The sequence below is a fragment of the Macrotis lagotis genome, chromosome 4 (assembly GCF_037893015.1).
Source record: "Macrotis lagotis isolate mMagLag1 chromosome 4, bilby.v1.9.chrom.fasta, whole genome shotgun sequence".
In the NCBI taxonomy this organism is placed as follows: domain Eukaryota; kingdom Metazoa; phylum Chordata; class Mammalia; order Peramelemorphia; family Peramelidae; genus Macrotis; species Macrotis lagotis.
Genome location: NC_133661.1, coordinates 43,703,921 through 43,776,009, shown reverse-complemented (window position 1 = coordinate 43,776,009; position 72,089 = coordinate 43,703,921). Strand labels below are relative to the sequence as shown.

Below are 72,089 nucleotides of genomic sequence, written 5' to 3'. Positions count from 1 at the left end.
TATATATATATATATATATATATATATATATATATATATATGTATATATAATTGGTAAAGGAATAAGTAGCCACAAAGATAGAGTATAGCTTCATCAGAAAAAAGCCATGCAGGATCAAGTCCATTTCTTAGGTTTTATTTATTTATTTATTTAGTTTTAGTTTTTGCAAGGCAATGGAGTTAAATGACTTGCTCCAAGGCCACACAGCTAGGTAATTATTAAGTGTCTGAGGCCGGATTTGAACTCAGGTACACCTGACTCCAGGGCCGGTGCTCTATCCACTGTGCCACCTAGCATTACTAAAGCATTACTTTAGTGAATGCTACAGATAAAATTTACTGAGATTTTAGAAATATTTAACAAAGCTTCCTGTCATTTTTAACAACAAGATGGAGAGATATATGATGTATAATACCATAGATTAATGGCTTTAGAAGTATTGAATGGCTGGGTCTAAGGAGTAGTCATTTATGGACCAATGACATCTTGGAATATGGCCTGTAATTGTTATTTAGTCATATTTCAATCATGTCTGATTCTTTTTGACCCAATTTGATATTTTCTTTGAAAAAATGCCAGATTGGTTTACCATTTCTTTTTTCCACTTCATTTTACAGATGAAGAAGCTGAGGTAAACAGGGTCAAGCAACTTGTCCAGGGTCATACAGTTAGTAATTGTCTTACAACAAATTTGAACTCATGAAGATGAGGCTTTCTTATTCAAGGGCTGGCATTCTATAGAATACCCCTAACTAATTAATTAATTGAATAGTTAATCAAAAACTAGTTAATTTGCTGTTTCTATTTGAGATCTCTACAGATTTGAGGCCTTGTTGAGAGTTTTATATGTACAAAAATATATGTACTTAGATAACATGTATGTATGTGATATAGATGTATCTTTGTGCATATATATATATATATATATTCTGTGAATTAATTATTGAAGGTTTGATATCAAAGAAGGCTTAATTATCAAATTTGAATATGACACAAAGTCAAAAAGAAGAACCAAGTATCCAAAACAATCCTGACAGACCTAGAAACTGAGCCAATCTTAAAAAAGATATGGCATTTAAGAGGGATATATGTAAAATCTTGTAATTGTATTTTTAAAAGTCAACTTTTCTAGTGCAAGATAAAGAATGTGTGGCAAGTTATTTGGGAAAGTATCTGATGATATAAGCTCAAAAAGAGTCAATAAAGCCATAACTAAAATAAAAAAAACCTGAGTTTTAAAAATATACTTTATTTCATTAAATATTTCACAATGGCATAAAAACTTTTAAATATTCTTTTTTAAAAAATTGAATTCAGGGGGCAGCTAGGTGGCGCAATGGATAGAGCACCGGCCCTGGAGTCAGGAGTACCTGAGTTCAAATCCAGCCTCAGACATTTAATAATTACCTAGCTGTGTGGCCTTGGGCAAGCCACTTAACCCCATTTGCCTTGCCCCCCCCAAATTGAATTCCAAATTATCTTATTTGCCATCTTTCCACTACCACTTAAAAGGCAATCAATTTAAAATAAATGAAAATCAGCTAAATCAGTAGCTAAAATCAATAAATTGATAGTCAGTGGTTTCTCACTAATACCAAAGAAACAAAAAGAGAACACTGAGTGTCTTAATTTATTTTTGAAAGAGAATGACTCTGGCAAGAGAAATGTATCCTGATTGATGGACATTTAAAATCAGGAGCTGGTCTTTAGCTCCTCCTGCTGAGAATTTGACTTGATCATGAGATTCAGTTACCTTCAGTAATCTAGGCAGACAAAGTCATCTATACTCAGACCATTCTGGTTGGTTTTCTTGTTAATAAATAGGGTCACTCTCAATTCCAATGAATGGCGTAACAAATCATCCAGATTAGATGCTGTTAACACTCTAAGCAGAAGTAATCTACTCCTAGGTGTAAATCCAGAGGCTTAGGGCTTTCTTCCCAATAGTTATGTTTTTCAGAGACTGAATATGTATATATATATATATATATATATATATATATATATATATATATATATTTGTGAATATGTGTTTAGAATTACTATTTGATATTTCATTATTTATGGTGCCTTTTAGCAAATTTAGTTTCCCTTATCACTTTTAATTTGTTCTATTTTTTGTTTTTACATGTCTGAGATTACTATTCTTGCCTTTTTTTAAACTTCATCTAAGCATAATAGATTCTGTTCCATTCCCTTATTTTAACTCTGTGTGTGTCTTCTTGTTTCAAATTTATTTCTTGTGAATGAGAAATTGTTGAATTACTGTTTCTAATTCATTCTACTATCTGGTTCTGTTTTACAGAAGCTCATTCTATTTACATTCAGTTAGGACTACCATGACTTTCCCTCCATCCTATTTTCTTTTGTTTATCTTCTTTTTTTATCCTGCCCTCCTCTGAAATCTGTTTTGCTCTAGAAAGTAAGAATTTATTTCTCCCTCTTTGGAGGGGAATGTTGAGAGAGGCTAATTAAATGTTTTTTCTTACCCTGCCATCTTGGCTTTACCCTTAGTCCCAACTAATACATTCGTTTTTTCCCTTTTTCTTTACTTTCTTTAATTTAGGAAATAAAACAAGCCTTTAAGAATATAGTAAAATAATAAGGCAAGTCCATATGAAACTGCAAATTTATTAGGTATAACTTTCTATTCCTTTTAAATATATAATAAATTTGGTATGTAAATTTCTTCTTTTTCTTTTTTTTTAATCCTTCCACCCATTCCTGAAATGGTTACCATTAGATACAAATATATGTACTTATAAAATCATTATATCTTATTTCTATTTATCAGTTCTTTCTCTGTATACAGATAATTTCTTAACCTAAATTAAGGCAAGCATAGTATCCAGGGCTAAGGAAGAGATAGATTTACTGAACTCTGTTCTTGTCAGATCATATCTTGGGTATTATACTTAATTCTGGGAATTACATTTTAGGAAGGAGACCATCCAAAGAAAACTCACCAGATGGTGTGGTACTTAGAGATTTATGTTAGTATTACTTGCTAGAACTAAAAAAAATTTACTTTGACTTAGGGAATACTGTGGGAAGAGGGACAGTCTTGATAACTCCCTTCAAATGTTTAAAGAGCTATCATATGGAACTGGGATTAGTTTGATTTTATTCCTGGGGGGGGGAGGGGGAGAATTAGTAGCAGGAGGCAAATTTAGACTTGAAGTAAGCAAAAATTAATTAATAATCAGAATTTTTCTAAAGGGGAATAAACTGCCTTCCATAGTTTAATAGTTGGTGCCTTCCCCTCAAAGAGGAAGATCAAAGGCTGGAAGAGACTCTGTGAGTTATGTTGTAGAGTGTATTCTTGTTTATTAATGGACTAGAATAGACTTCTAATTCTTTTCAAACTCTGTAGTTCTGTCATCCTATGGCATGTATATATATTTTTGGTACTATCAGATTACTGCCTATAATATAATAGATGTATTATAGGTATGTATTACTACCCAGAGACTCTTCAATGAAAGGCCATGTGATATGGAAGTTAGTAAGTTGATCTCAGGAATAGGAAGCCGTGATTAAAGCTTTGACTTTATTCTATCCTGGTTGAGTCATATTTCATTGTAATATGAGATAGAGTTTCCTTCTGTATACCAAGGAAATCTTAGGTCTGAACCAATTGTGTGGGCATGTTTGTATGGAAGTGGAGACGTGTATATGTGTATAGGTATGCATCATATATGAGTACATACACACATATAGATATACATCATACATAGGTGAATACATGCACATTTGTGTGAGAGTTTATGTATACATATAATGTACTTAGATAATATGTATACATGTGATATAGATGTATCTTTGTGTACATATATTATATATATTCTGTGAATTAATTATTGAAGGTTTCTACCCACTGATGTATGGAATAGCCTCCACAAACTGTGGTTGCAGGGGTGGAAAAGAGATAATGACCAGAAACACTGAAAAAATTTTGCCCAATGTTTTTACATTCACTTTTACGCATGAAAACAAAATTCAGATAAAAAGTAAGAAAAGTTATTATAATATTATGACTTCATTCAACTAATAGTTATTTTAGCAATTTATTACTTAATATGATATGCACAAATGCAAATTTGTGTCAGTGTAGAATTTTGATGTAGGTAAGAATTACCACCATCACTATCAGCTACTTTCAGCCTAAAAATGAATTGTATTGTGTTGATTGATCCAATTGAACAAGACATGTATAAATTTGAAGTTAATCTTTGTGTAGAAGTAAAAAGAGATCACAATAATTGCTTTATTTCTCAATTTCATTTTGGCAAATATTTAACCATCAGCTAATTCCAAAATTATTATAATCACTTAAAATTTCCCAAATTTATGATTATTGACACAATTTTTATTGGCTTTTAAAACACTGATATTACATTTCTTTAAAATGACTAAATACATTATTGATTTGAAGAGAAAATCCACTAGAGTAACTGAAACTATTGCAATAAATGACAATTTAGACACAAGAATACAATGCCAAGGGAAATAAAGAGAAAAAAAAAATTTATAGTAAGAAAGGATAGTAAAAATTATAAAAAGCTATTAAGAGATTAATAAGAAAGAAAACTGAGAAAAGTTCAAGTTTAGCAGTTGAGAACACTTACTGGTAACATACAGTAAAAAAATACCGGTGGTCAGGTCTACTGTACTTTGTTGTTATTTATTCATTTAGTTATGTCCAATGCTTCACGACCCACAATACACCTGACCCTCATATTCTCCACTATCTCATAAAGTCTGTTCATGTTTGCTGTTTCCATGATGCTATCTATACATCAATCCTCTGTTATTTTTTTCCCCTTGCATTACACCTTTTACTTTCTTTTTTTTAAAGTTTTTGCAAGGCAAATGGGGTTAAGTGGCTTGTCCAAGGCCACACAGCTAGGTAATTATTAAGTGTCTGAGACTGTATTTGAACCCAGGTACTCCAGACTCCGGGGCCGGTGCTTTATCCACTGTGCCACCTAGCTGCCCCTATTTTCTCTTGTATGAAGGCTTATTCTTTTTAGTGGTTTTCATCCACTTTTGATCTCATTGAACTTCAATGATTCTGGAAGTTAGAGTCAGGCTGATGACTGCAACTTTGCCTCAATTAAATCCAATTCCTGGGCAAATTATCACCCATCAGATTGTAATGACAGTGGTCCTCTAGAAAAGGAGGAACAAAATTAGGAAACTACAGAAGTTACATTATTTTTTTTAATTAGAGATTTTATCTATTTTGAGTTTTACAAATTTTCTCCCAATCTTACTTTCCTCCCCACCAAGAAAGCAATTTGTCACTCTTTACATTGTTTCCATGTTGTACATTGATCCAAATTGAGTGTGTTGAGAGAGAAATCATATCCTTAAAGAAGAAACATAAAGTATAAGAGATAACAAGATCAGACAATAAGAGATCAGTTTTTTCCCTAAATTAAAGGGAGTAGTCCTTGAACTTTGTTCAAACTGCACAGTTCTTTCTCTGGATCCAGATGGTGTTCTCCATTGCAGACAGCCCCAAACTGTTCCTTATTGTTGCACTGATGAAATAAGCATGTCCATCAAAGTTGATCATCGCCCCCGTGTTGCTGTTTGAGTGTACAGTGTTCTTCTGGTTCTGCTCATCTCACTCAGCATCAGTTCAAGCAAATCCCTCCAGGCTTCCCTGAATTCCTGTCCCTCCTGAACCAATGAACTTTTAATTAATCTCTAAAAAGAATATTTTTACTTCAAAGATGACTAATTATTTTCCATCTCATGATGGAATAATCTCTATTTTATGGGCATTTGTGGCATTTAAAATGGGTCTACTCATATACTGCAGAATTGATTTTTACTCAGTTCAGTCCAATCTAGTTCATTTCAGTTCAGGTTGAACCAGCAGATGATATTGATAGTTATTAAATGAATTTTCATTGAAAACTATACTTGTCCTCTCTCTCTCTCTCTCTCTCATAAGTATAATTTGCTATCTGGAATAGTGGGAATATGCAGGACTCTCTGGTTCTCAAGGAATAGATGACCTCTGATCCAGCATTACTTCTCTCTGGGTGGCCATACCCACTCTATTGTCATGTGGATTGTTTTGTCACACACTGAATCAGCTCTTGAGACCCCAGCTATCCAAGACCCTGGCTTTTTTCTATCTTGTACTTTTTAAAGCTCTAGTTATGTATTAGTACAACAATTATGTCCTAAAGAAAGAGAGAAAACTTGTGCAAATGAATGCAACTATTTTATTCTTCTGATATAATCAATGAATGCAATGAATAGTACATAATAAAATATCAGTACACAATTAAATATCATGAATCTTTGTTCCAATCCCAATCTCTCTGAGGTCAGGCAGTTCCCTGGGATTACTTAAATTCTAAATTCAGTGATTCCTTCAGCATCCCACAACTATTCCTCCTAACACTGACCAAAGGAGAGTTAACAATATGAGATAAATTGCAACTGAAATTCAACTCCCACACCCAGAAGGGCTAGTCTTTGTTATTTTTTAAATTTCATTTTTCAGCTTCAGTTTCAAGTTCTCTTCTTCATTTTCTCACTGTAATAATTCAATGACCAATTTTCGATAAAGACTCAGGTACTCAGAATTCAGCATCTCTGCCAGCTTTGGGAATGGATTTGAGATCTGGTCAAACTTGAAAATCTGAAGGTCAATGTTTTTCCATTCAATACCCTGTCTCTGGTAGGAATATCTAATGACTATGTAATGGCTAGTTCATCATTTGTGGATTCAGGGATCAACTTCAGCAAGGTGCGGGGTGGGAATTCTATCATGGTAATGCCAGCATCTTGTTCTTTCTGAACTGAGGTTAGCAATTTTCTGTTACAATGCTATATCTTCTCCTAGTTTCCTACAGACTAGCTAAAGCCCTATTCTCCCATACTACAATGTAGGGGAAGAAAAAAGTGAAAGGAGTAACATGCACACATACACACACACTCTTAAACACCTGCTAAATGTTTAGCACCATTTTAGATGTTGGGGATACAAGAATAATAAAATGAAAGTTCATATTTGTCATCAAGGAGCTTAAATTTCTCTTGGGGTAGATGCAATAGGTTCAGAAATAAGCATTTTTTTTTTCAAGGGAATGAGTAGTAGGATCAAAAGAAAAAACTGTCTATATCAACAGATAGATATGGATGGATAGATATATTTCTGAGTCATATCCCTGCTTATAAAATATTTGATAGAGGTTTACCATTTGCTTTTGGTATTACCATTATTAGCATAACCAGTTATTCAATCACTCTAATATGTGATAGAAGATTCTGCCTTAAAAATTAACCTGAGGTCTTTCGAAGGACCACATGCACCTATCTCTTTCTTTCAGATCCCAGGTCCCAACTAGGAACAAGATTATTTGAATTAATACAACTAGAAATATATCAAGCAAGCACTTTAGGGTGGGATGGTTAAACACACATGCTTAAGATGTTGAAGTTATTGGATTTTTCTTGGAAGAACAACTGGTAGCAACAACTCAAGGTTTCCTTTTTTCCTTCTATTGATATTGATGTATGTTACTTAAGGGTTTTGCCTCTTCTTTCTCTTTATTTAATGAAATGTTTCTAAAGAGAAACTTCTGGGAATTCCAGTTGAAATCTTATGAGAATTTCATGAACTGCATTACATCCCTCAGAAACCATTATATAATTTTGGTTTTTAACAAGATGGAGTATTAAATTGACACCATCAACAGCAATCTGTTAATTCAAAAGGAAAATCATCAAAGTACTTTCTTCATTTCTCCTCCATATTTCTGACTCAAGACTACAGAGTCCTCCAAATTCCCAGGGGTGCATGTAAAGCTGGGTTAATACCACTTTCTACAAATTAATTCCCCCAAGTCTCTGGAAACTCTATCTTCATGATCTGATCTCTCCTATTAAAAGTTCATAGTCATATTTGGTTGGGAGTTATCCCCAAAGACTTCATCTCAGTTGTCTCTTAAATTTAAATTCTTCATCAGAAATAATAGTGCTGACTACCATAAGATTTCTCTATAGGAAGTTGTCCCTACTTGATAATTAAACCCTCCTGGAAGAAAAGATAATGAGTTCCGATGGGCAGCATCTTCAACATTATAATTCTGGGATTTTAGGCTTCAAAGATTTCATTTTGTCTTTCTTCCAGAAAGAGGAATAATTAGTACCCAAGAGAAAAATCAATACACAGGAGATTCCAAACACATCCCAAGTGCTTTCTGAGGCTGCCTACTTTCTCTGTTTGACTTTCAGTATTAACAATCAGTGAATTCAAAGACCATCCCAGATTTGCTTGGCATCCTCATCATTTCCCTAATCCAAAACAGGAAATGTGGAGTATAGAAAGTACTTGGAAAAAAGAATATCAATGATACTAGTAATAAAGGAAGGTATGAATTGTGCCTTAGGATTTTTTGGTATATGTTTGAATAACAATCAGCACAGAGTTATACTTATATTAATTACTCAATAAATATTATATGTCAATATGCTTTTCAGAAATGGAGGAAGGTAGATCACACCAGAAACCAAGAGAAGGAGTAATATTCCATTGGGAAGACAAGAATTTTCAGAATGGATCTTGAAAAATATGGAATGTTCTATATAAAATTTAATTTATAGCAATTACTTATTCAGTATAGATGACCTAGAGCTGAGGTTAGTGCCAAGTATGTATTGGATTTTCTAGCACTTAACATTGTTAAAAGAATAGAAAAAGCTGAATTCCTGGTGATGATTTAATTCAAAGCAGGAAAAGGAGATATTCAAGGGAATACAAATGTACTAAATTGAAAGATAATATAGAAGAGGGGAAGCAAAAGCAGAATAATGTTAAAAGACAACTTAATCTTTATATGAGTAAAGGCATTGATTTGAAGAAAATACAAAAGCCAAAACAAAACAAAAATGTCTAGACTTCGAATTCCAAGAAATGTAGTGGTTAAATTAAACCTACCAATAACAAACAACACATTATGTAAGCAACCAAGAGGAAGGTATTGAAATATAAAATCAATTTAAATAACATAAGATTATTGTGTATGCATTGGAAACTGAAGGAGTGAATAGGCTCCTTATTTAAACACATGCTTACTCACATATGTAGGTATATATCACATGCACATATGTTTGTGTATATATTTACAGCATATATAGGTGGATATATATGCATATACCAATATCTATCTATATCTACACAAGCATATATGTATTTATTTAATTAAATAGACTAATGGGAGATGGAGATCTTTCAACTGTTCTAATCTAATAATACTTGATGGATGGGAAATCCATTTTCTGAGCATTATGCTTCCATGGACAACCACAAGCAAAGAGAAATTAGGACTCCTAGAGATAAATAAAATCCAGAAGGGGAGAATGATATGCACTCAGAAAGAATGTTGTATGATACATGGGAGAGAAAAATGATCATAGGGAAGACAGGCAATAAAATTGGATTATGTGATTGGGACACAGGGAAATTTCTGCTATGGGTAATGCTTAGATCCTCATTACTTTCCTAATGTATTTACATTAATAATAGTAAAAAGCACAACAGTAAAAAAGGGGGAAACATACAAGACAATAGCAAAGAAGAGTGGATTCACATTTGATACTTTAGAAACTTTAATTTCATGAAGAAGATAAAGAGATTTTTATGATAAATGAATAAATAGGCAAACCATGAATCCAAGAAAAAGTTTATAATAAAAAGGAAAGAGAATTGATGAAGAGAATAAGGTAAATAAATCCTTCCTTGGAAAAGACACAAAAAAGTCACAAACAAAAGAAATTTAATAAGAGGGGACGGGTTAGAATTGGTCACTTTATCTAAACAGAAAAAGAAAAAGAATGAAGGAAGAAATTAGATAATTGAACAAAAGCAAAAGACAAAAATCATAAAGATAAATAAAATTCCATACATGGGAAGGTTGACAAATGCAAAGGGACAGTTAAGGCCAAAGAGAGGAAAGACTATGGTAATAGGAATCTTTAAAGTAGATTAAGCAAAATTAACCATGGGGACAAAATACTATCTTAAAATAGAAAAATAACTAAAAAAGTATAATTCAGAAATATAATAATACTAGAGAAACCAATGAGGAAAATATAAGCTTAGCTCTCATAACTTAGGAATGGATTAAAAAGTAAGAGAGCGATGGTTTGAATAAGGAAACAAAAACTCCATAATATGTTGCTTAGAAGAAACATCTAAAAGTATATAAAAAAACAGAATTTGCATCATATCAGTCCACAAAAGCAATAGTTGCAATCATACTATCAGACAAAGGAAAAACAAATTTTCAATGTAGGGAAAAATGAAATATTTCTCACCACTAAATTTTACTTAACAACTTTTTTTCATAAATGCAGAAAGGTCAGATTGACTATTACCTGCTGCCTTTCATGATCCAAAACTCTGAAATTCTGCTCTCTAGTCATAATATCTTATTCTCTTGTTTCATCTGCTTCATCCCTCTTAACCTTCCTTTATTCTTATTGAGATCTGTAGTTCCTTTGCCTGTCTTTATTCTCTTAGCCATCTTGTTCTGCTCTCACAATTCTTCACGGAAATAATCAGTTTGATCTCAATTATCCTTGAATTCTTTTTTCTTTTGTTCATCACCAGTTTCATCTTGCCAAATCACAACCCTCTGCTATATTCATCATTTATTTCCACTGTTTCTATTTATGAACACTCTGGGAAAAAAAAAGTCAAGTAACTGTGCCAACTGGATTCACAATATATTTTTACCAATTTCACATGGAAAGTTAATAAGCAGTCCTTTTATTTCTTCAGAATTTCTTCATATTCTTTACAATTGAATCCAAACCTTTTTCTATATCTTTAGATTGTTATATTACCCCCCCCACCAAATCCCTTGTCTTCTCATCTCCTATTTTGTTAAGCAGGGAAAGGTCACCCTATGTCTATATATCTGCTCCAATCTTTTTCTTGAATTCTAGCCTAACACTAATAATATCTGCTGAATTGTTTATGATAGCTATTTGGAAACAAAATACATGTTCATCAATTAGGGAATTAAAAAAAATTCAGCTTGACATATAAATCCTTTTAATATCTAACTTCCATCTACTTTATTGACCTTTTTCATATTTTCCCTGTTCTGTACTTTGCATTCTAGTTGAACTTGCCTGTTAGCTATTTTCCGTAAAAAAATCCATCTCATGTCTTTTCTCAAGTTCTTCCCCCATTTTCATCAACCTCTCTCATTTTTGCAATGTACAATTCCTTTAAACCATACCTAACATTCTACTCCTATAAATGGATTTCTCTGATATGAATTAGAATTCATTAATAAATATTTCAGGAGAATATATTTGGAGATCATTCATTTTGCACTAATAGATAATAGGTAGAATTACCTAATCAGAATTTTATTTTATTTATTCTTTCAATATTGAGTGTAAATCCTGGATGTAGAACCCTAACAGATTTCCTTATTTGTCATTTTCATTTCTGTCCCTTCATCTTTTGGGTAAAGAAGTCAGTCATAATTCACTCTCTCTGCTCCCCACTGTCTTTTTGGGTTTTTTTGATGCTCCCTCCAGTCTCCTGACTTCCAATCTTTATGTCACTAAGTCCTTGATTCAATTGATACATACATATCTATCTTCTTTCTTTCTTTCTTTCTTTCTTTCTTTCTTTCTTTCTTTCTCTCTCTCTCTCTCTCTCTCTCTCTCTCTCTCTCTCTCTCTCTCTCTCTCTCTCTCTCCCTCTCTCTTTCTTCCTTTCTTTCTTTCTCTATTTATATCTATCTCACAGGGAGGCAAATACACACAAACACATACACACACATTTGCCTCCCTGTGAGATTTAATAAATATTTCATAATTCTTCTACCTTATCCAGTAAGTAATATCAACATGAAAAGCTTTGTCCTTAATTTTGTCTTCTTTACTAGTAGGTATTTTAAAGATTATCTTTCATGAGAATTCAGTCCAAATAATTCACATCAATGCTTTAAAGAACATCCAGGATACTTATTTTAACTCAAATCATAATCTCAATGAGTGAGATTATGAAATAGATTTCAATATGTAAGCACAAAGTAATGTAGATTAGAAAGTAAATTATGACATTTTAACAAAAACAAATGAATATTGTCATATAATAAAAGAATAACGAAGTACAGCAATTCAGGTTGAAAGGAATTTTCATTGTCATACATAAAAACAGAAAAATGATGTAAAATAAAGTGTTTTTTATTGCAATTATAGTTAAATTCAATGTATTCCAGGGATTTTCTTAGGATTCTCTTAAGCAGAGAGATAATTCCATGCTTAAAAAGTATTCCAAAGTGAAGTTCCTATCTTTAACCACAGGGTGGCTGGAATGTATAAAGGTTGGATGTGAGCATTTGACTGACAGCATTTGGTTTCTGATACCTAATGGTGAGACAGTTGGTCTATATTGCCCTCTGGTGGTTGAACAATCAATAATATCATTTTAACAAGCTCTTAGTCATTTGTTGCAAATATTTTGTTTCATTGGTTGTAATCACCAAAAATGATACCATGAACATTTTTGTACTTTTTTATTGCCACAATTATTCTTGGTTAGTTTCTCAGTAGTGAAATTATTGTTTAAAAAATAAGTACATAAACAATTAATAACATTTTTGCATAATTCCAAATTGTCTCAAGAATAGTTGAAATAACTTCAAAGGAACTGGAACAAAATGCCTAACTTCCCATAACCTCTTCATCAAAATATTCAATTATTTATTGCTCTGTCCTATGCTTTCCTTTTGCATTAAAATGTGGAATATTAAAATATATATTGTATAACTTGAAAGCATTTATCAAGTTTGATAAGCATTCTGGGGTTCCTCGCTGTATTTTTAAAAACTCTTTCTCTAATTATTTGTGATTTTAAGCATTAGACATAGTTTGTATTTCTTCCTTTGAAAAGTATTCATATGCTTTGTGTACTTTTCCATTGGGAAATGGATTCCAAACCCTTTTTTTAGTTGTTCTATCTGTATTTTCATTGTCTTTGCTAACACTCTAGTCTCTCCCATTAATTTGTTTCCAATTATCCAACCATGGGAAATGACAAATATACATCTTGTTGGAACTCTGTTGTTTTACTCAAACATATTTATGGTAGAATTTAGAGCAATTAACACTGGATTGATCAGAACAGATGATCATTAGTAATTACTCATGTCCTGTACTTTTGTCTCCTTTAGAAAGTAATTCAGATTTTCTGTTGTTTAATCTACTTTCCTTAACAGAAGAAATTAGGGAATCCATAGTCCAAGAAATGGACTACATCTGGTTTTCAAATGTCACCTTGGCTAAACATGGAGTAGCTCATCACCTATACTATTGTTGTTCCATTGTGTTCAGCTCTTCATGGCCCCATTTGGAATTTTCTTGTCAAAGAAACTGAAATGATTTGCCATTTCCTTTTCCAGCTCATTTTACAGATGGGTTTCTAAGGCAAGCAGGGTTAAATGACTTCCCCAGGATCACTCAGCTGGTAAGAGTCTGAAATCAGATTTGAATGCCAGAGGATGATTCTTCCTCACTACAGACCCAGGATTTTATCCATTATATCTCCTAGTTACCTATTGTATGCCTCCTATGGCACTGGACATTGGAAACACTACTAGGAGTAGTGATAGAAGAACTGCTATGTATCACTTTTTTTATATTTTCTCTTTAAATCATACCAGAAGACAAAGGAAGTTTCAATTAAATGAAAAAATGATCCATAAATTCATTTTCTTAAATTAAATTTTTTAAATCTATTTTTGCATTTTTACCCATTATATGCAAGAGCAAGTCTCAACAATTACTTCCAAAACCTTGAGTTCTAAACTCTCTCCCTTCCACCCCACTTCCCTCATTAAGCAAGCCAGTTACTTGATATAGATTAAAAATGTTTAGCCATGGAACACATTGCTACAATAGTCATGTTATAAAAGTAAACATTACCCCGCCCCCACCCCCATACCCATAGAAACCTCAAGAAAAATAAAGTGGGAGAAAGCTGCTTCAATCTGTAGTCAGATACCATTACTTCTTTCTATGGTGTGGATAGCATTCTTTATCATAAGTCCATCAGAGAAATTGCTTCAACATTTTTTCCCAGTTACAATTGCTAGCTATAATTCCCTCCATCCCATTTCCCCCACCCTCAAATATTCTATTCTCTCTATCCCCTTTCATCCTGTTCCTCCTGAAAAGTGTGCTGTATCTGACTACCCTCTTCCATGATCTTCCCTCTCTTCTATCACCTACACTCTATTCCCCCATCCCCTTTCTCCCATCCTTTTTTTCCTCTTATTTTCCTCGAGAGTAAAATAAATTTCTATACCAACTGATTGTGTATCATAAATTTTTCTTAAAGACAAAAATAAAGGAGTTTATGGAATTGGTTTTATTGTGAGTCTAAAGGAAATAAGCAATATAATTTCATGAATTCTGTTTTTATTATGGTTCACACTGCTTGTGAATATCACTTAAAATATAGCACCATGTAAATAATCATTTACCTATTGCAAGTGATGAAAATGTAGTGAAAATGAATGAAGGACTGGATGTATTCCTTCAAATTAAATCAATATGTTAGGAAGAGGTAACAGAATATATTTATATAGCAGTTTATATAGCACTTAACAATGTCCCAGGTACTATGCTAAATAATATTTTTTAAAAAGTTGTAAAAATTATCTCATTTAATATTCAAGTAGATGTTACTCTTATTCCTCTTTTAAAGTTGAGGAAACTGGCAGAAAAAAGAAGTCAAATGACTTGCCCAGAGTCACACAATTAGTCAGTGTCTAAAGGACTTATTTAAACTCAGGTGTACCTGCTCTCAGACCCAACATTTTATACTGTACCCACTAGTTACCTCGATTTTAATCATAGGGAAGGATAGTGAAAATGTACTGGGAAAAATGGCTAAGGAATAAAAATGGAGAGGCTAAAGGCTATACAGAAACCTCACTACCATCAACATGAATACTTTCTTTAGAAAAATGGGAGATGTGATCAACAAATAATTGAATTTGTATCTTAATGGGCAAGAAAGAAACCTTATTCCTGATGAAAACTTATTTCTCAATAGCCAACTGTGTATATTCAAACAACCAATTTGTTAGTGTAAAAAAAATCAAAATCAATCAAAGGATAAAATTGAAAACAAGACACTGTAAAGCTGAGACAACTCTAGCAACTCTAGCACTCCTCTGATTCTGGACCATGTATCTTATCAAGAACCTTGACCCCTCTTATTAGCCTATTTGGGGGGGGTAAGTTTTTGTGGGTTTATTTTTTTTTTGGTATTTTAGACACTTGTTACTGAAAGATTTTCCTGGAATTTCAATAAAGAATTCAAATTTTTCTTTTCTATATGAATTTGTCAGTTCTGAGAATTGTTAGTTGGTAAAGTAACATCCCTTTTCTGTAATCTCTCTTTTATTAACACATTTTAGGATGTCATCTTCTAACATAAATGTTGCACAACATTCTCAGATTTTTCCATTTTGCAAAGAAAAGAGAAAGGGGATAAGTATCTTTTAATTTTTAAGGTTTTTTTGCAAGGCAAATGGGGTTAAGTGGTTTGCCCAAGGCCACACAGCTAGGTAATTATTAAGTGTCTGAAATCAGATTTGAATTCAGGTACTCTTGACTCCAGGGCTGGTGCTCTATCTACTGTGCCACCTAGCCGCCCCTGATAAGTATCTTTTAAGAAGACACTGGGCTAAGACAAATATCTTATGTGATCCTCACAACAACCAGAAAAACGAGTCTTGAATTTCACTCTTTTTCTTCTTTATTGAATTATCCAGTGACTCATCTCTCTATGGATACTAGGCTATGCCACTGATTCAAGTGACTCATATCAAGTCCCACATTCACCATTAGATGGCTAAAATGCATAAGCCTTGAAAACGAGCAGTTGATTGTAAATACTTGGTTCTTATTGAGTGCAGGTTCTTACTTGGTTAGAATCTTCTATGACTGAACACTCATAAGTCCTAATTTATCCAACTATTACCTGAGTTCAGCATATATTTTGTTTCTAGTTTGTTCTAATAATATTTCTTCCTATTTAATGTCGTTGTATATATTCTCTATAGTGAAATTATATTACTACCTTGAAACAAAGAAAGATGTGGGGATAATTTGGGAGAGTCAGGTACCAGTGGTAGGAAAAACCTCTAAAAGAGACATTATATCCATATTATCTATTTTGTCAAAGAGTATAAATTAGTGACAATTCTTAAATAATTTCCAATTGCTTCTCAAAATAGTTGAATCAATTCTCAGTTTTCCCAGCAGTAAAAATACTGTCATTCCATCTCTTTTTACCTATTCCAGATATTATGTTGGTTCAATACAAACTGTACTTGTAGCTTAAGTCATTCTCAAGTCTTGGTATGTGTCATTTGGATCAGTGGCAGAATCTTGTATCTCTAGAGAGATAAGTCACAATATGATTCAATAAAGAATAAAAGGAGTGAAATTCAGGAGTCTCAATTTTTTTCCAGGGTTGTTGTGAGGCAACTTATATGGACACAGTTTGCATATTATGCCTAACTATGTTTTCCTTTTTATTACTGATATATATATATATTTGTGCCCCTGCTAGAATGCACTTATGAAACTCAAATTCCCCAAACACAGGGCCTTTTCTGATCCTTTTTACTATTATTACTAAGCACTAATTACCTTGTAGATATCTATTATGCTTACTTATTTAAGAACATGCTGTTTCTATCTGATAGAATATAAGCTTCTTGAGAGCAGAAACCTTTTCTCATACCCCCAGTTAAACAAATGTTTAATAAATTCTTATTGTCACTGATTATAGTTTTTGCTCCCTATTTTGATATTTTCCCACAGGATACAAGTGTACATGAAATAATTACCTTGTTCTGTGAGAGTGTTTTGTTCTGTGTAGTTTTTGTTTGTATTATAGTAATAAGATGATCTATCCTTGAAAGAATGATGTAAGTCATTCCCCATTCTTTCACTATTATTCGGATCTTGCACATCTCATTATATTTCAATTCTAGACATTTGTTAGAAGTGAAAACCAAGAATTTACTTCTTTATACCTAAGCTGATTGTGAAGCATTAAATTTTAATCAATTTATACCACACTCTCTTTCCAAGTATCCTCTATAGAAATACAATCCTTAAAAGCTAAAATGTCTTATAAAGCAAAATCAATTCATGATTCATTTATATCCAGACTATCTAAGCATATCCCTCCAATGGTCCCCAAAACAACCTTCTTGAGCTAAAGTATCATGTAAAGCAAGATCACTTCAATATCTCTTTATATCTACACCCTCTAAGTACAATCTCTTCAACTATAATCAACCCCTCATGAACTAAAGTATCAGCTATTGCATCATCACTTTCATGATCAATCTATACCCATACTCTTTCTCAAAATATGAGTCAGTACAATTCTCCAGAGTTTCAGATATTGTCTTTCTGTGTAGGGATGTACACAGTTTAATGTTACTGACCAATGTTTATCCCCTTTTCATTTATTTTTTTACAAAATCTTGCTTCTGATATTTTTAAATAATTTTGGTTTTTATAGCAAATTTGGAAATTATTTAATATAATTTTGAAAGTCCTTAATTTTGTTGAAAGTTAATTTTTTACTGTGAAAGAATATGCTGAATTTTTAGGGTAGTTTGATTATAAGCCAAGATCCTTTGCCCCTCCAGAATATTATAATTTAGGCCCTCCAATCCTTTAATGTTGAAACTGATAAATCTTGCATAATCTGGACTGTGATTCCTTTGTATTTAAATTGCTATTTTTAGTTGCTTGAAATATTTTCTCCTTTAGCTGGGAATTCTGAAATTTGGCTATAATATTCTTTGGAAGTTTTATTCTGGGTTCTCTTTTTGGGGGTGATGAATGGATTCTTTCAAGGATTATTTTGTCTTTTTGGTCTAGGTTATTAAGACAGTTTTCACTAAGAATTTCCTGAAAGATATTGTCCAGGTTCTTTTTTAAATCAAGGCTTTCAGGTAGACCACTAATTCATAAACTGTCTCTTCTAGATCTAGTTTCCAAGTCAATCATTTTTCCTAAAAGAGACTACATTCTCTTCTTTTTTTTTTTAGCTATTTGGTTTTGTTTGCTGGAATTTTGTTATCTCATAAAGTCATTAATTTCCATTTGTCCAATTCTAATTTGTTGTGTTTTATTTTCTTCAGCTTGCTTTGTGTTTCCTTTTCAAGTTGGTTTATTTTGTTTTTTGATACCAATCGGTCAATTTTACTTTTTGATGAGTTATATGTCTTTTTAATTAGTTATTTTTACTTAAAAGAGTTGATTTCTTCAGTCAGTCTTTCACAGTTGTCTCATTTCTTCTCTCTATTTTCTTCTTCATCTTTTTTTTGGTTTTTAAAATCCTTTTTGAGCTCCTTCAAGATATCTTTTTAGATTTGAGGTCAATTCATAAACTCCTTTGAAGCTTTATATGTAAACATTTTGTTACTGATTTCATCTTCTGAGATAGTGTTTTTATCATCCCTTTCAGAACAGTAGCTTTCTATGGTTAGTTAATTTGTTTGTTGACCTCTGCTCCTAAGGCATGGGTAGTATGGTCCCCAAGCTGGGTCAGGTCCCTGGCTTATAATTTTCCTCTGGTGTTGCATATTCCACTTTAGAGTCTAACACAGTCCTATCTGTTGCATTAGTTTTCCTAGGGCTCTAACTTTGTCTTCTGAGTTGGGGTTGAGACACTCACTGCTGGTCTGCTGCTATGCTGCAATGCTGGCTTGCTGAGCCTTCACTTTAGCTGTGCTGTGGCTAACAGCCTCCAGGGCTTTCCAGCTCTCCTGCCTTTTATCAGGTGAGGCAGACTATTACTGAAGTTCCCCCATACAATCTTGAGTTGAGAAATTTCATTCTTTATTATGTGGCATCGGTAAATTAAGGGTTTTTGTAGAGGCTTTGCTACAAATTGTTTTGGGAAAAGTTCTGGGAGCTTCCAAACTTCTACTGACATCTTGGCTCTGTCTGTATGATACTCTTTATGAACATTCTCATTGTCAATGTACACCTTCTTGTGAGAGACACTGTCAAGGTAAGTGAACTCATCCATAGTCCTCAGAAGTTTTCCATTTGCTGTAATCTATGGTTTCACTTATGTGGTGTGGTGCTGGCTGATAGAACACTTGTGTTTTCTTGTTGTCAATTAGTAAACCAAAATTAGCAGAAGCAATAGAAAATTGATCCATCATTTTTTGCATCTCAGCTTCAGAGGCTGCATTGAGTGCACAATCATCTGCAAACAGAAATTCATGTACCAACACTCCCTCCACTTTGGTCTCTCTCTCTCTCTATATATACATTTGGATCTAGCTTACAGTTCTGGACTGAACACATGCTGTCAGTGCTATACTGGTATTCACCCAACTTCTCATGTCTCTAGTCAAAGGCCAGTGGAATAGAAAATGTTGATCTACTCCAGGAGAGGAATTTACTTTCATGTAGTTTAACATACCAATGGAATAACAATTCCATATTGAAAAATTGAAAACATAGTAGAGATATTTCAATATTTTTTCTGAATTGTATAACATTTTATGTAAAATATTTTGAATATTCAACTTTGGTATTAAATTGTTCATTTTTCAGTCAAATAGGAAATAAAAAGTAGATAGAAACATAGGCTATTATATGCTAATAAAAATGTGTGCCCAGATGAAGGGAAGTGGTGATTCTACTGAACTAAAATATTTGTTATATTACTTCTTTTTTTCTCTAATTGATATTTTATTTTATTTTTTCCAGTTACACATTATAAAAAATTTTCAGCATTCATTGTCATAGTTGTGCACATTTATGTTATATAATTTCCTTCCACCCTCCCTTACCATCCTCATCCCCTCAAAGGTAAATCATCTGCGGAACATCGTATATCAGATACAGTGTTCAACATGTTTTTAGATTAGTCATTTTCTTTATGAGGAATAAGGACTAAGGGAAAAGAAAGAAAACCATGAGATAGGAAAGAAAAATGCAAGAGAAATTTTAAAAAAGTCAACATGGTGTTCATTCAGATTCTGTAGATTTTCCTTTGATTTGCTTCGTTTTGTGTTTCTTCTTCTGGATGTGAATAGCATTGCCAAAAACAGATCTCCTAGGTATGTCCTATCTTCCTTAGTTGCTGAAGGGAGCTGCATTCTTCAAGGTTGATCAGCTCACTATGTTGTTAATGTGTACAATATTCTCTTTGTTCTGCTCCCTTTAATGAGCTCCAGTTTCTGTAATTTGTCCCAATTTTCTCTAGAGTCTGAGAATTCATGGTTTCTTGTAGAGCAATAGTACTTCATAACAACATTTCATATACCATAACTTGCTCAACCACTCATCAATTGATGGATGTTCCCCTCAATTTCTAAAAATAGCTGTTATGAATATTTTTGGATCATGTGGGACTTTTCCCAATTTTTTATGATTTCTTCTAGATATAGGGCTAGTTTTGGTATTACTGGGTCAAAGGGCATAATGAATTTTATTGATCTTTGAGCATAATTCCATATTGCTCCCCAGATTATTTGGTTCAGGTAACAACTTCACCCACAGTATTAATTTTCAATCCTCCCACAACCTCTCCAACATTGATCATTTTCCTTTATTTATCATTTTAACTAATTTGATTGATGTGAGGTGAAACCTCATAGTTGTTTTAATTTAAATTTCTCTAATCAATAGTGATTTGGAGAAATTTTCTTATGACTATATATATATATATATATATATATATATATATATATATATATATATATAGCTTTAGTTTCTTCATTTGACAGCTGCCTGTTCATATTGTTTGACCATTTAGGAGTTTAGGAATGACTTGTAATCTTATAAATTTGATGCAGTTCTCTCTATATTTTAGAAATAAGACCTTTATCAGAACTTCTAGTTGTGAAAATTCTTTACAAGCTTCCTGTTTTCCTTCTAATTTTGGTAACATTGGTTTTATTAGTGTAAACCTTTTTTGATTTAATATAGTCAAAATCATCCATTTTACAATTTATAATGTACTCTATTTCTTGTTTGGTCATAATTTTCTCCCCTTTCCATACATCTGGCAGAATATTTCTTGACTTGTTAATTGGTCTCTGATATCATCCATTATGTCTAAATCCTTTTTTTTGTATTGTTTTGGTTTTTTGGGTTTTTTTTTTGCAAGTCAATGGGATTAAGTGACTTGCCTAAGGTCATGCAGCTAGGTATATGTCTAAATCCTGTACCCACTTTGACCTTATTTTGGTACATGGTATGAGATGTGGGTCTATGCCTAATTTTTGCCTTATTTTTCAAAAATTTTTGTCAAATAGCTTGTTTTTATCTAAGAAACTAATGTCTTTGGGTTAGTCAAAGAGTAGATTACTATAGTCATTTGCTGTTGTTTCTTTTGAATCTATCCAAATCCACTGAGTCATTACTCTATTTCTTTCTTTCTTCTACTTCTTCTTTTTATTTTTTGCAAGGCAATGGGGTTAAGCGACTTGCCCAAGGTCACTTTAAGTGTCTGAAACTGCATTTGGTGTCAGGTCCTCCTAACTCTAATGCTGGTATTCTATCTACTGTGCCACCTTTTAGCCCCTTCATTACTATATTTCTTAATCAGTACCAGGTAGTTTTGATGACTACCATTTTATAATATAGTTTTAGATCTGGTAGAACAAGACCACCTTCCTATATATTTTTTACATCTGTTCCCTTGATATTCTTTTTTTTAAAATTTTAGAAATGTTTTATTTATTTTGAGTTTTACAACGTTTCCCCCAATCTTGCTTTCCTCCCCCCCCCCCCCCACAGAAGGCATTCTGTTAGTCTTTACATTGTTTCCATGGTATACATTGATCTCAGTTGAATGTGATGAGAGAGAAATCACATCCTTAAAGAAGAAACATATAGTATGAGATATAGCAGAATTACATAAGACAACATTTTTTTTAAATTAAAGCTAATAGTCCTTTCCTTGATCTTTGTTCAAACTCCACAATTCTTTCTCAAGATACAGATGCATTCTTCATCACTGATATTCTTGACCTTTGTTGCTCCATATGAATTTTATTACTATTTTTTCTAGCTCAGTAAAATAGTTCTCTGATCGTTTGGTATGGAACTGAATAAGCAATTTAATTTGGGTAGAATTATCATTTTTTATATTGTTCTACCTGACTATCAGCCATTGATATTTTTCCACTTGTTTAGCTCTGACTTTATTTGTGTGAAAAGTGCTTTGTAATTGGGGTGACTTAGTTATTGCAGCTCTGGTATATTGAAGAAGCTTGAAATGCTTTGGGTGTTCCCAGAAAAAATGGAGTGTTATACGAGAGTCATCCTAAAATATATTTTGGAAATGCATGCCATCAACAGGTAGCCTATGAGGGTATGACTGCCTTGGCAATCACAATTGGTTATGGTTAGCTGGTAAATTATAGCATGATAAAGAATTGGAACAAAAAAGTTTGGAAAGACTTCTTCCTTCTCTTTTCTGGTTTCTAGCTTCCTCCAAAAGGGAAGATTGTTCAATGAATAAGTGGACTTTCATGTGGAAGTTTGATACTAATTCAAAATGGATTCTGAAAGCAAAACTTAAACCACATGATAGACTAATAAGAATAAATTTCAATTCAATATAAGAAATATTTAAAGATTTAAGGTATTCTAAAATGGAATTCAGAGAGGTTTTGACTTCTTTTTCACTTAAAGTTTTCAGGGAAAGGATGAAACAATATGTGGGCTCCTATATTTTCTTGTTTTAGATGAATTTAAATTCCTTTCCCGGTCTAAAATTGACTCTGTCTCATGGATTTCATTCTGTATACAGCATTTCTCAAAGCCTTTTTGACCTGTTTATTTCGTAGTGTATAAATGAAAGGATTCAACAAAGGGGTGATCACAGTGTTCACAAGGGCTGCCTCTTTGTTGGATTCTAGTCTGTCAGCCTGCTTTGGTTTCACATATATAAAAACACAGCTTCCATATGTCAGAAAAAGGACAATGAGGTGGGAAGAACAGGTGGAAAAGGCTTTCTGTCTCTCTTTGGCAGTTGGGAGATTGACTATAGTAATAATTATTTTGATGTATGATATGACTGTTATAGTGAGGGAAGACAGAATGATAACTATAGAAAAAAGAAAGGATAATGACTCAATTGTATTGGTATTAGAACATGAAAGATGAACCAGAGGTCCTAGGTCACAGAAGAAATGGTTGATGAGATTAAAGCCACAAAAAGATAACCGAGAGACCATCAGGATTGGACCAATGATTAATATAAAACCTAATAGATAGCAGGATAATACTAAGAGGAAACAGACTCTCATGTTCATGATGATGTGGTAATGTAGAGGGTTACAGATGGCCATATACCTATCCAGGGACATGACAGCCAAAAGGAAGAAGCATGTTGACCCCAAAAATAGAAAGAAAAATGTTTGGGTAAGGCAAGCAGCAAACGAAATTGTTTGCATTCCTGAAAGGAAGATTGCTAGCAGTTTGGGAATAACAGTGGTAATGAAGCAGCTTTCTAGGAAAGAAAAACTACTTAAGAAAAAATACATTGGAGTCTGGAGGCAGTGGTCAGACCATGTGATGGTGACAATGATAATACTTCCCATTATGGATACTAAATACAGAAGCAGGTGGACCACGAAGAGGGGTTTCCCTAGGTGTTGGACAGCAGGAAAACCTTCCAGCATAAATTCTTGGATTGTTGTCATATTAACTGTTTTCCCCATGTGTCTTACAGGATCTATAATGAGTCAAAGATCATTATTGATGAACAGATATTGTGAAATGTAAGGGAAGCAATCTTATGTTGATATACTACAGCATGCAAAGAGAAAGATGAAAGAAGCATTTTGTTCAAATGAAATTTCTCCAGAATTGGTGGAAAAGGGGAACAGTAAATCATGCAAGTTTTCTAGTCAGTGACTTGAATTTAAAAAAAGGACTCAGTAAGTTTTTATGATTTCTATATGCATTCAATTGATATTTTAAACATGTGAAATTATTAGTCTATTTCAAATTTAATTAGTCAACATGGAATTAACTTAGTATTTAAAAGTAATAAAACCTAATCTAAAATTATAGTTTCTTTTATCAATTTACAAATATGGTGATAGCCATTCTCATTGATTTAATATTCTAGACAGTTTTGGGGGGGCAGATATAGACTTGTGATTTCATTGACATAGGGAAGTTTGAAGCTTAACAGCAGCTATTCTGCACTTTATAATGTTAGAGAATTTCCTGCAGCATTGAGAATATATGTGATTTGCCTAGGGTCATAAAGTCAGTAGGTGTTAGATATTTGATTTAAAGCCAAGACTTCCAGTCTAAAAATTTTGTCTTTGGATCCCCATTGTCTCTTATTTTAGCCATAACAAAACTACACTTTTTCCTGATATTTTTCAAGCAACATCTTACATTTCCATAGAACTTCATAGATTACATTGCATTTTGAAAAGGTTCTCATTAGGGACACATAATATAAAAGTGGGGGGTTATTGCCCCCATTTTATAAGTGAGAAAAACTAGGCTTCAAAGAGATCAAGTGTTTTGATCAGTCACAAAAGGGATCAGAGCCGAGCCTTGAATTTTTCTCTTTTGATATAAAGTTCAATGCCCTTTTCTTAAGTAACATTCCTATATTGATTTTACTTCAGAAATTAATAGTCTATCTTTAAGGAAAGGTATTGTTATAAAATGACCTCTGACCTAAATAATAATAACATCTGCTAATGTTCAAAAATATAAATATTTTTTAACAAAAATAATAATGAATCCTTCCATAAAACAACCAATTGAGTATCATTTTCAACTTATTTTCAACTTAATTTTGTTAGTCTGATGTCATGGAGAGAGAGATACCTCAGATCAGGAAGACCTGGAATCAAATTCGATCTTTGTCATATATAAGCTGTATGACTGTGAGTAAGCCCCTCAAAACTATCAGGTTCCCTAGGGAAATGAGAGCTGTCCAACCCACAGACCACTCACTGGCTGCATGCTGCCCACAATTGTCCTGAGTATGGTAGAAAAAACTTTCAATGTAGTTCCTATCTGATTTAAATGTACTGATATATTAATAAAAAGCAATGGATATACATTTTTATGTGGTTTTCTAATTCAATGTGTGGACCATGGGGTATGGCATATATGATTTCATGTCACCACCCCTTTCTATTTGAGTTTGATACTACTAAGCCTCACAGTTCTCTAAAACTATAAGTTTCAGAAAAGGTGGAAACTTCAATAAGTGGATGGAATTTCCTCATCTGGAGTTCCTTATACTGATGAAATCACCAAAGTAGTCTCCATCCACTCATTTCTTACTGCTTATCATAATAAAAATTAGAATCTAACTATCTTCTGGAACCTAGTGCTAATTTTGTTTCAAGATGAGCTATTAGAATGCATCTCTACTGGAAGGGAGAATAGCATGCTAATAATAAACCAGAAGTTCAATAACCATGCCATTGGGAATTTTTTGTTGGGGCTACAATATGCGAAACAATGGTAGCAATTTGGCACAGCAGATATAATGTTGGTCTGAAGTCAAGAAGACTCATCCTGGAAGGAATAATTGACCAAGGACAAGTCACTTAACTCTGTTTTCCTGTTTTCTTATCTGTAAAATGAAATGGAGAAGGAAATGCAAAACCCTTCAGTAGCTCTTCCCAGAAAAGCCCAGTGGGATTAAGTATAGGTGAACACAATTAAAATGATTTAACAGCATACAAAATGGCTGTCCAATCCATCCAGATTTCTGGTCCTGCACACTGCTTTGCTAATGAAGACCTTGCTTGAAATGAGTGTTGGAATCTATATAGTGGTGTCAAACTCAAATAGAAATGGAACCCACTAATCCATATGAAAGTAGCTCTGGTGACCAAATATTGGCTTAGAAAACCATATATTATCCTTATCTCTGAAATATTGTAGTTTTATTTATTTCCTTATATATTTTCCAATTACATTTCAATCTGATTCAGGCAGTAGAACTCCCTAGTCAGTCTTTGATTTCTTAGGATATCTCCGAAACAATAGATAAGGAAGCAGTTTGAGGAGAGAGATACTCACATATCTGTGTTTATAGGACCCAGAAGTTAGAATCTTGGGCTCTTCTTACTTTCATCTTCTACCACCTAGACAGAAGGAAAAGGAAAAGGAGGAAACTCTTGCACTTCTTTTATCCCCATGTCATGAAAGGGATATTTTAGAGACACTAGGAAAAAGCAATTAAAACAGGGCCAGTTTTTATTTTAAGTTCTCTTCTCCCACAACTTCCTAATCTCCAGGCCAAGTTTTGAAACAATGCTCAAAATATACAGAACCATAGGATTTTGGTCACACCTTAGTTCTTGACATCCAAAGACAGATCAAGCAGATAGTTTTGTTTGTCAAAACTTTAGTCTGACTTACCTCATATCTTGAATGTTCTCCTTTCCCACCCCTCAGGGCAATGCATCTTGTGAAATGAGGAGGACTGGAGTGTTGAATACCCATGGAAAGAAGAACAGAGTGCCTTCAGCTAGATGATTTTCCCCTTTACATAGATTTTCTAGACATATACCTATACACTAAAGTATTCAATTTAATATCACATTTTCCAGAATTAGAGTCTCTTACAGAATGTTCAGAGTTAAGGACTTATCTTCATTACAGGTCCAAAGCATTTATGATGTTTCTCCTCAGATTATCTATCATGACCATGCAGAAAGGACCAAGATCAACAGGCAGACCCTGTCACACCCAGAAGTCATTAGAATTGTCAAGAGCAAAACATTGAGGAACCCAAAGTCTGGGGAGTATTCTCTTGACATAATAGAAATTCCCTTTAGGAACATAATTGGTCACTTTGAAAACCTGAAAATGCAGCATAAAGATTGTATGTATTTTTTCCACTGTTTTAATTTTGAAAAAACATTCTTTGCACATCAGCATGTTCCCTTGCCATTCTTTCACATAGGGAAAGATGGTTTATGGACAAAAATCAAAGAAAGGAGCCAATGATCAGTGCATAACTTTAGGTAACTGTATAAAGGAAGTATGGATAATAAATAATATGACTTGGAGATCTTAATACAAGGGGGAAAAGTTTTATTTCATCAGTTTTTCAGAGATGGGTCATGGAATTCTGGACTACAATAGGGCTCTACAAGGGTTCTTATTTTTTGTTTTGTATGTATCATTGGTCTCATTATTATCTTGGCTCATCTTATAGAATCTATCTCAGAGAACTATTTAAATCTATTAAATAGAATACATAGGATTATTAGAGAAACCACTTATGATGGGACCAATGTATTAAAATATTAAAAAAGAAATAAAAATTGCCTCAAATTTAGGGTGCACAAATTAAGAATCCTGCTTCTAGAATTTTATAGTTTATTCAAATTGAGCATTAATATGTTTTATGTTGCATGTAATATATTTCTGATTTTCTATTGCAGAAATTTCATTCTCTGAAACATGTTAGATGAAAGACTCAGACTAGATTTCTTTCTCTCTATTACCTGATGGGTACAGAAACAACAGGAACCAAGGGGGCAAAGTAGTTCTTCTATCTTTGTATATATAATAAAAAAAGGAAAGGGAAATGGAAAAGAATTTTATATTCACCACAAATTTGGGAAAAGTAGATTTCAAAGCAGAGATAGGAGATGTAAAATCCTATGGGCTAAAATTCCACAGAGGAAGGAAACTCAGGGGGTATAGGAAACTTTTACACTCTTGCATTTTCTTTTTTAAATACATTTTAATAGTGCTTTTTAAATAACCACCGTGATTTTCCCCTTGAATTCCTCCCTTGTTTCCTTCTACAAAAACACCTTATCATCTTAAAGAAAGAGAAAAAATCAGAATAACTCATAAACACACTGAAAATTTATTAAGATATATCATTGTGCATCATTCCCACCTTTCCATACAGTTCAGTCAGAAATGTCTTCCTGTAGATTTATTTTGATACATTTTTTTTGTTTTATTTGAAACTTCAGGTTATTAGTATATGATATGAAGGCTTGTAAATCCCTTTTCAGGACTGCCTATCCACCTTTGGTGTCTGTTTACCACTCAACTCTCATCTGTGACTCCAAGAAGCTATAGCATAGCATGGGCAGAAAAAACCATATTAGCAGATGGTCTAAATCAAGTTGAAGATAACTGATGGGCCTTAAATCCCTTGATAAATTAGGGGGCTGTCTACATCAAGTTTGTGAAGACTTTCCCTTGTGGGATGGGTGAATGAAAACTGTTTCAACAGCAATGAAAGAAGCTAAAGCAGATACTGGGAAATGCTTAGAGCTTGGTCAAACTTTGAAAACACCAAGGTCATTCAATGCATCCTAGGACATTCCAGTTGTCTTGACATTTTTGGTGAGAAGCAAAGAAACAAATAAGACCAAAAATTCATATACCATTTTAAAAATTATTTTCTATAATTATCTGATGAAAGGGTGATATGCCTCTTTTTTCTTTTTTCTTTTTAGTTTTTTGCAAGGTAAATGGGGTTAAGTGACTTGCCCAAGGCCACACAGCTAGGTAATTATTAAGTGTCTGAGGCCTAACTTGAACTCAGGTACTCCTGACTCCAGGGCCTGCTCTATCCACTGCACCACTTAGCCACCCCTGTGATATACCTTTTAATAAAGCTTGGAGTATGCAATAATTCCCCAGACCAAAAGGAAATGTGGTAATTGAGTCAGTGGATAGGGAAATAATCCTTTTCTTGTTATATCCAGAAGGATTTCTTAACAAAATGAAAAAAAGTGGTTCTCAATATATATATATTTCTTGGTTTCCATTCCACACCATTTCCTTTCTCCTTTATATATTAAGAATAACAACATTAGAATATTTCTTTATAACTATGAGACTTTTTAAAAGTAATGAAAAGAAGGAGCGGCTAGGTGGCACAGTGGATAAAGCACCGGCCCTGGAGTCAGGAGTACCTGGGTTCAAATCCAGTCTCAGACACTTAATAATTACCTAGATTTGTGGCTTTGGGCAAGGCACTTAACCCCATTTGCCTTGCAAAAAAAAAAAAAAAAACTAAAAAAAAAGTAATGAAAAGTTGAGAAATTAGGAAATTCTACAAGTTTGAAGACTAAGTGATGTCATATAAGCTTCTCTCCTATTTACAAAAACAGTGACAAAAATCCAATGAAAAATGATATGAAAACAACATTTATAAGAAAAGGGCAAATGAGGCAGACTCCTTTAAGATAATTACTTGACTTAAAAGTGATGGCATTTGGAAGTAGTGCCTTCCATTTCTCTGACCTGAAAGTATTAAGTTGTGCACACAGTTCAGGCTCCAGTTCTGGCCTTATGCCAGGAGTTCTGCATAGTAACTGATGTGATTAATTTTATATTGAAATTCTTTTTTTGGTGCAGTAGGTAGAGCACTGTTCCAGAAATCAAGAGAACTTGAGATCAAATTTGCCCTCAGACACATACTAATTGGGTGACCTTGGGTAAATCACTTAACCCTGATTGCTTTTCATCCAGGGATTTCTCCAGCCATCCCTATTCATATTTCTTCACTGAACCCAGATGGTTCTGGAGAAGAAAGTAAGGATGGAGGCTTATCACAGTACTCCCTCATTCAAACCCCATTCAAGTGCATGTAGCTGGACAACTCCACAACTTAAAGGCAGATAGGGAGTAAAGTTTATGATCAGGACTTGATAGTAGGTAAAGGAAATTTGAAGTTGTGGCTGGGGCAAGAACATCACCCAGCATGGCTGGTTTCCATAATATTGAACACAAAAGAAAAGGGACTTTTGTCAGTTCATTGCCAATGCTGGTTATGAAAATGACAATATAGGAAAAATGTGTGCAAAGGAGCTACGTACTATGGGAGGAAGGAAATTCCTGGGGGAAAAGTAAGTTTTATAAGAAAATGTTTGAAAATTCTAGATAGGACCAAAGAGCAGTTCCAATAAGAATCAGAATGGTTCATAAGATGAAGGAAATAAGCACCTATTATGTGCCACACACTGAGTTAAGTGTATTACAAATATCTCATTTGATTATCTTCTGATACTGATCTTTCCTGATGAGATTTCCTTCTTGTGCCCAAAACACAAAGCCATATAACACAGATAAAACTTTTGCTAAGTCTTCTAATGTTTTCTAATGGTTTTGAAACATTTCTCTATGAAATTATTGTATAACTATAAGAAATGTAACATACACATTCATATACACTTACTCATAGAGAGAGACATGTAGTAGGAAGGCATCATTTTATATGAACTTTAGTAACTACAATCTTCCTTCCTGACTGACATCTGAATGACTGCCTGATCAACACTGTTGTTGCTTATAAAATTACCTTTGTATTAATAACAATATTATGCAATATAGTGAAAATAGAAAGAACAGACTATTATTTTTATTCTGCTATTTTCTTTTCCAGTTCATTTTAAAATGAGGAAATTGAGGCAAACAGGATAAAGTGACTTGTTGAGGATCATGTAGTAGCAGGTGTCTGAAGCAAGTTTACACTGAGGTTCTTCTAACTCTAAACCAAGTGATCTCTTCACTGCTTTACCTAGACGCCTTAGGTCAGACTCACTCCACACCAAATCACAACTCTCTGAAGTGTTTAAGCAGCTACTCTATGCTTTCACATGCTTTCACAGTTCTTCTCTAAATTCTAAATACAAGCCAGTCTTCCTCAGGTTTTATACCATTGCAAAATATTAAAGCTCCTATCCAGCAGGGGGAGTAATGCAGCTCAGGAGAGAAAGGAGACCCATACACAAGGATGGGATTGCTAGCAGGGCAATCTAGCAAATCCTTCTAATAAAGCACTAGACATACTTTTAAAGAAGAAAAACACATTATGTACATACGAGAGAAATAAGTCAGAATGTCCCAGACTGTGCTCAAGGCTGAGACCCTTGGCAAAACAGTTTTCCAGGAAGACCAGATGTATCTTTTTTTTTCAGGCAAGTCATTTTTTTATGTGATAATAAAACAGAAGTACATGGAAAACTTTTGCAGGAGTCAAATCTGCATGAAGTCAAACTGACCTTTTTCTGAACTCTTCCTGCAGTTCTAAACAGCAAAATTTGAGTTGTCCATTTGTTTTTATTCTCTTCTCTTACTACATAAACAATTTTTCCCATCATATATATATATGTATATATGTATCTATGTATCTATGTATCTATGTATGTATGTATGTATCTATCTATCTATATATTTAATGTCTTTTATGACATTCTTTATCTACAATTCACTCATTATAGTGGCTTTCACCTTTCCATTGTTTACTCTTTCCCTTCCCTTTCAACTGAGAAATTAGCCTTATATTTTATTTAAAAGTTAAAGTCATTTGCAAAAACCTCCCTCTTATCATGTTGGAAATGGATTGATGTTAGGTTAGCTAGGCTTTAACTGGCAGAATTGGCTCCGTGTGTGACCATCAATTTACTGATTTATTAGAAGTTTCTATATATCCAATACTACATTTAGGTAAGGAATGAAAAGTTCCAATGAGTGCATTTGATATAGCCAACTTCGCTTAATCACGTAGGGAAGTTTAACTATTTTTCTTTATCACAATATCCTTGTGTTTGATAGAGAGGCAGTCACAGAGCATTCCACAAACTTATTGACTATATCTAAGTTTTCTCTTTCACTCAATCCCTGTGAATCTTCCTACAAACAATAATCCAATACAAGAAGAGAAACCCATGAATTTGATTTTTCCATCATGATATGAGTCCCATTTTATACCTCTGTCACTATTTCTATAACTGGAAGGATGGGAACAAGCATGATTTTATCCCTTTGAATGATAAGCTACTTGACTTCTGAATCTTTGAGCAATTGTGCCCTTTCTCAGTAGTAGAATTATGATCTCACTTTCTCTCTGATCCTTATTTCCCATCAGTTTCTACCTCTTCCTTCACTTCTTTCTCACATGCAGAGATGGGCGTTCCCCTTGGCAAGGCTTTCACAAGAAATTAAATTTCCTCACATCTTCTTTAGCAAAATGTCATTCTATTATATTTACTCTCTGTCTAATATTCTATCATTCCTTGTCTAGAGGTGGCTTTCTATAGACATACCTATTTTTCCCCTTTTTCAAAACATCCTCACTTGATTCCTAGATTCCTGTTAGCTATCATCCTATAAGTGCTCTCTTTTGTGGCTAAACCCCTTAAAAGCTAATATAAAATGGGTACATTTTCTTCCATTCCTCTCTCTCTAGCATCTTACCTTTTCAGAATTTGACTTTCAATCTCATCATTCCACCAAAACTTTTTCTTTTTTTAATTTTTGATGATCTCTTAATCACCAAAGTCAAATCCAATCACTTCTCAGTTCTCATCCTTTTTGACCTCCTGTAGGTTTATGACCACCATCTTCTCCTTTATATTCTCTAGACTTCTGTGAAACTATTCTCTGAAGTTTCTCCTTTAAGCTATGTGACCATTTGTTCATTGTCTCCTGTGCTTGATCTTCATTAACATCACATTTGCCAGAGGCAGAGCCAAGATAGAAAAGAGTAAAGGCAATAATTTATCTGAGCAGTCCTTAAACTCCTCCAAGTAACTTTAAATAATGTCTCTCGACAAATTTTAGAATTGCAGAATCCACAAAAGGATGGAATGGAACAACTTCCCAGCCCAAGACACCTTAGAAGATGTACAGGAAAGGTCTGTTGTATCAGGGTGAGAGAAGAATTTCAATCTAGAAAAAATCTTAAGGCAACTAATTCAGTGGCTTCAGCAACTCCTTCCAGAACTCTCAACCCACAGATGGAAAGAGGGGTCACCCAAATGATCAGGAGGAGTTTACAGGGTTTTGTGTTAGAATTGTTTTGCTCATACTTGCATTGGGATCACCATCCTGGGTTAGAGTTCCACAGTGAAGAAGAACAGTACTACACTAGAATCTGTGACCATAGGGATGTAGGGACTCTCCTCACAATTTCAGGACAGCAAAGAGTGCTTGTGTCACTCACAAAAAAGCATACAAACCAGGAAAATAGTAAACACATTTATATCATGCCTCCAAGTCTCTAGAAGTATCTCTGAAAAAAGCAATAGAAAACCCTTTAAGTTTGGGGCACTAGAAGCTGAGCTCTACTTTAACAAAGAGATGAAAGAGAAGTAATAAGTTGGGAAAATGAGGAAAAATAGAAAAGAACTGACCATAGAAAACTACTATTGTGACAAGGATTAAAATATATACTCAAAGGGGCATTTAGGTGACACAGTGGATAGAGCACTCAAGAGGACCTGAGTTCAAATTTGACCTCAGATACTTAATAATTACCTGTGTGACCTTGGTCAAGTCACTTAGTCCCCTCCTTCCTATTGCACAAAACAAAAAAAGATTTACTTAAAACATACATTCTCAGAAGATAATAAAATCAAAGCTCCTACATTTGAAGTCTCCAAAGAATTTTGAAAATCAAGCAAGAAAGGCAGAGGTAAAATTAGGAAGAGAAATGAGAGAAATGAGATGCAAGACAATCATGAAAAATGAGTCAGTACCTTGGTAAAAGAAACATACATGAAAAATGTTGAAGAAAATTACACCTTTGAAACCAAACTAGGTCAGATGGGAAAAGAGGTATTAATGAGAAGAAGAATGCCTTTAAAAGTAAAACTGACCAAATTAAAAAAATTTACAAAAGGTTAAGTGGAGAAAATAATTCCTTACAACTTGGAATTAAACAAATGAAAGCTAATAATTTTGTGAAAAATCATGAAACAATAAAACAAAACCAAAAGAATGAAAAAATAGAATTATTTCATAAAAAGCCTATTGAAACACAAAATAGATCTAGAAGAGATAATTTTAAAATGATTGGAATGCCTGAAATCCATGATATAACCATCTTTTAAGAAATTAGTGACAAAAATTACCCTGATATTCTAGAAACAGGATAAAAAGAAATTGACAGAATCTATTTATTACCTCCTGTAAGTGATTCCCACACTGAAATTCCAAGTATTATTATAGTCAAATTTCAGAGCTCCCAGGTCAAGGATAAAATATTACAAGTAGCCAGAATGAAGCCAAATATTGTGGAGCCATAATCATGATAGCACAAGATTTGGAAACTTCTACATTAAAGGATCGGAAGATTTGGAATATGATATTCTGGAAGAAAAAAAAAGCTTGTATTACAACAAAGAAAGACCTATCCAGCAAAACTGAGGCTATTATTTCAGGCAAAAAGATGGATATTCAATGAAGTAGGGAATTTTTAAACTTCCTGATGGAAAGACTAGTGTTGAACAAAAAATTTGTCTTTCAAATATATGACTCAAGAAAATCCTAAGAAGGTAAACAGGAAAGGGAAATCATAAATGACTTAAGGTTAAACTTTTTATTCTTACATGGAAAGATGATAGTGATAACTCATAAAAATTTTCTCATTGGTTAATGGTAACTCATAAGAACTTTATCATTTTTAGGGAAATTAGAAGATATAGAAAGTGGTTCAAGAGTGAGGTGAAAATGAGAGGATGATATGTATCAAAACAAATTTAAGGAGTGAAAGAAGAATATACTGGGAGAAATAGGGAAAGGTAGAATGGTGTAACTATCTCAAATAAAAGAGGCAAGAAAAAGCTTTTACAGTGGAGTGGAAGAAAGGCAAGTTGAGGAAAGAGGTGAATGAATATTTCTCTCATCACAATAGACTCAATGATGAAAGAACATAAATACTCAATTGAACATAGAAATGTAGCTTACACTACAGGAATGTAGGAGAGGAAGGGCATTAGAGAAAGGAACAAGAGAAGGGGAATCATATTGGGGAAGGGGGTAATCAGAAGCAAAACACTTTAGAAGAGGGACAGGGTGAAAGGAGAAATGGAATAGAATACATAGGAGGAGAAATAGGATGGAGGAAAATACAGTTAGCAATTGTTACTATTTGAGAAGCAAGTTTATCTTATAAATGTCTCATTTCTCAGACTTATAGAGAACTGATTCAAGTCTATAAAATTAAGAACCTGACCTCAATTGATAAATGACCAAAAGATATGAAGTTTTCAGATGAAGCAATCAAAGCTATTCATAGCAATATGAAAAAATGCTATAACTCACTATGGATTGGGAATGTGCAAATTAAAATCATTCTGAGTTACTGTCCTATACCTATTAGATTGGCTAATAGGAAAGAAAAAGAAAATGACAAATGCTGTATGGGATGTGGGAAAATGGAAACATTAATGCATTATTTGTAGATTTGTGATCTGAGTCATCCAATCTGTAGAGGAATCTATGCCCTAAAGGCTATAAAACCATGCATGTCTTTGATCAACCAATACCACTAGAAGGTTTATATCCCCAAAGTGATTAAAAAAACACAAAAGAAAAGGACATATATGGGGCAAAGAATTGGAAATTGAGAGAACATCCATCAGTTGGAGAATGGCTAAACAAATTGTAGTATGGGATTTTGATGGAATACTATTCTGCTATAAAAATGATGAGTAGCGTTCTCTTGGAAAAACCTGGACTTTCATGAACTGATGCAGAAACATTGTACAAAGATCAGCTATGAATGACATAGCTATTCTCAGGAAAACAATGAACCAAGACAACTAACTGAAGGACTTATGATAAAAAAAAACCTGCTATCCATCCCCAGGGAAAGAACTGATCATGTTTGAATGCAGATTGAAAAATAATTTTTACACTTTATTTTTCTTGAGGTTTGGATTAGTTTTTTTTTTGCTCTATATTTTCCTTCACAACATGACTATCATGAAAACATTTTGTATGACTACATATGCATAACCTATATTGGATTCTTGCCATTTTAATGAAGAGGGAATCTGGAAAGCAGGAAAGGATAGAATTTAGAACATGAAATTTTAAAAATGAATTTTTTTTTAGCTTTTTGCAAGGCAAGCGGCATTAAGTGGCTTGCCCAAGGCCACACTGCTAGGTAATTATTAAGTGTCTGAGACCGGATTTGAACGCAGGTGCTCTTGACTCCAGGGCCGGTGCTTTATCCATTATGCCACCTAGCCGCCCCTTTAAAAATGAATTTTAAAATTATTTAAAATTATTTTTAGATGTAACTGAGGAAAATAAAGTACCAAAGTTACTTCTAAAAGAGAAAAAAATCACAATTGCCCAAAGTGTAAGGAAATGGAGGAATTTTCTCATTTGTTCAATGATCTCATTCACCATTGTAGTATATGAAACATGCATTTGATAATGTAAAAATTACTTTTGCCCTTAAAAAGCAGTGCATCCAGGGGGAAAAAAGAACAAAAAAAGTTGGGAAAGCACATTTTATTATATATTTAAGTGATGTCTGATAATGGAAATCTCTGAGTAGGATTCTTGCTACAAAATAAATTCAAATGTTATCAATCAAAATTTCTTAAAGTACATAAATTTTCAAAAAAACAACCTCAAGATTGTTCATCAATTTTTAATAACAATATAATTTAACATTAAAATACCTCTGAGATACCTATTATATTCATTAAATTAGCTAATGATGCTAAAATGGATAAAATTCAATGTCAGAAATTCTAAAATTTTTATCATTTTGGAAAACAATTTTTAATTCAACACAAAACTGTTTTTTTAGTCATGTACTTTGTTCAAGTTACTGCAATTGGTGACATGCAATAAATGTATTCAGATTTTTTACCTAGGGACCCAAATACTGGAATAACAATGTGAGAATATTATTTAAAGGAAAATATAGATTTCATTTTTTATAAAATATTTATAGCATGTTTATCATGCTATTAAACATCTGGGAGCAAGCAATATGGATAAGAGTTAAAAATCTGACAGATTAAAATATATTTAAACACTTGGTAGTTTTATATACTATAGAGTAATAAATAGGATGATACAAATAAAAATTGAAACAATCCAGAGGAAAAAAATACAGTCCAAAGTGTCATTTGTACATTAATAAAACTGTGTAAAATCATAAAAACAAGAAAAAGAAAAGATGAAAGAGAATGCTGAAGTGGACAGAACTATTTAACTCTTTTTTTAAAATTAATATATATATATATATATTAAAGTAGAAAACATCTCCAAGTCAAGAAATTCTAGCTTCAAGTCTTGTACTTCATAGATGCTGGCTGTATTTACTTGGTAAATTCACTTAACCTTTCATAATTATGGGTAATTATTAGTGGCAGAGAAGATGACAGAATGTCCCTGAAGAGGGAATTTTCTTCCTGAAAGTTCATTATACAAATGAAATGAGTACCATATTGAAAAATGGAAAAATAGAGCATTTTCAATTTTTTATTTGGACTTTTGTAACATATTTTATTTGTTTATTTATTTTTGGTAATAGTGCAATTTTTTAATAAAAATGTAATAAAAAAGCAAATGGGTATATAGCCTATTATATACTAATAGAAATTTTTGCTCAGATAAAGAAAGGAAGCAATTCTACTGAACTTGGCCAAAGGACAAGTCACTTCTTGATCATTTGTTTAAATCTGGAAGTCAACATTTTAAGATGAACATTCTAGTGTGTTGTTTCATCATATTATTGAGAAGATCTTGCTATTATTTGACTAGGGTGGTAAAGTTAAAGTTCTGGTATAATAGAAAATTGAAATACATTGAGTATGGTCTAGAAACAATTGGAATGTTGTCCAAGAGTCATCAAAAAATATTATGGAGATGCTCACCTTCACCAGGTTGACTGTAAGGCAAGGAATCCATTGGCTATTGAAATTATTCATAGCTAGTTGGCAAATACAGCTTGTCGAAAGATTAGAAAAATTATATGATTATAACAAAAGTTTGGAAAGATTTATCCCTCCCCTCTTCTGGCTTCCATGGCTAAATTAGATGTCTAACTTAAAAATGAAAAGATTACTCAAGAAATAAATGAACTTTGATATGGAAGAATGATACTTATTCAGAATAGATTCTAAAGGCAAAACTCAAGAAAGATATATATATATATATATGTATATATATACATATATATATATTTCAATTCAATATAAACAATATTTAAGAATTAAAGACATCCAAAAATGAAATTAGTCATTTAGGGAGGTTGTGAGATCATTTTCACTTAAAATTTCCAGAGAAAGTTTGGGAGAATGCTTTTCAAACATCATATAGAGTGGTGGAATCCTTTATCATACTGTCTTAGATGACTTTGTTTCTTTCCAAATCTAAAATTGACTCTGTCTCTTGGATTTCATTCTGTATAGAGCATCTCTCAAAGCCTTTTTGACCTGTTTATTTCATAGTGTATAAATGAAAGGATTCAACAAAGGGGTGATCACAGTGTTCACAAGGGCTGCCTCTTTGTTGGATTCTAGTCTGTCAGCCTGCTTTGGTTTCACTTATATAAAAACACAGCTTCCATATGTCAGAAAAAGGACAATGAGGTGGGAAGAACAGGTGGGAAAAGCTTTCTGTCTCTCTTTGGCAGTTGGGAGATTGACTATAGTAATAATTATTTTGATGTATGATATGACTGTTATAGTGAGAGAAGATAGAATGATAACTATAGAAAGAAAGAATGTTAATGATTCGACCATACTGGTATCAGAACATGAAAGATGTACTAGAAACCCTAGGTCACAGAAGAAATGGTTGATGATATTAAAGCTACAGAAAGATAACTGAGAAACCATTAGAGCAATGTTTAATATGAAAGCCAAAATATAGCAGGATAAGACTAGGAAGAAACAAACCCTCACGTTCATGATGTTGTGGTAATGCAGAGGGTTACAGATGGCCATATACCTATCTAGAGACATGACAGCCAAAAGGAAGAAGCATGTTGACCCCCAAAATACGAAGAAAAACATTTGGTTAAGGCAGGCAGTAAAGGAAACCTTTTGCATTCCTGAAAGGAAGATTGCTAGCAGTTTGGGAATAACAGTTATTATAAAGCAACTTTCTAGGAAAGAGAAGTTACTCAGGAAAAGGTACATTGGTGTTTGGAGACAGTGGTCAGACCATGTGATGGTGACAATGACAACACTTCCCATGATGTATACTAAATAGAAAAGTCAGTGGACCATGAAGAGAGGTATCCCGAGGTATTGAACAGCAGGAAAACCTTCCAGGATAAATTCTTGCACTGTTGTCGAATTACCTATTTTTCCCATGTGCTTTACAGGACCTATAGTGGGCAAAAGATTATTGTTGATCAATAAATATTATGAAATGAAAGGGAAGCAATTTTACATTTATATATTGTATGGAAAGAGAAAATGAAAGATGATATTTTATACAAATCAAAATGAAATTCTCCAGATTCAGTGGAAAAAGGAAACAGTATATCCTGTAAGTTTTCTAAACAGTTATTTGACTTTGAAAAATGACTCAACAGATCTTTGTCTTCTACATAAATTACATCAGTATTTAAATGAGTGAAATTGTTAGCCTATTGCAGATTTAATTAATAACCATGGAATTAACTCAGTATTTTAAAAGGAGTAAAACTTAGTTTGCAATTTTAGTTTCGTATTCTAGAGAGTTTGGGGGCATATGAAGACTTGTGAATGTTGCTCTCAAATGTAGTTGTGCAACTATTCTTGATTCCGCTATAATTGTCTGATGCTCTTTAATTCTATATTTCTGATAAAAAATTAGTCTCTTAGCCTTTAATAGTTATAAATCTGAATGTTGTTTCAGTGTGTAAAAATGTCAATCTGCTTTGTCAAGGCCTGTCACCTACAATCTAAAATATTGACTTATCCTGTGTCAATATTACCTGGCCAACTCAGTGATAGCACCAATAAATTCCTACACCTTGGTCAACAAATCACAAGATAAGAGACATCTTGGATAATGAGAGAGCACTCCTATGACTATATGTAAACATTTCTTCTCCAGCCCAAGTAGGATTCTTATTAATAGGAATTTGAAGCAATTATTTTAAGTTATGAAAGAATCAAATTGTAGAACTTTGTCATCTATATGAAATCTCATCGGTTACCTGACTCAGTTTTATGATTCTTTGTCATTGTGTATAAAATATCCCCCAAATTTTCCATCAGGGCTGGCATTAATAAAGATGCCATACATCCATGTGTTATTGGTAAGATCCTAGAGAATAAAATTTCATTTATGATATAACTTGTGTTATTTCATTTTTACCCTAAGAAAATTATCGTTAACAAATCTTTGAAAATCCCTGTAGCACTGAGGAGACATGTGATTTGTCCAAGGTCAGATAATCAGTAACTGTCAAAGACTTAAAGCTAAGACTTCCAGCCTAAAAAAACTGTTTCTTTATCCACTATCTCTCATTTTAGATGATTTTTTTTCAAGCAATATCTTATATTACTCTAGGACTTCATAGTTTACAATGCATTTTAAAAAGTTCCCCATATTATAAGCAGGTTTTATTATCCACATTTTATAGATGAGAAAGCTAGGCTTCAAAGAGATCAAGTGATTTATTTACTCAAAGTCAATTCAATGTCGATTTCTTATCACATTACTGTATTTTTTATTTCCATAGTTGATATTCTATCTTTAAAGAAAAGTTTGTTTTAAGAAACTTTGGTCCAAATAATAATTTAGGCTAACATTGAAAATATAAACATATTTAATCAAAATAATAATAAATACTTCCAGAAAATAACTGATGGAATATCAATTTCTCCTTATTTTATATTTAATTTCATTAATTGAAGGCATTATGATGTAATGGAGACAGAACTGGCCTCAGACTAAGGAAAGCCTGGAATCAAATTCTTTCTTTGGCATATGTGGGCTGTGTGACTGTGAGAAGTACCTCAAAACTCTCAGGTCCCTAAGGAGATGTGAGGTCTCAAATCCACAATGCATGGATTGAAAGCTTTCCACAACCATCCTGATGGTGTTAGGAACAAGATTAAAATGTAGTTTCTATCTGTTTTTAACAAAAAGCAGTAGATAATTATAGGTGGTTTTCTAAGTCAATGTGTGGTTCATGGGTTCCTTATGTATGATTTTCTTAGGCTAAAAAATGAAATAACAAAAGTTAGTTAGATAAAAGAAGTTTTATTCTCTTAGATCCTACCAATAACCTATGGGTGTATGGCATCTTTATTAATGCCAGCCATGATACAAAATTGTGAGGACATTTTATACAGAATGACAAAGAATCATAAAACTGAGTCAGATAACCAATGAGATTTCACATAGATGGATACAATTTGATTCATTCATAACTTATAACATTTGCTTCAAATAACAAGATGTCCTTTCAATTTGAGTTTGCCATCACTACATGCAGTTCTCTAAAATTTCAGAGAAAGTGCTGACTTGTGTAAGTAGATGGAATTTCTTCATCTGGGAGCATCCTATGATTGTGAATTCATGCATGTAGCCTCTATCCACTTATTTCCTGTTTACCATAATAGAAACTGGAATCTAACAGTCTTCTGGAATCAAGGATCAGATTTTTTTTTTTGCTAAATGAAACATTATAATTAATCTTTGCTTAAAATAGTACAGTATATTAATAATGCAACAGAAGTCTAAAGTACAGTAACTATGCTATTGGAAATTACCTGATTAGATTACATTATGCAAAACAATGAAAGTGGTGTGGCTCTGTGGATCGAATATTGGGTCTGAAGTCAGGAAAAAGATTCATCTTCCCAAATTCAAATCTAGTCTGATCCCTAATGCCCATGTGACTTATAAGCAAGTCAGTTAACCCTGTTTATGTTGTTTTCCTTATCTGCAAAATGAGCTAGAGAAGAAAATGGCACTTCAGTATTTCTGCCAAGAACACTCCAATTAGGATCAGGAAGAGTCAAATCTGATTGAAACAACATTCAAAAACAGCATTCTGATATCTTATCTCCACTCTGCTTTGGCAATGAAGACCTAGCCTGAAAGTTTTGGAATCTGAATAGTGATGTCAAACTCAAATAGAAATGGGCCCCATTATCCCATATAAAAGGAACCTTGCTGACTTACAATGATCTAACCCGCCCCCCCCACCCCAGCATATATTAACATTATCTGTGGTCCATTTTTTTTTGTTTTGTTTTGTTTTGTTTTGTTTTGTTTTTGGTTAAATCTTTCTCAGTTACATTTCAATCTGGTTCAGGCAGCTGTGACCCATAGTATTTGACATCTCTATCTACATCATGATAAGAGTAGGAAACATTAAATAAGCAAGTAGATTGAGGAAAGACACTTACAGAGCAGGGTTTGCAGGACTCAGAATCTTGAGATTCTCTTGTTTTCATCTTCTATCACTTAGATTGAGGTAAAGGGAAAAAGAGAAAATATTCCCATGTTATGAGATTAAGATTTTACTTTCAACAGACAGGAATAACAAGACCTATTATTTTCACTTCTCTCCCCCATCTCCCAATTCCTAAGCCAAGTTTTGAAACAATGCTTTTTCAAACAATGGCGACAGGATTTTAGTCACATTGGTTCTTGAAATCCAGACAGATCAATTGAAGAATTATATTTGCTAAAGTTTTATTATGAAGACCTGACTCCTTCACTTCCATCTTAAATGTCTATTCTATACCTCAGGGCTATACGCTATATATTTCTTGGCATCTTGTGAAATGATGAAAGTTTGAGTGCTGAGTACCCATCTAAAGGATAACGGATTGTCTTAAGCTAGATTTTCTTTTTGTTTTGCATAGATTTTCAAGGACACATACCTATACATTAAAGTCTTCAATTTCATATCACAATTTCCAGAATTAGACCCTCATTCCATTATGTTCAGAGGTAAAAACTGCTCTTCATTGGTAGTTCAGAGTAGATTTGACATGTTTCTCAATAGAGTATTTATTCTGACCATCAGAGAGAACTAAGACCAACAAGCAGAGATCTTTGAACCATCCAGAAGTCATTAGGATTGGCAAGAACTAAATACTGAAGAACTCAAAGGCTATGGGAAATTCTCTTGAGATAGTAGAATTTCCCTTTAGGAATTGTCCAATTACCAAAATTTGAAAGTTTTCTATTCTTATATATTATGCTTAAATATACTTAGAATTATTTTTCATATATATTATATATAAACTATCTATTTGTGCCTAAGGGCATTTCTAGTGTTGTGGGCAAGGCAAAAAAAGAGAAAAAAATTTGCATGATAATTTTTTGTATATTTGATAGGAATAGCAAGTTGTGCATAGCACATTCCTCAAAATTTTCATTCTCCAAAAATTGTCAGAGACAACACATGGAGAAAAACATTCTAGATCTCTTTCTTATTTATTAGGGGACTGGTGCAGAAACAATGGTAACCTAGAGAGAGAGAGAGAGAGAGAGAGGGCAAATTAACTCTATCTTTGTATAAATGACAAAAAGACAAAGAAAAAGGATAATAATTTTTTATTCACTGGAAATTTTGGAAAGCAGATTTCAAAACAGAGATAGGATATGTAAAATCTTGTGACCTAAAATTCCACAAATGAAGGCAGCTCTCACAACTCCATTATTTTCTTTCTTAAAGAAGTTTTTATTAATGTCTTTTTTGCAACATCATTGTTTTCCTTTGCATTGCTCCCCCCTTCTTCTTCCAAAGAGCAATCTAATATAGCATCTTAAAGAAAATGAAGAGGAAAAATATAAGAATAATTAATAAATTACATTGTAAAGGTCTAAAGCTATGTGCAATGAGCATCATTCCTACATCTCCAAATAAAGTGCTCAAGACTGTCTTCCCATAATTCTTATATTCCTCCATTCTTGTTTTTATATAAATCTTCAAGGAGGTCTAGCACTTCTGGTGTGAGGACTTGAAAAGCCCTTTTCAGAGCTGCTCATCCAAATTTGGTACTCAACTTTCATCTGTGATGTTAAGAAGCTATAGCATGAGCAGTGACTACATCCATCTTGGTAGACAAGCTAAAGCAAATTGAGGGTAAGCAATGGGTCTCGAACCTATTAGTGAATTAGGGACCTACCAAGCTCAAGCACGTGAAGTCTCCCCCCTTTTGCATTGGGGAAATGGAAACAATTTGTTCCACTGATCACAGTGGCTAAAGCAGGTGTTATGGAATGCTGAGTGTAGTCAAACATTGAAGACACTGAAGTCATACTTTGTCAAACAATGATTTCTCACATATAGACAGAAAGGAAGATAGATAATGATATGTTTGAATATTTTTGTTTGAATATTATTTTGTCAATTGTTTTCCTAATGTTGAACCATTATTGAATCCTTGATATCAATCCAATTTGATCAAAATTAATGACAATGGCTTTTTGGTATGTGTTTAACTGGATTTATTTAAAAATTTGAATTGCTATTCACTCATGCCATTGATCTACCGTACTTGTGTGCATTTAGGTATTAGGACTGTAGTTGTCTTATAAAAAAATACCCAACTTTTGAGAATAGTGTATGTACTATGGATGTGACTTTTCCTCTAAAAAAATGGTTGAATGGTTCTATGAATTCTTCAGAACCAGGAACTTTTTAAAAAGGTAAATCCTCTCCCACTAATGCTATTTAATTTTATGAGATTGAATTATTTAAGATTTTTCCATTAGTTTGTATAAGCTTATATTTTTGAATGCATTCCTCTTTTGTATTCTCAGTTCTATTAACATCTCATTGTGCATTATAAGATCATATAATAGTTTTCACTCTGAGTTTTACTGTGATTTTACCTTATTCACTTACTATTTTGTTGCCTTAAACTTCTATCCTTTTAAACTATATTGACTAAAGTTTAATTAATTTTAATAGTTATTAGAACTAGATTTTAACTTTATCATTTCTATGCTGTTTTTGTTTCCAACTTTTTTCTCCAACTTCAATAACTCCTATTTCATCTTAAGTTCATTTTATTTGTTGCTTTTATAATTTAAAAAAAATGTATTTTCACTTTGCTAATTCTCTTTGAACATTTTGTTAATGTGGGTTTATAGAAATACAATTTCCTTCCAAGGACTATTTTAGCTGCACTTCCCCACTTTTTGGCATGTTGTGTTGTATTGTATTATTGTATAATTTTATTCATTGTATCTATGATTTGTTCATTGAACCTCTCATTATTTGGGATTCCGCTTTCAAGTAAATATTTTAGTTTGTTTCCTTTATTTGCTATTTTATTGAATTATGATTGGTAAAGGACTTTTTATTGTTTCTTTCTTTTTACATTTATTTGCAATGTCTCTTTTTTTTACTCTAATTCACTCTGCAAATAGTTATAGAACTTTCTCTGCTCTCTACCATCTTTGTCATTTTTGTGGCACAATGATACTTCATTATATTTATGTATTGCATTTTATTTAACTATTCTTCCAATTGATTGGACATTTTCTGTGCTTTTACTCTATGTTATCCTAACAAATGTTGCCGTACATATTTTGGTATGGGGACTTCATTCTTATCCATAAAATGCTTAGTGCATTGGTTCCATTAATAGTATCTCTGGGTCAAACAATAAAGACTTTTAGGGCTTACTCTGTGTTGAATTTTTGTAAAGGTTCAATGTAGTATTGAGAAATAGTCCTTTAGAAAATGCCATAAGTCTTTTACCATTATCAAATGTAATCTTTCTGTTAATTTTATCCAAAATTGAGAGATATTGAAATCTCTTTGTACCATTGATGTTTGGATCTTCTTATAGTTCTTTCATTTTTCCTTTATGAATTTAGAAGCTAAAGCATTTGGAGAATTTGTATAATATTGATATTGGCATATTTTTCATGTTTTCATTTAACACAACGTGGTTTTCTGCTTTAACCCTTTTAATTTTATGAATGCTTTTACTTAGTCCGATTATGTGATTGATTCTCCTGTTTTTTTTATTTACTTGATGTATATATATATATATATATATATATATATATATATATATATATATATAATAACTGTTTCCAGGTATTTTAGCTTAATTCAATTTAAGCCATCCCATTTCCCTCATTCTCAAGTTCCCTCTAATTTTCTTGTTATTCCTTTCTCTAGTTTTGGAGTTTTACTTAAATTTTTCCTCCTTTTTTTCTTACTTTTTTCTAGTTATTTCTGTTTCACTTTTCCCTTTGAGTTCAGTAACAAATGAAAATTCAACTTCCTCTCCTTCCTTTCATTTTTTTGTTTATAAATATTAATTTGTAAGAAGGCATTTCTTTCCATAATTCTTGACATATTCTCTTTTATTTTTGTCCACTATAGAATTTTAATCATTCATTTATAGCAATTATATATAATTTGTCCATTTTTAGTTCCTGTATTTGTCAAAGAATTACAGCTTCTAAAGTACTTCTTTTGAATTTTTTTTAAATGCTATTTTTCATGTGAATATGGATTGCTTTGATTTCTTCATCTGTAAATTGCCTTTGCATATCCTTTGACCATTTGTGAATTGGGGAATGACTCATTTTGTTTTGTTTTTTTACAATTTGACTCAGTTCTCTGTATATTTTAGAAATGAGTCCTTTATCAGAAATATTAGTTTTTAAAATTGTTTCACAATTCAATACATTTCTTTTGATCTTGGTTACAGTGGTTTTATCTGTGCAAAAGTTTTTTAATTTAATGTAATCATAATTATCTAGTTTCTTTTTAATAATCCCCTCCATCTATTTCTTGGTCATAAACTTCTTCCCTTTCCATAGATCTTAAAGGTAAACCATTCCTTGATCTTCTAGTTTGCTTATAATATTGTTTTTTATCTCTAAATCCTGTATCCATTTGGATCTTTTCTTGGTATAAGATATGAGGTATTGGTCTAATCCAAATTTCTTCCAAACTAACTTTAAATTTTCCCAACAGGCTTTATTGAAGAGAGAGTTTTTAGCCCAATAGCTGGACTCTTTGGGTTTATCAAACAGCTGAATACTATAATCATTTCCTGCTCTTGCACCTAGTGTATTCCACTGATCCACCTCTTTATTTCTTAGCCAATACCAGATAGTTTTGATGACTGATGCTTTATAATATAACTTTAGATCTGGTAGGGCTAAGCCACCTTGTTTTGTACTTCTTTTCATTAAATCCCTGGAAATTTTTGACTTTTTATTTCTCCATATGCATTTACTTACAATTTTTTCCAATTCAGAATAATTTTTAGGAATTTTGATAGGTAGGGCACTAAATAAGTAGTTTAATTTAGGTAGAATTGTCATTTTTATTATAGTAGCTTATAATATATTTATAACATATTTATAAAAGTGAGGGCCTTGAAAAATATGACTTGGATCACTCAAATCTTGACTTAAAGAGGAATCAATTTCCATATCCCCCTGTCTGTAAAATGGGAGAATCATCACTTTCCAGAACTATTTGAGAAAACACAAGGAGGAAGGGTCATGTTATCCTAAAACTAGATCTTTTCCCTCCTTTGATTAGATCTTGAACTAGGTAAATCTTTATTTAAAATACTGCTTGATTTCTGGATGAGTAAGTAGAAAGGGGGGAAAAAACCTTGATGAGAAAAATATTCATTTCCCATATCTTGGATCAGTGTTTTGCTGAAAATAGTTATTCACAGTTATGTTTCATATAATAATACTTTTAACTTGTACAATGTTGCCTTGGTTCTGCTCATTTGGGGTTATCACCTTCAGTGGTCTTCAAGCTCCAATGATGCAGATCCATCAAAATACAGATGCTTTTATATTGAATGCACAAAACATTCCTTTATAGATTAATAGAGAAACTGATGAAATCCATTTATAGTGTATCAGTATAAAAGAATTTTGAGTCATGTAGCTCATTTATAATATTCAATAGCAAAATATTCTTATTTTTGGTAAGTGCTATGAAGAAGAGAGGTATTTGGTGTTTGTCATTTTAGCATATCAAATGAGATAGTAATTGTAAAGCATGTGACAAAGTATCTGGCATGTAGTAAATGTTATATGAAGGTTAGTGAAGATGGGATTGAAAGGAATTTTTTGAGGAGGAGGATAAATGAGACTACATAATCTTCTCAGTTAAAATTAAAAGAAATGTTTCTTACTATCTAGATTTGTGGAATTCATTTTAAACTTGTAGTGAGTGATGGCAATGCTTATAATCCATGTCTGTTTTTAGTACCTCTGGGAAATCATATTATGAAATTTCCGTATAGAATTATTATTTTCTCTTTTTCAGTTATACAGAAATCATTTCACTCCCATATTTTCCCTCAATTGGTTTCTAGATTTTCTGGGGTTTTGTACTATTTTTAGTGTCCAAATAGTTTCCTTTTTTTGGACAATTTTTCTGCTTGCTTGGTTCTGTTGCCATTCTGCCTAACTGGGAGAATTCTTTTCATTGTTTCCAATTAAAAAATATTTAAGCATAGATGTGGAGTTAATAAAATAAATATTTCCATAAAATAAAGAACTGGAAATAACCTTACATATTTAATCCAAACCTATTTTATAAATGAGGAAACAAGTCCAGTGAGGATAAGTGATTTATTCAAGTTTGCCAGGTAAGTTCCTCCTGGGTTGGAAACAGTGAAATAAAATAGTGAAAATTAGTGAATAATAACAGTAAATAATAGTGAATAATAATGTAAGAAAGAGTCCTGAAAATAATAGAGAGGAGTTAATGAGAAACCTGATTATCCTTTCTTTGACACTAAATTCATTGGGTTAAATTCTGATCTTTGGTATCCCAAGGTGCCTTCTCTTTTTGAAAGGTATCTCCTTAGGGATGTGATATATACTAAGATCACATTTCAAATGTCCTCCATCATCGAAAAGTAGAGATTCTTATATACACTTTGCTTATCTATTAAAAAAGTGACTTTTTTTCTTTTGGTAAAGCCATGTTATCCTCAAACTAACCTTGAGCAGTCACCTCCAAATTACCCTAAATTTTGACTCCTTTACTATTGCTTTTAAGATGTAACATTCACATTGTTCTATATCTAGGCTCCCAGAGAGAGGAAAACCTCTCTTCCTTATTCTATGTTATACAAATATGCTTATTTCCCCTAGGATTTGGTTTCACCATCTCACCACTGTCTTACACTGGTATCTTGTCATGCAATGAAATTGACCTTTTTTTCCTCAAAGACTGAACTTTGATGCACAATATTTGCTTGATTCTATAAAACTGGAAAAGATTTCAATATGGATCTTACTTTCAAGAACTAGCCTAGGGGAGGCTAGGTGGCCCAGTGGATAAAGCACCGGTCCTGGAGTCAGGAGTACCTGGGTTCAAATCCGGTCTCAGACATTTAATAATTACCTAGCCGGCCTTGGGCAAGCCACTTAACCCCATTGCCTTGCAAAAGCCTTAAAAAAACAAAAAAAAGAACTAGCCTAGTCAAGTGTCCATAGAGTTGTCAAGATTTTCCATAAAGTTGTGAAACTCTTTGGTCACAGTATTACATTAGCCAATCTACTAAAATGGAAAGGATTGTGATTTGCTTCAGATACCACAGTGATATACCCACAAATTCTCTTAAGTTTTTATTCAGTGTTTTTGAGGTTCAAATCTTGCTTCTACATTCTTGGCTGCAATTTTCCTCCCAAAGCATTATCGGACCACCCTAAATAATATTGCCTTTGTTTTCAATAGTCTTTTCCTGAAAATTCCCATACTTTCATTCAAACTATAAGAATGGCTCTGATGGTGGTATGTGGATCCATGGTATAATTCCATCCAATGGCATTATCTGAGATCAACAGGGGGTTGAGAATGGAGGATCACAAAATATTTTTATTACTAAAATGAAGTCTAAAAAAGAGACAGAGCTTTCTATAATTCTAGAGGAATCCTTAAACCTTGGGTTTCTGTACTTGTTTTGTTTTTAATATTTTGATAACTTTTAATATAATTGATTTTCTTTTTCATCCAGTGCAGTTTATTTTGTAAACTTAATGGGTTCTGTGATGGGTTTCCTAGGTGTCACCAAATATTACAAATGTAATCAATGACATAAAACAAGGATGAGAAATCCTTATTTGGAGAAGAGTATCTAGTTGAAAAGATAAAAAATCAGAGTAGACTAGCCTAGAACATGACTGAGTAAAACAAATCTGCTTTGACTAGAATATAGCTGAGCAGAGCAGAGTAGACTAACCTAGAACGTAGCAATACAGTGCAGAATAGAATAGTGCATGCCTATCAGAGTAAATTACACTGGATAATAGCTGAATAGAGCAGACCAGATTAGATTAAAGCTATAGAGAGTAGAATAGACTAGTTGAGGACAAAGTAGACTAGAACATAGCTACACAACTGAACTAGATGAGAACATAACTAAACAGAGCAGTCTAGACTAGAATATAACATATGGCACAGATCTTCTGCAGAGCTTACAATGTGTTGAGATGAACATAATTGTTAATTGCTTATGCACCTTCCTCTAAACATACTTGTTAACATATACACATATATATCCTACAACATTCCATGCTCTAAATATTCTTTAATTTACATTGAATTTGAGACAGTCAGTAAAATGAACTAAAACTACTTCAATATTTCCAAAGGCCTATTGTTTTCTCAGTGTGGGATAGCTCATTCTTTTGTTTTTGTTTTTGCAAGGCAATGGGGTTAAGTGGCTTGCCCAAGGTCACACTGCTAGGTAATTATTTAGTGTTTGAGGCCAGATTTGAACTCAGGTACTCTTGACTCCAGGACCGGTGCTCTACCCACTACACTACCTAGCCACCCTGGGATATCTCATATTTTTATTCCATCATTATCATATTCAAATGCAAAGTCTTCGCCTCATGACTAGCCATCTGGTAATGCATTTCTTCCAAATAAATAAAGCTAGATCTCGGACAGCAGATTCCAAAATTTGACCAGGCCCATACCTGAATTTCTTCTATCTTTGTAAGATCTTAGAAAGTAATTCATGGCTGTCACAGTCTTTAAGAACCCAAGATCATCTTCAAAAATGAACAGGTATCAGGGCAATATCTTTCTGGAGCCACAAGTGATAAGATGACTATAAACAGGGTGACAAATTTTAGATCCAAAAGGCTTCATAATTATGGTGTGAAGTTGATTTGTCTAGCAGACTAGAGTTTGCAAATGGTTTTTAGTTTATTAAATATGAGTCAACAGTATAGGGCAGAGTAGAACAGAAAAGAGTAGAGTGAAACAGGCAAGTAAAGGAGAGAGAATGGAGATAGTTCAACTGTACAATGCAAACTATATTCAGAACAGTGATAGTTACACTGTAAACTCTTTTTAATCTACTTCTGGAGTACAATGTTTAGAAATGGGTTAAAGTTGACATATGAGCATGATCTATGATCTAAAATTTATAATATGAAGAAAGTTCCCAGCAATAGTTAAGCTGAAAACAAAAAAAAATATGGAGGGTATGGTTATTTTCATTTCACTGGTACTACATTTACAATTATTTCAAAATTTTGAGGTAAATTAATTTGTCTCTCTCTCAAACATGCCCCCTTCTCTCCACTTACAATGCCAACACACTTGTGCAGATTCTCATCACTTCAAACCTTGATTCTGCCAATAGTGGGGTAATGGAACTTTCTGTCTCAAATCTCCTCCCACTCTGATATAACCTCCATTCAGGCACAAATCCATTTCCCCCCAAAATAGGTCCAATCATGTCACACACACACATACACACCCATGTCAATAAACTGCAGTAGCTTCCCATTGCTTCCAAGAGAAAATACATAATGCTATGTATGGCATTTAAAACTGTTCATATTCGGGGTGGCTAGGTGGTGTAGTGGATAAAGCACTGGCCTTTGAGTCAGGAGTACCTGAGTTCAAATCCAACCTCAGACACTTAATAATTACCTAGCTGTGTGGCCTTGGGCAAGCCACTTAACCCCATTTGCCTTGCAACACCCCCACCCAAAAAAAAAACCTGTTCATATCCTAGCTCCCATTTACCTTTCCAATCTTTTTACATCTTACTTCTCAACATGGGCTCTTTAACCCACTGACTGACTTCTTGACTGTTCAAGGAACAAAATACTCCATCTCTCAACTCAATACATTTTCCTCGGTTGTCTCCCAAGTCAGCATTTCTCTCTCTCCTCTACTCCAACCTGGCTTCTTTTAACTTCCAACTAAAGTCTGACCATCAACAGGAAGTCTTCCTTAATTCTTCATATCTCCAATGCTTTCCATCTGTTAGTATATTTATCATTATGTATCTTGATTTGTATATATTTGTATTCATTTTGTCATCTCCATTAGATTGTAAGCTCCCTGAGGGCAGGGGTAATTTTTCATCTTCTTTTGTATCCCTGATGCTTAACACAATTTGTAACACATAGTAAGAGCCTTAAAATGTGTATTGATTAATTATATGATTTAAAAGAGAATGAGACTGTGACCAGAGAGGTTAATGACTTGCTCAAGATCACATTTGTAGTAATTAATAGAACAGGATTTAAAATCAGTTTCTGTCTCAAGATCCAGCATTCTTTCCATTCCATTCTTGTCGCCTCTTTTTCTGGTTATCCAATAGGTAAAAATGCTTGGCATGGTTCTAAAGAGCAAACTTAGATGGAAGTTCCACATAAGATTATTTCCAAATTATTTCTAAATCCGAACTAAACTGAACTACCCATTAGACTAGATAATCATGATGCTAAAGTGTGATGATGCTTTTTTTTCAACCTCAGCCTATATCATTCTTTTTATTACCCTTCCAAGTACATCATACATGGTGGGATGTTTTAGAGTTATTGTTTTCTTTTTCCTTTGTGGGGATGGTTTGCTATTCATTTATGATTAAACTTTTGAACAAACCTATTTAGTAGAACCACATTATAAGAGGAGGACTATGTGGTTTCAGAGAAAATGCAGTCTTTCAGGTCTTCTCTGAATGAGAAATAATTAATCAAAGTCTCTCTGTCTAGTCTCACAATACTTTCTTTTGGATCTGTACTTCTAAAGATTTTCTCAAAGCTTGATCTTTAAAACTATGCCCAAAGAATGCTTCCAGGATGTCCATTAACCATATGTGCCATTATTCACTTCCCCAGTTGATAGCAAATACTAAGCAACCTCTACTTTAAACAAGAAGTTCAAACTAGATTATCTATACTTAGTGAGTATGGTGGTAAATGGAGGATTGATTATGGCATCAGGAATAGTTGGATTCAAAGCCTGTCCCTGCCCCTTACTAGCTAATCTAAACAAGTCACTAAATCTGTCTCTTCCTCAGTTTCCTTATCTACAAAAATGGGGATAATCATATGCATTATACCAATCCTGGAGTTACTATAAGACTCAAATGGGATAGTCTAGTTTAGAATATTTCTCATATAACTATTGACAGCTTTTATTTCTTCATTTGAAAATTGCCTCTTCATAGAGTATAAACATTAATGCACTCTCTAAATCTTTTTCTTTTTTTAGGTTTTTGCAAGACAAAAGCCACAAAAGTGGCTTGCCCAAGGCCACACACAGCTAGGTAATTATTAAGTGTCTGAGACCGGATTTGAACCCAAGTATTCCTGACTCCAAGGCCAGTGCCACTACGCCACCTACCCGCCCCATCTAAATCTTAATAATATTAATTGAATTAATGTTAGTTTCACTATAAAATGACAGTTGAACCAGGGTTTATTCCAGCCTAAAATATGTTATTGAAATTTCAATTTAATATGATGTACATTTATCTTATTTTAATAGTGTTTTCCACAAATTATATGTGCAGAAAATTTTTATTATTTATTTTTAATTAATAAATACTTTATTCCAAATAAATAATTCTCAAAATATTAACATAAACATTTAAATAGTCACTAATAATTTACAGTTTATGTCTTTCTAAGTGAAACTTCAAACTAAAGCAAAATTCAATGGAATAGAACAACATCTGAATAGGACTATATTTATGTTTCCCTCATTATTTTACTGTATATGCCACCTCTGATTTTCCTTTCTGTTTTGCCCGCTTATATTGATTTTGATCTATGCAACACTTATTTTTACCAGATTTTTGAGTTCCATGATTTTTTCCCTCTCTCCTTTGCCTATCCTCTTCCAAAAATTTAAGTGGTTTGATAAAGATTATATATGTTCAATTATGTAAAACATTTCCATATCAGTCAAAGTATGTAAAACATTTCCACATTAGTCACAGAAAGAAGAAATCCATCAAAAGGAAAAAAAAAATACACAAAAAAGTAAATGAAAAAGTGTGCTTTGATCTGCATTTAGAGTTCACCAATTTAACTGAATATGAATAGCATTTTCCATCATGAGACTTATGTAACTATCATGGATCATTGTAATTCTGAGAAGAGCTAAGCCATTCATAGTTGATCTTCACACAATTTTGCTGATACTGTGTACAACCTTCTCCTGGTTCTGTTCATTTCATTTTGCTTCAGGTCATACCGGTCTTTAAAGGTTATCCTTAATCTGCCTGCTCATCATTTCTTATTGTATAATTATATTCCATTGCATTCATATACCACAGATTATTCAGTCATTCCTTAGTTCATGATCATCCCCTCAATTTCCAATATTTAGCTACCTTAAAAAGAGCTGCTATAAATATTTTTACACATTTAGGATTTTTTCACCCTTTTTATGATCTCTTTGGTATATAAACCTAGTAGTGGTATTTCTGGATCAAAGGGTATTCACAGTTTGGTTGCCATTTCAGCAGAGTTTCAAATTATTCTTCAGAATTTATCAATTCATAGTTCCACCAATGATAAATGTGTCCCATTTTCCCACATACTCGCCAACAATCTCATTTTGTTATTTGTTTTTTTGTCTCATAAATGTGAGGTGTTATCTCAGAGTTATTTTAATTTGCATTTATCTAATCAAAAATGAGTTAGAGAACTCTTTCATATGACTAGAGATAGCATTGATTTTTCATCTGAAAACTGCCTTTTTCTAACTTTTGATCATTTATCGATTGGGGAATGAACTACATTCTTATAAATTTGACTCAGTTTCTATTTATCTGAGAAATAAGGCCTTTATCAAAAATACTTGCTGCAAAATTAAGATAATTTTATCTTATTAGAACTGAGTAGCAGTAGACTATCTAATGAGGAAATGAATTTCCTATTATTTGAAATTTTAATGAAATGTATTTATGATTAACTGAAATAGATGACCTTCCAATGTTAAAGTTCTGACTATCTCAACAATTTCATCTTGTAAACAGTATCTCTAAAAGCTAGTTTGAACTGCTTATTTCGTAAAATATAAATGAAGGGGTTCAATACAGGTGTAATTACAGTGTTCATGAGAGCTGCCTCCCTGTTGGTGTCTAATCTGTTGGTTTGATTGGGTTTTATATATATATAAAAATGCAGCTACCATACATTAGAGAGAGGACAATGAGGTGAGGGGAACAGGTGGAAAAAGCTTTCTGGCGTTCCTTAGCTGATGGGAGATGCATAATTGTGATTGTAATATTGATATAACAAATGATTGTGACAGTAAGAGAGGACAGAATGATGACCAAAGCAAGAACAAAAGCCAATGATTCAACAGCACTTGTGTCTGAGCATGAGAGTTTTGTCAGAGGACCAAGATCACATAAGAAATGTTTGATGATATTTGAGTCACAGAAGGATAGTTGAGACACTTTTACCATCAGACCTGTTGTTATTATGATCCCCATACTGCAACAGTACAAGATAAGAAAGAAGCAGACCTTCATTGTCATGATACTAGGGTAATGCAGAGGGTTGCAAATTGCCATGTATCGGTCAATTGACATCACAGCTATAAGAAAGAAGTCTGTGATTCCAAGAGAAATAAAGACAAAGACTTGAGTGAAGCAAGCAGCAAAGGAAATGGTTTGCATACCTGAAAGAAAGATTGCCAGCAATTTGGGAATAACACTTGTTGTAAAACAGCATTCCAGGAAAGAGAAACCACTGAGGAAAAGATACATTGGTATTTGGAGACGATGGTCCATCCACACAATCATGACAATGAGTATATTACCTATGACTGACAGAAGATATAGCAGCAGAAGGACAACAAAGAGGACTTTCCCCAGGTGCTGGACAGCTGGAAATCCCTCTAAGATGAATTCTTCAACATTTGTCTCATTTCTCATTTTCAACATCTTATTATGGAACCTATAAAACAGAAAGACTCTTTTGGTTCAGTGTACTTTCAACTTTCCCTAATTATATATATTATGCTAAGGCTAGGTACAGGAGTGCGCTGGCTTATTACAATTCAGTCTTTGCCTCAAAAAAACTTTTAATTGGTTGTTTACAAGAAAACTATATGAAGCAGAAAGATACACACAGGGTAAAGGTAAAAAGACTGGAGCAGAATATATTATTGTTCAGTTAAATTTAAAAAAGGAAGCAGCAATCCGGATTTCTAATACAACCAAAGCAGAAATAGATCTAATTAAAAGGGATAAGGAAGGAAAAAGACATTGTAACACTAACTCTACCTAATATATATATATATATATATATATATATATATATATATATATATATATACATATATATATATTTGTGAAATTTTGTGAAATATTCCTTATAATGCTCAACAATTGAGAATGGCTGAACAAGTTATGGTATATGAATCTTATGGAGTACTATTGAAATAAGAAAACATGAGTTACTTGACCTCAAAAAAACCTGGAAAGACTTGCATGAACTGATGTTCAATGAAGTGTGCAGAACCAGAACCTTGTTCACATCAACAGCAACATTGTGAGATCAATAACTCTGATGGAAGCAATTACTCTCAGCAGTTCAATGATTAAGGACAATCCTCAGAGACCTGTTAAGGGACATGTCATCTACATCCAGAGAAAAATTATGGATTTTGAATGGAGAGCAAAGCATACTATGTTCACTTTATAAAACTTCTTTTATATTTTTCTTGTCTCTTATGGTTTTCCTCCTTTAGTTCTAATTCTTCTTTCAGAACACAACTAATATGGAAATATGTTAAACACTAGTGTACATATATAACATATATAAAATATTTGCTACCAAAAGGAGGAGATAGGGAAGGGAAGATGGTAGGAAAATGACATATTTAAAAGTTTTCAAAAGGATGAATGAAGAAAACTGTCTTTGTATATAATTAGAAAATGAGGTTTTTTAAAAATAAAATCTTATAATTGAAGAGAGATCTTTAAGTACTCAAATAATTCCTATAGTTGGACAATTATTGAGATTCAGAATGGATAAATGGATGACTTGAGAAATTCAACATAGGAATTCTTCTCTGCACAGGGGCACAAAAAGGTATATAGGATGAAAATATTCCATACATTGGAGTTAGAATGAATAAAAGTCTGAAGATAGGAAGATACAGGATGTGATCAAGGATATAACATAGGGATCAGCAAAGCATTTATTGAGCACTTATGATGTACCAAATATTGAACTAAACATTTAGGCCACAAAGAAATACAAAAGACAGTCCCTAGGATCAGGTATATAATAATCAATAACCTCTTATCATAATGTATAGAGTATGTAAAGGGCCATGTTATGAAATTAGAGCATAAAGGCTTATTCTATGACATCAAATTCCAAATACGATTACAATTCATTGAATGCATTCTTTTATCTCCTGATAGGATGTTTTCAAATACATGAAAATCATTTGCTTAATGTAAATTTAATAAATCAAATCTGATTTAATGCAATAAACAGTTTTAAACACTCTATATGCAATGCACTAAGGATAAAAAGGTAAAATCCAAACTTGTTCCTGCCTTCAGGGAGATTGCTTTCTAATTGAAGGGATAATACATATAAACAAAGAAGTTTATCTAAAGCAAAAAAGAGAAAAATGAATATAACCTTATCTTCAATTTCAGTCTAGTTATTTAGCTTTTACATTAAATTGTGTGCTTATAATATTTGATTGGTGATAAATTCATTTTTAAAATATTTCTTTAATTTAATATTTGGATATTGAATAGGAAATATTACTATAACTATTTATCTGTCATCTGGGGATCAGCCCAGGTATTGGTGAGACTCATTCCCAGAATTCACTGACTACAGCAAACTTTGAAAGAGTGCAATTGGCAGCCAGCTGACCCACCAGTGAATTGATTCATGAAGTTTGAGTTAGGTAGATCTGAGTGTAAATTTGAACTTTAACATTTAATAAATATTTGCCCTACATGAAGTACTTAAACTCTGCCTCAGTTTCCTCACTTGTACAGTGGGAATAATAATAGAACTTATCTCGCAGCATTGTTAGGATTAAACGAGAACTAGGAAGGCACCATTCTCTCCCCTCCCTATTTGAAACTGTTAAGAAGTTGGAGTTTAGGGGCAGCTAGGTGGTACAGTGGATAGTGTATCACCCATGGAGTCAGGAGTACCTGAGTTCAAATCTGACCTCAGATACTTAATAATTACCTAACTGTGTCACCTTGGGCAAGTCACTTAACCCCATTGCTTTAAATAAATAAAATTAAATTAAATTAAAAAAAAGAAATTGGAGTTTATAGAGAATACTTTATTTTCCCAGAATCAAGGAGCTAATGTCTTCTGAATGGCTTACCAACACTACTCAATGCCTCTTTACAGATAATACTCTGCCTTCAAAGAAATGATTTTTATCATATAATAGTATCTGACTCAAATTATAATTCCAGGCGATGCTGTGCATGGCATGTTAGAACAGAATCAGAACTCAATTCAAACCATAATCACTAAAATGTTATTTGCCTCAGTTTCCTCATCTATAATATGGAAATAACAATAATTCCTTTCTCCCAGTTTGTTTTGATTATAAAATGAACTAACATTTAAAGAACAGTATAAAAGTTAGCATTATTACATCATGTACATTCCAAACAAGAAGAATTAAGATCACAAAATCAAAATGACCATACCTCCTTTAGGTAAATGTGCAGGGAAAGGAATTTCTTAAATCCACAGAGGTGTTTTCTTTTGCATTTCCTTAGTCTCTATAATTATTAAGTTCATCACATGCATGATAGGAAAACCATTTTTTATGATCTGGCTTTAATTTTCTGGAAGGAATGAAGAGTTATTATGAACAGGGAGAGCCGTTAAAATATAGAGATTAAAAGGAGCTAAACTAATCAAAGCCTTCCCAGTGACATGATGGGAAATTCGGCAGTTAAGTGACTTATCCATAGTTGCAGAACTACCAGAAGAACCTGGTTTGACTTCTAGTCTAATATCCCTGCCCCCATGATGCTGGATGACTAATATCCATCACAGTTGAAGATAGCTTTAGTGCTTTGATGTTGGCTTTGTTGTTTAAATAAAAGTGCAATTTTGAGTGTATAAGTATGTATCAATATTTTTGGTATCTTTTCTCTGGTTTCTTTCCATTTACATGTTATAAATATTGTATATCCATATTATTAGCACACTGTCTGTCCTATTAAGATATGAGCTCCCTGAGAGACCTTTTCTTTATCCAAGTGCTTAGCATTGTCCAAAGAACATAAATACTTAATAAATTCTTATGGATTGACTTAATGAATGAATGATTAGGAAAAAAAGTAAATCTGATATTGAAGTCAATAAAGATGGTTCAGATGCCTTGTAGTATTTCTCTTCTGACTTAGCTTGTCTAATAGTCTTCAATTTTCCTTTATTTTTTTTAACTCTAGTCAGAAGTAACCTTTGGCTTCTTTCTTTTTGTTTGTTTTGCTTTTGTCAAATCGCCTTCTCTCAAATTTATCTTCCATCATCTTCCATCAAATATTAATTTAGCTTTCCATTGTGTAGAAACAAAGCCTTTTGGAATAAACTGATTTGGGCTCTTAATCTACTGTCATTCATTATAGCCAATATTTCTTACCTTTGATGCCCTTGGCATAACTAGGTAGTACAGTGGATAGAAATTTGGGCTTGGAATCAGCAGGACTCATTTTCCAGAGTTCCAATTTGACCTCAGACATGTTGTAGCTGTATGACATACACAAGTCACTCATCTGTAAAATGAGTTAAAGAAGTAAATAGCAAATCACTCCAGTATCTACCAAGAAAACTCCAAATGGAGTCACAAAGAGTCAAATGTGACTGAAATGATTATGCAAAATGAAGCCCATGCTTGCAAAGTTTCTCTACATCAACGCTATTATTTTACTTCAAGATAGGCTAAATTGGAGGTCATGGATGGTTTAGGGAACTATTGTATGAGCAAAGTAGATGAAAGGAAGATATTCTCATTGGGGTTATTTTCAGAAGTGCCACCTTTGTGCTTGGGCCACTTTGAACTTTTTTCAACTTAAGTACTTTTTCCTGATTGACATAGAAGCAAAAGGAAGATGGTCCTACATTTGAGATTATGGCTTGAGAGAAGAGATAAAAAATATGTAAATTATATTTTAGACAGTCAGAACATAATATATCTATGATTCTTGGCTTAGTTAAATTTTCTGTTTTATATTTGATTTTCATTATAACAAAATCATTGAGGAAATTCACATCTCAGGATTTTAGCTCCATGATATGCTTGGGTTTTGAATTCCCAAGCTAGCTCTAACAAATTTATATGTATTTTTGGAGATTTAGCAGAAATGAATGAGAATCATCTTTCAAATTCTGTCTTTCTTTTCTTTCGTGTGAATCCCTTTCTTGTTCATCCCTTGAAAGAGTTTGAAATGAGGGGATTTTATGTACTATATATTTATTATAATAAAACTCTTGTTCCTCTGCTAGTTTGTTTAGTGTTTCTCTAAAACCCAACCACTACACTACAATTTCTAATCATATTTTCCATGCAGCTACAATTAGGGCCTAACCCCATTGTTTTTAGAGATGAAAATTTTTCCACTTTGAAGACCAGCAGCTTGATATGTTATCCATTTGGTTATTTATTGTGATAAAGCAGAAAATACCCATGGGAGACCCCAGATACACTCCTTCACAATTAGGTTGAGTAGAACAAAGTATGGTCATTGGGGGGTTCCTTTAAAACAATTAATTAGTCACTTTTGGAAATGCACAAAACTACATCCTTTTATGTTTATGTTTTAATTTCATCTCCAAATCCTAATGATAACCTACCAAGACCTCAATAAAATAAAATAGGTGAGGTTTCTTAGGAATGTTTAAAGTTCCAAATGTAGAGTATGGCTTCTATGACATTCACTGTCCAAAGAACAAGGTTCCAACATAGCATTTGTTTGACTGAAAAATCAATGCTTCCAACTTCACTTCTTGGTGTAGAGAAAGTTAAAATGACTAAGTAGGTTGAATGAAATTTAGACAGTTTTAAGGTTTTCAAAATGCTTTTTCACTCTTTAAATATTTAATTGTCCCCAATTATATATAAAAACTATATTAAGATTTTGTTTCCTTAAATTTCAAATCCAAGATTTCCCGCCTTCACTTCTGCCTTCCTCCTCATTGAAAAAGAAGGTAATTTGGTATAGCTTATGTGTAGAGTCATTCAAAACTTATTTTTATGTTTATCATGTTGTGAAAGAAAATAGTACAAAAAATTTAATTTAAAGAAAATTGTAAATATCATGCATTGATCTGCATTCAGATTCCATTAGTCCCCCCGACGAGATGGATTGCAATTTTTATCATAAGCCATTTGGAATTGTTTCTGATCATTGTATTTCTGAGAATAGCTAAGTCATTGACAGCTGATTATGATATAGTATTGCTGTTATTATGTACTATGTTCTTGTGGCTTCTGCTTATTTCATTTTCCTTCACTTTCCTTCAATATGTCTGTCAAGCTTTTCCTGAAAAGCTAATTTCTTTTATTAATATTTAAATATTTTATTTGTTTTTCCAACTACATTCAATGGTAGATTTTATCAATCATTGTTTTCATAGTTTTTGAGTTTTACAATATTTACAATATTTCTTCCTCTATTCCTTCCCTCCCCCTTTCCCTGACAGAAAGCAATCATATAAGCTCTAAATTTATAACCATACAAAACAGATCAATATTGAACTTATTGCAAGAGAGTAATACGATCCAAACAAATCCAAACAAATACGATCCAAAAAATACATTAGAGAGAAAATAAAACAAAATACCTAAGAGAACTTTTACAAATTGAAGATATGTCTTGGTCTTCATTCAAACTCCACAGTTTCTTCTCTGGATATGACTGATATTTTCACAATTCTTTTACAATTGTCTTTGATTATTGTGCTGCTGAGATGAACAAGACCATCATGACTGATCAGTACCCCATGTTGTTGTTAATGTATAATGTTCTTCTGATTCTGTTCATTTCATTCACAGCAATTCATGCAAATCCTTTTCAGGCTTTTCTGAAATCATGTCCCACATGATTTCTTATAGAACAAAAGTGTTCTTCTACATATATATACCACAATTTGTTTAGCTATTGACCAATTGATGGGCATCCCTTCAATTTCCAGTTCTTTGCCACTACAAAAAGAACTGCTATCAACACTTTTGTACATGTAGGAATTTTACCCTTTTTCATGATCTCATCAGGATACAGACCCAGTAACACCTTTGTATTGCTTATTCAAAGGGTATGCACATTTTTATTGCCCTTTGGGAATAATTCCAAATTGTTCTCCAGAAAGGCTGGATAAATTCACAGCTTCACCAACAATGCATTAGTGTCACAGTTTTCTCACAGTCCCTCCAACATTGATCATTTTCTTTTCCAGTCACATTGTCTAATCTGAATGTGAGGTGATACCTCAGAGATGCTTTAATTTGCATTTATTTAATCAAAAATGGTTTAGAGCAATTTTTCAAATGGGTACAGATAATTTTGATTTTTTCATCTGAGAATTGCCTTTTCAAAACTTTTGATCATTTATTAATTGGGAAATGACTTGATTTTTTTATAAATTTAATCCAGTTCTCTCCATATTTTAGAAATATATCCTTTATCAAAAACACTAGTTATAATGTAAATACTAACAGACTACCTTCTGTGGGGGGAGGGAAGCAAGATTGGGGGGGGAATTATAAAATTCAAAATAAATAAAATATTAAAAAAAACTACTAGTCATAAAAATTGTTTCCCAACTTACTACATTCTTATTACTACTCTCAGTTGCTGTGGTTTAGTTTGTGCAAATACTTTTAATTTAATGTAATCAAAATTATACAGTTTGCTTTGTTATAATGTTCTCTATCTCTTCTTCAGATATAAACTGATCCTCAGTCTGTGGATCTGCTAGGTATACCATTTCTTATTCTCCTAATGGCTAATAATATTATCTTTTAAGTCTAAATCCAGCACCCATTTCTAACTTATCTTGGTATAGCTTGTGAGATGTTGATCTATTCCTAGTTTCTGCCTTACTATCTTCCAGTTGTACCAGCAGTTTTTATCAGAGTGAGTTCTTATCCCAGCAGCAGGAATTTTTGTGCTCATCAAACAGTAGATTAGTATGGTTATTTACTGCTATCTCTATTCCTAATCTATTTCTTAGCCGGAACCAAACCCTTTTGATGACTGATGCTTTGTAATACAATTTTAGATCTGGTATAGCTAAGATACCTTCCTTTGCATTTTTTCTTATTAATTCCCTTGATATTCTTGTTCTTTTGTTCCTCCATATGAATTTAGTAATTACTTTTTCTAGCTCACAAAAAGTAATTTTTTTGGAAGTTTGATTGGCACTAAACAAAATTGTATTTAGGTAGAACTGTCCTGTTTATTATTTTAACTCAGCCTACTTATGGGTAATTGATATTTGTCCAGTTATTTAGATCTGATTTTATTTGTGTGAAAAGTATTTTTTTGTTTCATGAAGTTTCTGAGTCTGCCTTGGCAGGTAGACTTCCAATGACTTTATGCTGTCTGAAGGTATTTTATTTTATTTTTTCTAGGTTTTTTTTTTGGTAAGGCAAATGGGGTTAAGTGGCTTGCCCAAAGCCACACAGCTAGGTAATTATTAAGTGTCTGAGATCGGATTTGAACCCAGGTACTCCTGACTCCAGGACCGGTGCCTTATCCACTATGCCACCTAGCTGCCCCTGTCTGAAAGTATTTTAAATGGGAATTTTCTTTCTATTTCTTTCTGTTGTATGTTGCTAGTAATATATAGAAATGCTGAGGATTTTTATGCATTTATTTTATATCCTGACACTTTGCTAAATTTGCTAATTTTTTCCAAGTAGGTTTTTAGATTATTTTCTAGGGTTTTCATGGTATACCATCATATCATCTGCAAGAAGTTAGATTTTTGATTTTTCATTACTTATTCTATTCCTTCAATTTCTTTCCCTTCTTTTATTGCTAAGCTAACATTTCTAATACAATATTGAATGATAATAACTGGCATTCTTATTTCATATCTTACTTTTTTGGGAATACTTCTCCATTACATATAATGCTTGTTGATAGTTTCAGATAGATGCAATTGATCATTTTAAGGAACATTTCATTTATTCCAGTGCTCTTTAGTGTTTTTAGTAGGAATGCATGCTATATTTTGTCAAAAGCTTTTTCAGCATCTATTGAGATAATCATATAATTTCTATTATGTTTGTTATTGATGTGATCAATTATACTAATAGTTTTCCTGATATTGAATCAGCCCTGCAATACTGGTATAAATCCTGCTTGATCATAGTGTATTATCCAAGTGATTACTTGCTGTCATTGATTTGTTAATATTTTATTTAAAAATTTTCATCCATTTTTATTAGGAAAATTAGTCTATAATTTTCTTTCTCTGATTTAAGTCTTCCTGGTTTAGGTATCAACTCCATATCGGTGTCATGGAAGGAATTTGGCAGATCTCCTTCACCTATTTTTTCAAATAGTTTATATAGAATTGGAATCAATTGTTCCTGTAATGTTTGATAGAATTCACTTGTGAATAAATGTACAGAGTTCATTGATGGCTTGTTAAATTTCTTTTTCTGACATAGGGTTAAGTATTTAATTTTTTTCTTTTAACCTGAGCAATTGATATTTTTGTAAATATTCATCTGTTTCACTTTGATTATCAAATTTATTGGCATGCAGTTTTGAAAAATAGTTCTGAATTATTGCTTTAATTTTGTCCTCATTGTTGGTAAATTCACCTTTTTTCATTTCTGATACTAGCAATTTGGTTTTATTCTTTTTTTAATCAAATTAACCAAAAGTTTGTCTATTTTATTGTTTTTTTGTAAAACCAACTCTTAGTTTTATTTATTAGTTCAATATGTTTTGATTTTGATTTTATTAATTTCACCTTGAATTTTCAGTATTTGTAATTTGAAATTTAATTGGGGGATTTAATTTATACTATTGTGCCTTTTTAGTTGCATGCTCAGTTCATTAATCTCCTCTTTATTTTGTCCATGTAGGCAATTAGATATATAATATATTCCTTATTAACTGTTATGGCTGTATTCCATAAATTTTGATATGTTGTCTTGTTATTATCATTGTCTTAGATGAAATCATTAATTTGTTGTTGACATGATTTGTTGTTGATCACTCATTCTTTAAAATTAGGTTCTTTAATTTCCAATGAGTTTTAGGTCTATCTCTCCATTGCCCTTTCCTGCCTGTGATTTTTATTGCATTGTGGTGAAAAGAATGCATTCAATATTTCTGCCTTTCTGCATTTGATTATGAGGTTTTATGCCTTAATATATGATCAATTTTTGTATACATACCATGTACCACAGAAAAAAGGTATATTCCTTTCTATCCACATTCAGTTTTCTCCAGAGGTCTATCATCTCTAAGTTTTCTAACATTTTATTCTCCTCCTTAATTTATTTCTTGTTTATTTTGTGGTTAGATTTATCTGGGAGGTTGAGGTCCCCTACCAGTAGAGTTTTGTTGTCTTTGTCTTCCTGTAACTCATTTAGCTTCTCATTTAAAAATTTGGATTTAATACCACTTGTTGCATACTTATTTAATATTGAAATAACTTCAGTATCTATGGTACTTTTTAGGAGGAGGGAGTTTCTCTCTTTCTTATATTTTATTTGTTTCACATGAATACAAAAGTCTTGTATAAGTAAACTAATACTCCCTCCACAAAGAAAGAGAAAAATAAAGGGAGAGGGGAAAAAAAACTGTGTCCTTCAATCTGTATTCAGATGCCCTCAGCTCTGTATTTGGAATGGATAGCAGTCTGTCGGAGAAATTGTTTCAATATTTTCCCCACATTTGCTATTGCTAGCTGTATTTCCCTTCTTCCCAATCCCCATTTATTTTATCTCCTCTCTTTCCTTTCACCCTGTCTCTCTTCAATAGTGTGTTGTATCTGATCACACCCTCCCTTCTAATGCCTACCCTCCCCTGACCCTCCCTGCCCTATCCCCTTTCTCTCATCCCTTTCCTTTCCTATTTTCCTTTAGGGTAAGTTTGAATTCTATACACATTTGAGTGTGTATGCTATTTTCTCTCTGAATCACTTCCAATGAGAATGAAGGCTCACTCACTCCTCCTCAACTTTTTCCCTTTCCACTCCATTGCAAAAGGTTTTTCTTACCACTTTTTTGTGAAATAATTCAATGCATTCTTCCTCTCTTTCCCCTTTCTCTGAGTACATTCCTTTCTTGCCCATTAACTTCATATTTTTAATATGTTAAACCTTTTATTATGCTTCTTCCTGTGCCTTGTCTATATATGCTCCTTCTAACTGCCCTAATAAATGAGAAGGTTCATTTAAATCATCAGTATCATCTTCCCATGCAGGAATACAAGCAGTTCAACATCATTAAACACCTCATAATTTTCCTTTCCTGTTCACCCACTCTATGTTTCCTGTATTTGAAGATCCAATTTTCTGTTCAACTCTGGTCATTTCAATAGGCAAGTTTGCATTTCCCTATTTCATTGAATGTTCATCTTTTCCTCTGAAAGAGGATATTCAGTGTTCTTAGCTAGTTGTTTCCAAGCTCTTTTGCCTTTTGGAATACCATATTCCAAGTTCTATTGGCCCTTAATGTAGAAGCTGCCAAATCTTGTGTTATCCTGACTGTAACTCTATGATATTCGAATTCTTTATGGATGCTTGACTATTTTCTACTTGATTTGGGAGCTCTGGAATTTGACTATTATTTTCCTGGGAGTTTTATTTTGCAATTCTTTTCAGGAGGTGATTGGTGAATTCTCTTAATTTCTATTTTACCCTCTGCTTCTAGAATTTCAGGGCAATTTTCCTAAAGGACTTCTTTAAAAATAAAGTCTATGGGAAGTTAGATGGCACAGTGGTTACAGCACCAGCCCTGGAGTCAGGAGGACCTGAGTTCAAATCTGGACTCAGACACTTAATAATTACCTAGCTGTGTGATCTTGGGCAAATCACTTAACCCCACTGCCTTGCAAAAACTAAGAAAAATAACAAAGTCTAGGTTTTTTCCCCTGGTCATGACTTTCAGGTAGCCTAATAATTTTTAAATTATCTCTCTTGGCTCTATTTTCCAGGTCAATCATTTTTCAAATGAAATATTTCACATTTTCTTTTAGTTTTTCATTCTTTTTGGATTTGTTTTATTGTTTATGAATTTCTAAAAAAATCATCAGCTTCCCTTAGCTCCATTTTACATTTGAAGGAATTGTTTTCTTTAGAGAGCTTTTGTATCTCCTTTTCCATCTGGTCAATTGTACTTTTTAAGACATTCTTCTCCTCATTGGCCTTTTAGATTGCTTTTCCCCTTTGAACTAAACTGGATTTCAAATTTTTATTTCCTTCAATATATTTTTTTGTATCTCTTTCACCAAGCTTCTAATTTGTTTTCATGATTTTCCCAAATCACTCTCATTTCTATTTTCAATTTTTCTCTATCTCCCTTACTTGATTTTCTAAATCTTTTTTGAGTTTTTCCATAGGCTGAGACCAATTCATATTTTTCTTGGAGGACTGGGCTACAGTAAGATTGACTTTGTTTTCTCCTAGGTATGTTTTGATCTTCCATGGGACCAAAGAAGTTGTTTAAGATCAGATTTTCTTCTATTATTTGCTCATTTCCCCAACTTATAACTTGATTTTAGCTCTATGTTAAGATAGGGCTCTGCTTCCAGGGTAGATGACACACTGTCACAAGCTTTTGAGGGTTTTTACAGCTGTTTTCAGGGGCAACCCTAGGGACTTCAATTCCTTCAAGGATTTATGAGAAGCTCTGACTATTCTCCTGATCTGTGCTCTGCCTTGGAACTGCAAAAATGATTCTTTCTCCACCATGGAAGTAAATTTCCTTTTCCTGAATTTGTTACCTTTTACCTGGATCTGAGCATTGGTGAAGCAGCACAGTCCTGCCTCAGAGATAGATTGCTGCAGTCTTTCCTGACCCCCTTACTGTCCATGAACTGAGCATTCTTGAAGCAACTGCCCAGTGGCTATCAAGACCTGCTCCTGGTTCTTGGGGTTGGGTCTGCCCTGAGACCTGTGCTGGACTGGATTTTACTCTGTGGGTCTGCTTCCAAGTTGTCCTTGAAAATTCCTGGACTGAAAGGTCTGGAAACCTAGCTCCCTGCTACCAAGGACCAAGGCACCCTCAGGGACACAGATGCCTGTGGGTTATTACTGGAGGACTAGAGCCAGTTTGTTCTGGCAATCAGTCTAGCCTGAGCTGTGCTGAAGGCTCTTTCTATCTCTAGTGTAACAGACATTTCCATGCATCTTCCAAGTCATACTGGGCTGGAAAATTGTTTCACTCAGTTTTTCTGTGGGTTCTGCCTCTCTAGAATTTTGTTAGAGTTATTATTTAAATGTTTTTGGAGAGAGGGACAGCTCCAGGGATTTCCTACTTTTATTCCACCATCTTGACTCTGCCCATTTCCTTATCTCTTTTAATGAGATCTATTTTTGCAATTTCTTTATCTGAGATAAACATTGCAGGCCCTGGCTTTATCTAGTGTGTGCATATCTCTGCTTTAAATGTGTTTCTTCTAAGCAGTAAATTCTGGGAATCTGTTTTTTTATCCATTCCTTTTATGGGAGAGTTCATTCCATTCACATTCAAAATTGTAATTGTTAACTCTTCATTGCCCTCCATGTTATATCTCCTCCATTTGTACATTTCCTCTTCTTTCACCTTATCACTCCTCCCCAGAATTTTGCTTCTGGATACCACCTCCCTCAATTTGTTTACTTTTATCTATCCATCCACCTTTCCTTTTCTTTCCCCTTTCCCTTTTCCCCTTCTGTCTGGTCTGTCCCTCTATAATTCCTTCCTTCCCTCCTATTGCTTGCCATCCCTTGCCTTTAGCTGTAAGGTAAGACCAATTTCTAAGCTCAGCTGATTGTGTGTGTGTTAATTCCTCTTTGAATTACTCTTATGAGAGTAAGAATTTTACCTCCTCCTTTCTTCCCCTCTATTGCAATAGGTTGTTTGCATCTCTTCATATGATGTAATTTACCACATTTAATCTCCCTGCTCCTCCTGTCTCTTTACAATCCCCCCCCCTTTTTAATGAAATATATATATTTTTTCTTTTTTCCCTGTTTACCTTTTCATGTATCTCTTGAGTCTCCTGTTTGCAGATCAAATTTTCTGTTTAGCTCTGGTATTGTCATAAGGAAAGATTGAAAGTTATTTAGTTAAACATTTATCAGCTTTGCTACATAGTGGATTCATGGTTGTAATCCAAGGTCCCTTGTCCTCCAGAATATCATATTCCTGACCCTTTGATCTCTTAATATTGATGCACTCAAGTTCTGTGTAATCCTGACTGTGTCTCCTTGGTATTTCAATAGCTTCTTTCTGACTGCTTTTAGATCTGTTAATTCTAAAGTTTGGCCAATGATATTCCTTGGTGTTTTCATTTTGGGGATTCCTTTCAGGAAGGGATCAATATATTCTTTCAATGACTTTTTTGCCCTCTAATTTCCAGGATTTCAGGACAGTTCTCCTTGACTATATCCTGAAGTACAAATCTCTCAGATGCATTGGAGAAATCAAGGAATCTTAAATGTTTGTGGGTAAAAATGGGTCAAAAACTATGGCAATGTGATTTGAGGAAATGGAATAAAATCAGTCAGGGTATTGAAGTTATATAGCTTAATATATCTAGAGAGCTGATCCTATAACTAAGTGATGCATTCCAGCAGATAATCAAGATTAGGTCAGTCAGAATTTGAAAAACAGGAAATAGTAATAAATATTGTAATTCTAACATAGCTGGTATAAAATTTAGTAGAACCATTCTCTAAATACAATAATCTTTTGTTGTCTTTCTATAATATGAATTTGAAAGTTAGATAGCAGAAATAATTTCAACATCTCTGAACATGAAACATCCACCTCTGCAACCAAGATGTCTTATTAGAAATAGAATTCTCATTCTCCTGTGACTGAAACAAAAGGTCTGAGCTATATGATACTGGGGCAAATATTTCAACCTTTTTTGTATTGGTTCTTCAACTATAAGAAGATCTGGAAAATGAAATGACAAATCACTCCAGTATGTTTGTCACGAACCCATGAGATTGATTATGAAGAGTTGGACACGATTGAAACAACTGAATAAGAACAATAAGCAACATCTTCTCATCCTATGGCAATAGTACTGGATACCGCAGCAACAGCGATGAATAAAAGAGCCTAGTTCCTTATCATAACCACCCTAGTGAATCCATAACTATCAAGCCGACTAAATGATTAAAAAAAGCCTTCCGTTATAGTCACTCTGTTCTGCAATTACTGTTTTCTCTCTGGACTTTTTAAATTTGAAAATAATTTATTTTGTTTTAATCATTTAAAATATGTCTTCTAACTTGCTAACTTCTCTCCACTGAGTAAACAAAACATGTATGGTCGATTAAGTAAATTTCTACTTTGCTCATGTCTAAACTATTAATTGACTTTTTTTGGCATTCTTTATCCTTCATCGCTGTATCAGGAGATATCAGGTAACATTTCCTCATTAGTACTTTTAAATTTTTGGAAGTAAACTCTCATAAGAGATCAATACAATGGTTTTCCATTTATATTTATATACCATAGCTTTTTCATCTATTTTTCAATGTATGGCCAACCCCAACTCCTTCCCATTCTTTATCACCTCAAAAAGCTATAAATATTTTTATTTGTCCTTAGAATTTGTTTTGCTTACATTTTATTTTTGCATTAATCTACCTTCTGAACTTCTGGTCATATGGGGCAAGAAATCAGAATTTCTGTTAAGTGCTCCTGGTTTCCCTCGGAACTGATATTAATCAAGGATCTTTAGCATTTTTCTGGAGTGACAGGATGCATGAAAGATCTAAGTGAAACATCTTCCAGATCTGTCAGAGGGGTGCATAGGGGAGTGCAGAGCAGAGAACAGAAGCCCAGCAACAGGGCAATAGGGTGAGGCAGGAGATCTAACCTGATATCCTTGACTATGGGAACAGTGGCTTTGGAGATAAGACTTAAGTGCATGATGGGAAGATCTACCTCACCAGAACAGATCCTGCACAGATGCCCAGGAACACATTCATCCTTCATAACTGATTTGGACACCTTGACTGTGATAGGGAGCCTCAAGCATTCCTAAAGAGGAGGAGGACCTAGAATCCAGGTGTAAACAGACCAAAAATGACTCTAGGTGTTCTCGCCTTTCTCATTAGCCCAGGGTTTCTGAGTTTCCAAGCGCTGACTATCAATTCAAAGAGAGAACCACTGGCATTTCCAGCCAGACCAGCCTAGCCCAGATCCTGGACTGTTTTTGGACAACCCAGAGATAACTCCATGCATTTCACTGTAGACGGTGACATCCCAGCACAGACTGTCCTGAAGAGGCAGCCTCAGTCATCCCTTACCAGTCAATACACTGAGTAACCCCCTGGAGTTTCTAACATCAATAACCCAGTTGGGTTAGCAAGCTTCTAGGGCTCTCAATACTGAAGGTCTGACACAAGCCCCTCTCTCAACATATGAACCTTGGGATAGGTAACAAATCTCAAATGAATAAGAAAGGCCAGAGAAAGGAGGCTCCATAGAAAGTTACCTTGGAGATAAAGATGGACAAAGCACAAACTCAGAAATGGAGGTGGGGTGAGCCCTCAGAAGGGCTGCTACATGTGAAACTATAGAGGAGAATATGAATTTGTTTCTAGCCTAGTAAGATTTCTTAGAAGAGCTCAGAAAGAATTTTAAAGTCAAGTGGAAAAATGGGGAAAAGTAATGCAAGGACAATTAACATCTTGCAACAAAAAGTGACAAAAGAAAAAAAATCCTTTTAAAATACAATTGGACAATTGCAAAAAATGAACAGCTCTTAAAAAATAGAACAGACTGGGGCAGCTAGGTGGCACAGTGGATAGAGCACTGACCCTGTTGTCAGGAGTACCTGAGTTC

General features: G+C 33.2%; 2 protein-coding genes and 1 pseudogene across 2 annotated transcripts; all 3 read right to left on the bottom strand.

Annotated features, from left to right (window-relative positions):
• Positions 1 to 22,833: 22,833 nt before the first annotated feature.
• Positions 22,834 to 23,787, bottom strand: LOC141522647 (olfactory receptor 6M1-like). The gene has a single exon (XM_074236180.1). The coding sequence runs from the start codon at positions 23,785 to 23,787 to the stop codon at positions 22,834 to 22,836; it is 954 nt and encodes a 317-aa protein (XP_074092281.1).
• Positions 23,788 to 38,220: 14,433 nt separating this feature from the next.
• On the bottom strand, positions 38,221 to 39,168 carry LOC141522646 (olfactory receptor 6C75-like; annotated as a pseudogene).
• A 15,871-nt stretch (positions 39,169 to 55,039) lies between these two features.
• On the bottom strand, positions 55,040 to 55,983 carry LOC141523084 (olfactory receptor 6C2-like). Its single transcript, XM_074236363.1, is given in 2 exon segments — positions 55,040 to 55,207; positions 55,210 to 55,983. Coding segments are annotated over 2 exon segments (942 nt in total).
• Between the last annotated feature and the right edge of the window lie 16,106 nt (positions 55,984 to 72,089).

Bases quoted from the DNA above. Each gene is read 5' to 3' on its own strand.
- LOC141522647 (XM_074236180.1), bottom strand. From the start codon at position 23,787: ATGGGGAAAACAGTTAATATGACAACAATCCAAGAATTTATGCTGGAA.